This window comes from Sturnira hondurensis, unplaced genomic scaffold, assembly GCF_014824575.4.
Source record: "Sturnira hondurensis isolate 20B ecotype Veracruz unplaced genomic scaffold, ASM1482457v3 Scaffold0014432, whole genome shotgun sequence".
NCBI classification, from domain to species: Eukaryota; Metazoa; Chordata; class Mammalia; order Chiroptera; family Phyllostomidae; genus Sturnira; species Sturnira hondurensis.
The window spans coordinates 2,301,708-2,373,796 of NW_028087063.1; the positions used below are offsets into that span (position 1 = coordinate 2,301,708).

At 41.1% G+C, this 72,089-nt stretch overlaps 1 pseudogene; it reads left to right on the forward strand.

The window, feature by feature from the left end:
• Positions 1 to 34,495: 34,495 nt before the first annotated feature.
• LOC118999020 (40S ribosomal protein S8-like) lies at positions 34,496 to 39,209 on the forward strand (annotated as a pseudogene).
• The last annotated feature ends 32,880 nt before the right edge of the window (positions 39,210 to 72,089 follow it).

The window sequence follows — 72,089 nt, forward strand, 5'->3', positions numbered from 1 at the left end:
TCTGAGAACCTATTAGGCTGCTTAATAGAACCTATTAGGCCACTTAATAGGGTGCAATGTTTGCTTTTTGGTACCAAACAGGAAAGACCGATTGATTGAGTCACTCACAGGTAATCATTCCTTCAACAAATATTTATTGAAAGATTACCCTGTCAGACACGGGGACAGAGGATGTTTCAGCATCACTTAATTGAAATTCAAACAAGTATTCTCATGTTATAATGAGGATTAAACAAGTTAATATTTGTACAGTCTTTAAAACAGTGCGGGGCCCACACTAAGTGCTATGGAAATGTCTTAAATAAATTAGGTTGAAGAGTCCTTTGTAATGCAATTTTTATGTAAGACATTGCTTGATCCATTTCTTCTCTCTTAAATGTTATTTCAGGCGTAAGAGATAGTGGTCGAGTTTTGAAATACCGGCCAAGAAACTGAAAACCAGTCAGTCAGTTGGTGCCCCTATAAAAATTGCCTGATTGACACCAACACCGTCCCACAGTGTCCACAGCATTACGGGTGAGATAAGATACGTTTACATGAACTACCAAGTCATGTGGAGGAAAAGGGATGGCACGGCTACTCTCCCAATGGGAGAGTGCGTCGGAGTGGCCCAGCCATTCTCTCAAGAGGAGAGAGCCCTGACCCTTGCCTTGACAGGCTTTTATTGGGTTTGATTGCACAGGTATACAGGTAAAGCTCACTAATCATTGTCAGGTGGTAAGGATCAAACAATAGATAGCATACAAAGAAGTATGGGGGCTTATTCTGAGTTGGGATCTGTTAGCTAAAGGGCTGTAAAACTTTGGGAAACAAACTCATTTCCTGCTCCGGCCCTTATCATTTCATTGAGAGCATTCTTAGCCAAGCAGGTTTCACAACCTAAGATTTTATGCATTCTTTCTTAGGCCTGATCACCCAGGGAACTGGCCCTTGTCAGCACAGGGCTGTACAGCCCTCTGTCATTGTTTCAGGCTTAAGTCAGGCAGGGGAAGTAAGGCAATGAAGAGATTAGGAGACTTCTCACAAACAGAATGAGGACTCAGGCTGTGTGAAAGCCGAGGGGCGAGGGTCTATCACCCCCTTTTGCTATCGACCCCCAAGTCCTTCCCTGGGGGGCTCTCCATGATCTTGCCTGTCTTAGGTCATTCCTCCCTTGAGGAATATTACCTGTCATTGGCTAACTGATCAAGCATTGGGGGCCAGTTATGGATGAAGTAAAAGGAACAGAAACAGCCAGGGAGATAAGCTTTGTCTCCTTAGTGGCTTAAGTTCTGAAGGCCGCTCACTCAGCCTTAGCCATGGGGGGGGCGGGGGGGGGGAGGGTACAGCTTCTAAAACCAGGCAGGGCAGTTCCCAACACTTGATGAACTTCTCTGAAGAAAGTATAATTTCATAGGACAGGCATGATAGGTGTTAGATTGCCTTTAAATATTTATTTAGCAAGAACTATAATGCTGAGTATCAGGTTTTGTTCTGCTTTACACATAATAACTCATTTAATGCTGACAATAACCCTATGGTACTTTAGGGCATAAAGAAACTTTCCTCTGTTCTTTAATATTCTTTTAGCTAGTTTAATAATTAAATCTACATGAGACAGACTAACAAAAGAAAATAACCAAATTTAATTACATACATGTCAGGGACCAACCCCACATTCAGGAGAGACTTGGGAACAGAAATTTAAAATTAGTTATACGAGGACTGTCCAGAAAAAGTCCAGCCATTATTAACATAACAAGAACAGTTTGCACCGCACTGATGTAACCTGGCAGCCAAGGAGAGTGGACTGGAATGCATATGTGTGAACAATGACAACTTCATTGTGCTAGTCAGTGGGGGCGGTAGATGTCGTTTGAGTGAGCTGTGTACTGTGTGGTCATCAGGTTCAAAATGACTGAGCAAGCAGAGCAACAAATCATGTTTTGCATTAAGCTTGAACATCCCTTGATGGATATTATTCAGGTGATTCAGAAAGCCACAGCCATGGGCAGCTAGTGATTGGCAGCTTCATCACAACAACACACCTGCTCATGCATCCTGTCTTGTGCAGAGTTTTTTGGCGAAATATCAAATCACCCAGGTGATTTAGCCCTGCTACAGCCCAGATTTGGCACTCGGCGACTTCTGGCTTTTCCCAAAACTAAAATCACCTTTGGAAGGGAAGAGATTTCAGACCACCAATGAGATTCAGGAAAACATGATTGGGCAGCTGATGACAATTGGGAGAACTGTGTGAAGTCCCATGGTGCCTACTTCCAAGGAGACTGAGGTGTCATTGTCCTGTGTACAATGTGTCTTATATCTTCTTCAATAAATGTCTCTTTTTCATAGTACATGACTGGAAACTTTCTGGACAGACCTTGTATATGACAGTCTGAGCTAAAGATGAGATAAAACATCTTAAGGCTTCAAAAGGGAAGAATATCATTCTCAGAAGAGCTGCTGTTTAGTAATTAGAAGTTTGCTCTATCCTATAGATACATTAAGTTTTTGGGGTCATTTGTTTTGTTTCTTAGATTCCACATATAAGTAAAATCACGTAGTATTTATCTGCTTATTTCACTTAGCATAACACCCTCGAGGTCCGCCCACGTTGTTGCAAAGGACAAGATTTCATTATTTTTGTGGCAGAGTAATATTTCAGTGTATATATGTGCTACAGCTTTCTTATCTATTCACCTATTGGTGAATGTTTAGGTTGCTTCAATACTTGGCTATTGTAAATAATGGTGCAATGATCATAGGTGTGCATATATCTTTTCAAATTAGTGTTTCACATTTCTTCAGATAAATATGAAGAGTGCAAAAGGTGGGTTTTATGGTAGTTATATTTTTAATTTTTTGAGAACCCTCCATACTGTTTTTCACAGTGGCTGCACCGACTTACAATCCCACCAACAGTGCACACATTTTTTTTTTCCTCCACAAACCAAACAAAAACAAACTCATAAATTCAAAGGAAAAATTGATGGTTGCCAGATGGGATGGGGAATAGGTGAAAAAGATGAAGAGATAAAGAAGTACAAATTGCCAGTTCTAAAATCAGTCACAGGAATGTAATGTACAGCATAAGGAGCACAGTCAATAATATTCTAATAACTCTGTATGGTGTCAGACTTATCAGGGTCATCACTTTGTAAGTTATGCAAATGTCTAATCACTATGTCACACACCTGAAACTAGTATAAGATTGTATGCCAATTTCAACTGAAAATTGTTTTAAAACTTAAGTTATTCCCGATGCTAACTCTTATAATGGACAAGGCCCCTAATTTAAATTCTATTAAAAGTTACTCAATTGCCTGCAGGCACTTGATTGCCTTCCGTTTAAAATAATTCACATGCTGATGTGGCACATCTTGGAGATACCTGTTCTGAACCCCTCCGGTGCTATCATTACCCCACTTTACAGATGAGGAAGCTGAGGTACAGAGAGACTGAGCACCTCGCCAAGGTCGTACAGGCAATAAGAGGCAGAGCCTAGATTCATACTATAGTTGTCTGGCTCCAGCACCCCAGCTCTCAAACACTAAGTGAAAATGGGGGCGCGTACAGGGCCAGCACTGATAAGGATCCCCACAGGCTCTGTCTTCCTGAGTCAGAACTGTTCTTGTGTGTATCAGTTTACTTGCCATATACCCTGTAACAGGAAAAAAAGAAGAAAAAAAAAAAGCACAAATTTGACCTTACAAAAAGAGACAGGAAAAGGACACTTTGAAATACACCTAAGCCACAGTAAAAGTTGAGAAGGAGAACTGAGATGACAAATGAGAGGCTGGGGCCATAATGAATTTCAAATTCACGTGATCAGAACTAATCAGTTTTAGTATTAAAAGGTATTTTGCAAGAAGAGTTGGAAACCGTCAAGTATTGGCAGAGAGCTGAGCTGAGCATATCCGTAGCCTCCTCACGGAACAGAAGAAATTCCAACCTCTTTGCCCTCATCCCAGCCCTCTGCCCTCAGTTAGCCCACTACAAATAAGATATGTAAGCAAAGTACGGTAAATAAAGGGTAACGACTACCAACAACATGAAACATGACTTTCAATACCAGAAAAACCACAGCAATTGTGGTAAAATACTCTCGAAAGCTGCCTTCAAATTAGAAATTCTGCCTTAGAAAATACAGCAAAGGTTGCAGACTTTTCTTACANTCCGTAGCCTCCTCACGGAACAGAAGAAATTCCAACCTCTTTGCCCTCATCCCAGCCCTCTGCCCTCAGTTAGCCCACTACAAATAAGATATGTAAGCAAAGTACGGTAAATAAAGGGTAACGACTACCAACAACATGAAACATGACTTTCAATACCAGAAAAACCACAGCAATTGTAAAATACTCTCGAAAGCTGCCTTCAAATTAGAAATTCTGCCTTAGAAAATACAGCAAAGGTTGCAGACTTTTCTTACATAGCCAACGATGAAGACGAATGGTAAAATGTGATAAATGTATCCTTTTTTTTTTCCTGGAGACCCAAGAGACGTTTCAGCAACGTATCAAGAATTAAAGCTGGAAACCTGCCAACAATTTCTCTGCCTCCGAGAGAAAGATCGAGCAAGGCCTGTCCCAGTACCTTCCAAGGACATGGGAATGTCCATCTCTCAGTTCTTCCCACAGTGTGACTGGGACGGCTGAAATACGAGGAGTTTAACAGAGTGCGAGGTTTTCTAAGTGTTAGCAACCACAGATCCTGCCAACGGCTGCTTCGCCTGTAGCTGAGCCCATTTCAGGCCATTGAAGCTGGGGTGTCAGCTCCTTGTTGGGCACTCTTTTAGTCGACACAGAGACTTCAATATGCTTTCTGCCCAACCTGTTCAAAACAGACACAGAAGCTTCCCAGGCCTGAAGCCCGAGCCTCCCACAGCCGCTCGGCCAAACCACTCTATCAATCATGATTATTTGGTGCCCCCCTCTGGCCTCGCTGCGGCAGTTCCATTTAGCTCCTGGAAGAAACGGAAATGGGTTCCTACGCGAAAGCCCAGAGTGCAATCACAAAAACTGCCTGTGGGAGAAACCTCCTTTTGTCTGCACCTATAATTATTCCAATTCTCCAAAGCAAAGGCAAATTTGGTGGGGCTGACTGCATGCTTTTAAAATCATAATGTACTTAAAGTGATGTAATTTTGCTTTATGTACTTTTAAATATCCCCCCAGAAAGAGAGAGAACTCTACCAGTTCTTCATAGTTAAAATTACGAGCTGCCTGGGCTCGGCTCAGAGGAGTCAGGTGACTCACTCAGGAGAAATCATTCCGTAAAACACCCCAACAGCCTTGGAACACTGCAGTAGAAATCTGTATCAAAAACTCAGGTTAAGTGATTTTACTTATTAAGGTTATACAATTCCTATTATTTCAAGTTACTCACTAGTCCTGACCCAGGTTCCTTGGAGCCTTAACTAAACAGACAGGTTGTATCAAGTCACAGAAAGCTTCCAGTTTCCCAAAGTGAGTTTCTTCTCTACACCCAAGGCCTCCTGCGTGGTAGCCACTCACTTTGGGGTAATCACATTCTTTCTGTTAGGTCTACATGGCCTGATCTCTTTGGGGGTCAGCACACACATTGGTGTCCAGTTTATATGATTAAGGAGCTGGGCGAGGAGACAGGGCACTGGGGCCCACAGCTACCAAGAAAGAGCTGAGCTGGTGCATGGCAGAGATAAGAGATAAGAGATAAGAGAGTAAGAGATAAGGCCCCTAGGGGTTTCCAGAGCTGCTTTGTGGGTTGGATCCTGACCGGGAAGGACAACAGGGGGAAGTTAACCTATAAAAGCATGAGGATGAGGAATCTCCTTGCAGTTGACAGGAAGGTGACTACGTAGGGGGCTTTGGGTGTTAGTGCCACTTCCCGACGTGGCAGGCATGAAGAAGAAAGACATATGGCACCCGGGGAAGACTCTAGGACATCCTAACTCTTCCTTTCTTGCTCTTCGTTCAGAGTTCTGAAACTCAGGGGCTTCCTGGATTGGAACACACAACTGGTCCTGTTTTCCAAGTGGTAAAAAATAAAATTGAAAAAGTCTCTGAGGAAAAAAAATAGTAAAATTCAGCCTTGAGATAAGGAGAAAATCGAGGGCATGGCCATAAGACATTTTCTGAAAACCTCTGAACCAATTCAGTTTGTACTTAGTAAATATTCTCATTTGGAAAAAAATGGCCAAGGAAGAGATTAATAAAATTAATCACAGTGAGGTACTGCGTTAATACTAGATACTACGGAAACCAATTATGTAGCCCTACAACAAAAGACGAGATGGACAGGAGGCTACATACGCAGCAGGCACTAAATATTATGAGTATCAGGGTTTCTAAGCCAAAGATGGTTCTACTAAAAACAGTTTTATTTCCCCTCAATATATCTGTGAAGCAGTGCAGCCACACCATTTTATTGAGCTTTGCAGACACAGCATTTTTTATAATTGAAGGCAACACTCTCTACCAGCAAACATTATGACTTACTAAAGGTTCCAATGATGTTCAGCCATTTTTATAGCAACACAGTATTTTTTAATTAGGGTATGCATATTTTTATACATAATGCTATTACACACTTAGTAAACTATAGTACAGTGTAAACATAACTTTTACACACATTGAGAAAACAAGAAATTCATGTGACTCACTTTATCACAATATTCACTTTACTGTGATGGTCTGGAACTGAACCCACAATATCTGCAAGGTGAGCCTGTATCTGGTGAAATTATCTAAATAAATAACAGCTTGATAAATAGTAAGTTCCAGTGGTGAACAGGGGGGACATTTCCTCACTACAAAAATGTTTTTTTGTAAATGAGATTAACTGAACCAGAAATCTACCAGCACTGAAATCACACAACCAAATACCTATCACAGCACTTCTCACATTGTGTTAGAGTTGTTTGTTAAAATCTACTTATCTTTCTAGATGGCACAGTATTTTTTTTTTACTCCCCAATGCCTTTTACAAGGATTGACATATGATAGGCTCTCAAATAATGCCTTGTCCCTTTTAAAACCATGTTGCTCACTGATTTAATAAGGGAGCAGTAGACAGTAAGTACCACTTCTGATCTTTCATACTAAGTAATTTTTTTAATGAATGACCGTCTGATCTGGAAAGTATTATAATATTTTAGATCAAATATTTTAGTGGCATCTCAGAAAAAGGCAGAAATTCTGGACCAAGTGGGCAGTTGTAAGTGTCCTAGCAATGGTCCTATTTTACAGCTGCCAAAGAAGACCAAAATAAATTATTTTATATTTTTAAATAAAAAATAAAATATAAAGCTATAAATTGAGCATACATACAGAATAAAAATATTATAAGCCTCAATCTTAAGTTTTAATAAGGAACAGTTTCCCAATACTTGTAATTCCCCTCTGGAAAAAAATAAATGTGTGAAAATTGACACAGAAACACCATTTATTTGGGCCATGGTTCAAACACTTGTCCCACTTCATTAGGCAACTGGTTAGAGTTTATCCGGCTCCCGCCTGCACAGTCAGGCCCCTGACAGGCAGCATGCAAAGAATGCTTTAGTTCTCTCTGATTCAGTGATCCACTCTTTTGACATTATGTCAATACTGAAGCAGATGATGAGTCAGCTGGTTTCTGGTAACCCATTTCCTGCCCTCCTTTTTACTCAGCAAGTAACATAACTCACCTGCCCACTGTGCAAAGGCAAGGCTCACAGCCCTGAATTGTGAGTAGGTCTGGGAGCAGACTCAGCAATGCCTCCTGGAGCAGGCCTGTCACATCCAATAGGCACATTCTTTCCAAATGACCAACAGCCCACAGACCAGGAATCCCAATAGCATTCTCCCAGGCATTTACCTACGAAAGTGCAGCTATTCTTTGGAATGATAATAAGTATAAAATCATGTTTGAATCTATTTATTGGCTTCCTGCTTTATGATGCTTGTACCAAATACCATTGTCTTTTGTAGGGGGAAGAGGACGTCTGCACGATGGATGACTTTCTTATCTCACTGTCCTCGATACACTGAAATTAATAAGAAAAGAAACTTTAAGTCATTAAAATTCTTTATGCAAACACAGTCTCTCACTGCTCTCCACTTCATACACTTTATCGTCTGCAAACAATTGTGGACTTACAAGTGTCCAGTCTAACTTCCTCAGGAGAGCCAATGAGACTGCCTGTGGCCTGGAAACTTCCCTCTCAATTTAGACATTTTGCACAGTTCTGAGGATGCAACAAATCGCATTTGGAAAAAGTGCACCATCACCCACATATTAATTGTCACCCTGAGTAATAAAGTTCACAAACTCCATTTTGTTTTTTTTACTGTTTTGCCTGATAATATAAAAAAATGTCATATCTCTTTGATTTGTGGATGGTATGTTTGTGAAACACCCTCGCTGGAAACAACAGGAGGAAGTCTAGGAAGCTGGGTGACGTTTTTACAAGTCCAGGTCTATCGCCCAGTAAATATTCGTGTGCACAAACATAAAAATGTTCAATGTGGTACAGATCTTGGTAATTACACAAACAGGAAAGAGTCAAAGCGCGATTGTTCTGAACGTGGGGTAGGAACTTCGAGACTCGCTGCCTGTGTTGGAGCAGTGACCCCGAGTTACACAGGCCGTATGGCGCTGCAGACTTTTGAATTACTGACTAAGATATCAAAAAATGCCACATTAGTTTTATATAATTGAAAAGTGGCTATCTGCTCTTCCACAGCTTTCCTTAATTTAGGTGTCTTTCTGATGTGCAAAATACATTTTTACCTGATCCATTTTAACAAGGCACCAGGCAGAAAACAAGAAAACAAGCCTGTTTTCTGATTAATATAGTTGTGGTTCACTTTGACAGGCACTTCCCTAAAAGTCATTCTTTTGCCATCATTGTATGGGGACAAAGGAATAGCAATCAATCACAGATAGCATTCCCATTTCTAGTAATCATTTTCCAGATAAATAAAGGAGACTTTTTATGGGGATGTGTGTTGAGATAATCAGTTATACTCATCACCACTCATCATTTTAAATCTCTGTGGGTAGTTCTCAACATTTGGGGGTAACACTGCATTTTTCAAGGATATGAGAAAACACCAATGTCTCTCCCATGAAATGAAATAAAGTAATCACTAACAAAATATTTTGTCTATAATTCAAGGGACTTAGACTTCAAGTTAAGAATGTTTGCTCTTGACTTTGTTTTAAGCCATCATCGTGGTAACAGATGGGCCGGAATAAGCCAAAGAAGGATGCAGCGAAGGAGTGGAAGGTTTTTGCCATTTTCATTGGAACCAGTGAGCAGGGAAGGTCGTGTAACCATGGTGCAGGCAACAGTGAGAAAACTAGGGAACAAAATCAACATAACCTGGAGGTTGAAAGCAGTTCTTTTTTAACCTATGTGGGTAAAAGGGGGGAAATATACTACTCCTTAGTAATTTCTGATACCAAAAAGGTGGGGTGGGGGTGGCTGCTGAACACCATGGCTGCAGTGCCACCGGGGTGCTGGGCTGCAGACCCCAGGGCCACAGTGGGCAGATGGCCATGGAGGATCATATTCAACATGAGCTGCCTTCACCGGCCACCCCTGGAGCCAGGGAATCTAAGGAGGAGAGAACACTTGACCTGCAGTCTCCCTGGAGAGTGCAAAGCCAGAACGTTGCCCCAGGAAGCTCTTACCAAGTTTGCCAAAGGCAGATGATGCTAACTAACACAGAAAGGTCCATCAAGATGCACAGAATTGGAGAAAAAAAAAGTGAAACACTCAAATGAAAACCTGTTGCTGTTGCTGGAGGAATTAATGACATCATTAAGCTTTCAGTGACAGAATTCAGCAGGAAAGGTGCGAGACCTCCTTTTTGGCAGTCGGTTTCCCGTATCTCCTCCATCATTCCAATCATTTGCAAATACAACTGGAGGAAGAGAACCGAGACCCATTAGGAACTGAAACCTGGCTGCCAGGAACCTGCAATGTATCTCACTTCACTCCTGGAAGAAACCCTTCAAGACACTTGATCAACTGCCTTAAAACTAGGAAGCTTCTTGTGACTGGACGGTTATCTCAGAGATGTTACTGCTCAGTTCAGGTGATGGAAGACAAAACATTTTCTTAAAAAAACATGGAAGGGTTTTAAATTGGGTGAAAGAAGTAAACTTGAAAAGGCATAATTCTATTCATCTGACATTTTAGAACAGACAAACTACAGGGATGAAGAACAGATCAACAGTTGCCAGAAGTACCAGGTGAGGGGTGGGAGCTTTTTTGGAGAGATGGGATATTTGTGAATCCTAATTGTGGTGATGGCTGCATAAAAAAAATGAGTTAAAATTCATAGAACTGCACCATCCAAGTCCAAGACATCAATTTTACTATATGATCATTTTAAAATAAAGAAATACTTTTTAAAAATGATGAGAAGGCTAACTAACTTCCCAGCCTCTCCAGGTCAGGTTTTGTTTTTTTCCTAAGCAGCAAGCCAGCCCCTGGGAGGGTACAGAACAGCAGGTAAGAACATGAACTCTGCAGCCAGACTACCTGGACTCAAAACCCACTCCACCATTTCCAGGCTTGGTGGTCTTGTACACATCACTTAACCCATGAGTGCCCTTCTTTCCTCATCTGAAAATCAGATATGGTGAGAATGTTAAGTGAATCTATTCAGGTAAAGTGGTTACCAGGGCCTGGTGCCTAGCAAGATCTTCAAAAAGGTAAAACTATAATAATGTGCCAGGAGGTCAGAGATTGTATCTGTTGTCATCATACCTGCTTTCTCAGTGCCTAGAACAGAGCCCAGCACATGGTGGGGGCTGAATGTCAAATGAATGGGAAGAAGGGGCTACATACAGTCTCATAGGAAGTAGACAGCATCATGACAGAGTAATCACGACTGGATTATGTGCACCACTATAATCGCTTCCATTAATCTGACTAATAAAAGTGTGACTGTCTTGGGCAAACAGAAACCCATGCCTTTTCTCTCAGCAATGGTTTTTGCAGTTGGTAAAGAGACCTAGGCACACTCCTATTTCAACTTCAAAATGTGAAGAAAAAAGTCTATAATACAATCAGTTTGGTGACAAAACTTTATTTTTAGTTATAAAGGGCATTTGCAATGAGTTTATAAAAACACTTTATAAGGTTAATCTTATTGTAAATTGAGAGATCAATTTCTATTAGAATTTTGGTAGTTTTTGTAAAAGAAGAATTTTTGTCATACAAAAAAAGAAAGAAGAAAAAGGACCATCAAGTGGAAAGCTGGTCCTTTAAAAATGTTAACGCTTGTATTGCTGTATCTTTATTTTACTTAAAAATAACCATTTGAGGACTAGTAAAGAGATTTATTGCACAAAAAGTTTTTTAGGGACTAGGCATTATTGCAATGTGATTTTTCTAGAATTCCTGGAGAAAGCCGGTCTCCAGGTCATCCCCAGGCCATCCCGTAGAGGTGGTGGTGCCTTCTCTTCCAACGACACGCCCTATTGGCGCTGTCGTGGCTGGAAAGGACAGATTGAAAGAAAAGTCTGTATGTAAAGAAGTGTGATCCGCACGCCTTTCACAGTTTAGTGGGTATCCTTGCATTTACCACACCCTACCACCAGCACCTCCCTGAAAGATGAGGGGTTTATTCTCTGGAGACATCAAACCTGAAGGCTCTAGACTTAAGACACCAGATATAACTGGGAGGTGAAGCTGGAGCTGACAAAAGAACTGAAGAAGTGAAGTTTCACAGTGAGTAGTAGTTCCCAGACCCCTTTCTCCCCGCTGCTTCTAGAAGACCACAAGTTGGGCTTAAATCTCCACCTCAGAACAGTGTATTAGAGGATTTCTCCCCAGAAAAACATCCAACAGTCCCAAAGAAGAGACACCACAAAGTTGAGAGCTCCTAATAGAAAGGTTGGGTCCCCTCAGATTACCCTTTAGTGAGTCATCAGCAAATAAGCTCCTCAAGCCAAGGCTTCCAGTCAACTCTCCATCACCTCACTCTCAATGTGAGCGAACAGCAGAGTACCTATCGCCGGGGTTTCAGAGAATCCGCTAACAAGACAAATAAACAGAATGCAAGAGGAATACAGAGGAAATGAAGACAATACAGTGTACAGTAAAGCATTTTAAAAACTATTATTAACATTATTAACATTCTCTAAAACATGGGTTTACATCAGTAACAAAGAAACAATGGTAGACAAGAAACTCTTTAAAATTAAAAATAGGGTAGCTAAAATTTAAAACAAACTGACAAAAGGAAAAAGGAACGATTCCGTTTTGTGTTTCAAATCCGCCTTTTTTGTTTGTGCTTGGCAATAAGTTAAGCACCTGTAGGATATTAGAAAATATACATACAGGTGCTCCTCAATCATCATAAACTGAAGATACCACAACTCAAAAATGTATTTAATACATTTAACCTACAGAACACCATAGCTTAGGTTAGCCTACCTTAAACATGCCCAAAACACTTATATTATTAGCCTACAGCTAGGCAAAATCATCTAAGACAGAGCCTGTTTTATAATAAGGTGTTGAATATCTTGTAAATGATTATGCATATTGTTTTCACACCGTCCCCAAGTGGAAAAACCTTGAATTGAACCATTGTCAATCAGAGACTGTCTGTATCGGTCTCTGACCCCAGGGCCTGGAGCAGAGCTCCCAAAAACCTTGTGACTTCCTAAGTGATAAGAGAGCACTAGAAGCATCTTTTGTTTTTTGACCTTGCTTTTTGACACAAGGCTCCTGCAAACCTTGGAATTTCCTGGGTGATAGAAGCATCTTTTGTTCTAATGAGGAGACTCTGGCTCAAGCCATGACTAGAAGCTTGAAATTTTCAGCCCCACCCCTCATTCTCTAGTAAGAGACAGGGGCTGGGATGCAGTTAATAACTGTTCTTCTCTGTGTGAGAAAGTCTCCTTAATAGCCCTGGAACTATGAGGTTTGAAGCACTTGCAGGCCAGTGAACACATCCACGTGCTGAGAGGGTGACGCGGGCCAATACCCAGGGAACAGAAGTGCCTTGCACCAGGTATCTCTTCATATCCTTTCATTAGGTGGTAAATGTAAGTAACTGGTCTCCTAAGTTCTGTGAGCAGCTCTAGCAAATGATTCAAACCCCAAAAGGAGGTCATAGAAACCTCTGATTTATAGATTATGGGTGTGAAGCACAGGGACAACCTAGACTTGCAATTGGCATCTGAAATGGGGTGGGAACTGAGCCCTTAATCTGTGGGATTGGACGCTATCTCCAGTGATGGTGACAGAATTGAGTTAAATTGCAGGACACTCAGCTGCTATCCCAAATGGTTACTTGGTGAAGGAAAAACCCACATATTTTGTGATGAGAAATTCCTGAGTGGGATAGTAAAGGAGAAACATAGCAGGTAGACTGAGGATTTTTTTCCTAAGCAATACTCCATTCTACCTATCTTTATCAACTGCACGTTTTGTACGTTATTGAAAAATTCTCAGGTAGATTGTATATTTATTATATAGATCCCTAGTTGCCAGGCTCATGTACCAGATGAAATCCTTAAGAAAATATCCTGTAGTTAATTCTACCTTCTCACCTCACCACCTGGACTGGAAACTTCTGGAGAGCAGAAGTCAACCCCCCTGATTTATAACTAGCACTTCACACACTCAGTGTATCTTGGGGCATAACTGAATGCTGTAAGAAATCCTTTGTGAGAATATTCTTAAGTATTCCAAACATCTCTAAATCTTTTTAAGATAGAAGGAATGGGAGGGTTACAGTCAAATGAGTTTTAAGCATATGATGGAAGATATACTAAAAGAACAAGGAAAATAATCAGTATCTTTGATATAAATAATGGAAGTAAGTTAAATGAGGAAAAAAGTGCTTTGTTTCAAGATGAAAACATTTGGAAATACTATACTAATTTAATCAGCAAAGGATTTATTATACTTGCTGAATAGAACATTAATATAGATGCCCCGGGTTTTTCTAACACTGTACAACTGATATTTGTCTCTGGCCTACCATGAGCTAAACACTGTTCTAGAGGCGCACGAGATGAATAGACGCAGGGGTGTACAAAACAGAGCATCTCTCTTCAAAGAGCAAAAACTGTAGCAGGACCAGATTAAAGTCAAATACGATAATCCCTTTCTTTGAGGGATATACAGACACATTTCAGCCTGGAGGAAAAAAATGGATTGGAATAAGATTTTAGAAGAAGTCAATTTAAGCAGACTCTTCGAGAACAAAGCAGGGAGACAAAAGGGAAAGAGCTATTCTGAGCTACAGTGATAAGCCATCCCTATTTGCTTGAGAATGAGGTGTGCCCTGAAATGGGGGAGACTTGCAGAGCTTAAACCAAGTCAGTTCTGGGAACACATTAGATATCCTAGTCTAAGCAGAAGGAATAACCTATTTGAAAGGTGGAAGAAAATATGTATGTTGTGGGACCTAAAGAATTCCAGAGTCCTGGAGTGTACATAAAGGACATGAACAAAAAAGTTAAAAGGTAGGGAGCTAATCATTCTAAGTAGCATTATATACCATACAAAAGAGTTTGGAGTAAAGTTTTAAATCAGTGGAGAATCACTGGTAAGTTTTGCTCAAAGGAGTGAAATGTTAAGATTTGTCTTTGGAAAGATCATTCTGGCTACCCTGTGGAAGACAAATGAGAAAGTTAAGAAAAGAGAAAAGCAAAGTGGTTAGGGAGCTGCTATACTAATTCATCTTTTAAAAAAAGACAAAGAGAAATATGGTAGCTTTAACAAGAATATACAGTAGAAGATAAATTCAAGAGATATTAGGAGTTCAAAATAATAAAATTTAAATACATTCAAGATGGGACAAAAACAAGTTTATAGTTGTGAGAACACAAAACAGAGTTTATTCTTACATTATTATTTATTAAAAATTGTATTATTTTCTGACTCCGGCTCGTGTAGATCAGGGGATTGAGCATGGGCCTGTGAAGCAAAAGGTCACCAGTTCAAGGGCACATGCCTGGGTCATAGGCCAGGTCCCCAGTAGGGGACACATGAGAGGCAACCACACATTGATATTTCTCTCCTACTCTTTCTCCTTCCCTTCCCCTCTTTCTAAAAATAAATAAGTAAACTATTTTAAAATAATAATTGTATTATTTTCCATATGAACGACTGTAAACCTACTTTTGCCCCAACCTGTATGAAAGATCAGTAATGGCCACCATGTTTATGGTTTAGTAGCTGAACAGATGGCAGTTTCACTCATCAAGAATGGAAATAGTAAAGACAGAATAGGCTTTGAGGTGGTGATACCTGGGTGAGGGGACATCATGAATTCTGTCTGATTTGCTGAGTGTGGGACCCCCACAGATGATGCTAATCAAAGCAACAGGTGAATATTTTCAATACAGTTCTTGTGCCCATGACTGAGCTTTAAGATAGAGACAAATGGAACCTCTAGAGTGGTGTCGAGGAACAGAAGCAGAGAAGAATGTCAGGAAGGAAGTGACTGTCAAGAAGGAAGGAAGTTTTGAAAGCTGCAGAGACATAAAAAAAAATAAGCCTAAAGTGTGTCCAAAGATCTTGGTTATTTTAGAGTAGAGACCTTTTCCACAGCAGGCGTGGTGTGGAGGTGATGACTAAAGCTTTACGATGGTGAGTAAAAATGTCAGAAAGCAGAGAAAGAAATTAGGAGCTTAAACAATACATTGGGCTCCAGGGTCAAGAAAGTGACATTCTGCTGAAAATTAAGAGTCACCTAGATTCTGCCCATAAGCATCACTTTTTAGGCCCATGCCCATCAGCCCTCGCTATAATACCTTTGGCTGCACAACTCTGCAACCAGTAGAATGTGTTTAATGAGAGGACCCTCCCCTCAAAGAGCGACCCATTTTTGATTGTATAGATAAGTCAAGGTTGCGGTTAGGTGAGTGTTCAACTTTGCTAAGAAAAGGCTACCATTGCTTATTTGTATCCAAGGCAGTGAGAACTGTTTTCTACTATTGAAAATAGTCCATGAACAGCGTGAGAGGCAAAAATGAATTTCCCAAGTGATTATTAATCTTAAGTTTATCCAAATTTCGCAGTGCAACAAACTCTTTGAGTTCTAGCTAAAAAACAAACTGTAGTCTACACAAATGGAAGCCACTGCACTTCATTTCTAGAGACGGCAGCTCCATGTATCGAATGGGATTTGTTTTCTCCAACCTAAATCACCAAAATTGTACTTTCGTAAACTGTCTCCAAGTCTGTCCTTGTCATTAGAATGTAGATGACTGAATAGCCTAGGGTATGCCGCAATAACAAACTACCCCGATTTTTCAATGACTGAACCAGGAAAGATTCATTTCTTACTCATGTTATATGTCTATAATAGGTCAACAGGGGGTTCTGCTCATTTAGTCGCTCAGAAACCCAAACTCAGAACACCCATTTCAAAGATCACAAAGCAACAGGGGGATCTAGTGAGCCTTGCACTCAGCCACAGTAGAAAATGTCACCTTTGATCATATTTAGCTAGACCTAGTCCCATGGTCCAAATCCAGACATAAAAGGACAATGGGATTATAGAATTCAATCCTATCTTGAGCCCAAAAGGTGAATAGACAGATATGTTGGAAGAATTTTATTAATGATTACCACACAAATCATACTGATTAGACATGCATCTTTCCACACGGTGTATGTGTGTGTGTGAGTGTGTGTGCGCATATATATATGGCAATGAGAATTGTATGATACATTTTCAAGTTTTATAAGACTACTGGGTATGGAGCACCTTTGAATAATTGTTTCCATTTCACCACGTTAACATCCTACTTTATTTATCTACTTAGATACCCTAATCAAACCAGAAACCCTCAAGAAATCCAAGGCAGATTTTTAAATAAATCTTCCTCTAAGTGGGGTTATTTGCACACAACACACACACACACAATCATACCCAAAGAGATAGCATGTCTTTTTAAATTATGTAACAGAAAAATAAAATTACTTTCTGTAAGAGTAATTGGATACTTGATGTTCAGGAGATACAGCTTCCATATTTCACTGGCAAACGAGTACCCCTCTTTGACAAAGGAATAATCAAGGTTGAATTTTCTCATGGGCAGGGAGATAGGAGAAGGGAGTGTCCTCATGGATTGCTACTGCCGCAAACCTTCTCCCTGAACAGTTCCCTCCGGCTGTATTTTTAATTGATTGGCTCCTTGCCAGGCATCTCCGATTATTGAGTGAAGCAGTGAAAGAAATGCAATGTTTTCACCTTGACCTTATAGTAAGAATTCCTTTACATTTTCCTTTTCCTCCACCTGTTTTTTTTCCCCCAAAGCCAGGCAAGCTTTCTTTTGCTGCAGATATTTCTTCAATAAATTCAGAATCCTTGGCTGTCTACAAACTACTTGCAACGTGAAATTATTAATGACACATTTGGAAATTTTATTCATATTCTCAGACCAACATTTTTTGTATATAACAGTTTTTCTTTTAACTCCTTCCAGTCTCTCTTGTTCACACATATTTACTCTTTCATCCCATTCACATTTTTCAAACCACTAAGTCCAACGGAGAGTTCCATGAAAACATAGGTTTTCTCTTTACTAATTTATTCAGAGCCAATAAGTAGGAAGCAACCCTTTTCTAGCAAAACCTGCCTTCTAGAACAAAGCTGTCTTTTTGCACTTTTCCCTTCTAAATCAGGACACTGCTCTGAGCATCTCGAGGGAACAGGTTGCTAGAGTCAGTTTTCCCTCTTCTTTTGAACTTGTAAACTGAATCACCTCTCACCTGAGCTGCCTCTCACCTCTCACATTTGGGTCTAAATGTGTTTGGTACTTTGATTCTTGTGAACGCAGGCACAGTCCAAATTTGTAGACATCTCTCAAGCTAACATTAAATAGATGATTTTAATTAACCAGGTAACTCTTCTGAAGGGTGGATGTATTTTCAAATTAAAGGAAAATGGCCGAAGTTAACCCCTGACCCAACGTTAAACGTTCAATGGGTTTGTCCTCTGTGTGCACTCATTAGCAGGGAGATGCTAATGAAGCCCAGCCTTCAGGGCCCTCATGTGCCCCAGGCCCAGAGAAAATCCCCAGCTTTGCGGTACTAACAACATGTGTCCTTTTTCTTAAAGAGGGTCCCAAGGCTGTATAAGCATCAGGGCCCACAAAATCTGGACCTACCCCTTTATGTGCTATTAAAATAGATGCAATTCCCCCTTAGAATGTGGTAACACATATAAAACAATAGTCAGAGAGAGAGAGAGGCCCTTCTGGATTTTAAAAGAATATCATCTAAAATTACCAAAATTATGGATATGCCAATACCCGAAAATAAGATGATTAAATGAACAACCCTAAATGCTGAAAGACTTGAATATTTAAAAAATGAATACAATAATTTAAAGAACCAGGCATGGAAACTGGTACAACAAAAATTATATATACAGATGAACTGAATTTCCTTATATTGCTTTTAATGTGAGTGTGTGTTTTAAGAGGCACATTTCCTCTTCTTTCTTCGCCCCTTTGAAGTTGACTGTAAGGATTGCAAAAGCTTCTGAAACAATCCATTGGACGTCGAGGCCCTGTCAGGACCAGCACCAGCAAAGCAGCAGAAACAGTTCAGTGAAATCACAGACGGAATTTCCACGAGGAACTCAGCATTTGCGCAGGGGAGATCTCTAACACAGTGGCTCCTGATCCTGAAGGGGTCAGAGTTTCTCTCTGAGACTCCTATGCATATTATAAATGTTCCATCCCCCTGGCTGTTGTAGCTTAGTGGATTGAATGCGGGCCTGGGAACCAAACAATCATGGTTCGATTCCCAGTCGGGGCACATGCCTGGGTTGCAGGCCAGCTCCCAGCAGGGAATGCACGAGAGGCAATCATACATTGATATTTCTCTCCTTCTCTCCTTCAAAGATAAATAAATAAAGATAAATAAATAAAATCTTTTAATAAATAAATAAACAAACAAACAAACAAACAAATAAATGTTCCATCCCTTAAAAACGTGTAATCAGATTTTTGCATATGAGTTCAGGGAGTTCTTGGACCTTAGTTCGTGGGAACTTAGCTAACAAACCTTTTATTTATCATCTAGAGATTATATATCATATCATTCCTCGGTTCCAGTGGAAGTGGTATCTAACAGCTATGTCAAAATTTTGGTTATTTATTATATATGAAAGGTATACTTTCCCTCTAAATAACCTCCATATAACTTACTGCAAACAATCTGGCATGTAGCTATGACCCAGACATTCAATTTAATTTATTTGTTTATTTACGTAAGAGCAATAATCTCTTTTATTTTGATTCTAGGAAATTAGTTCTGTAATATAAGTGAGCCTAAGAGAAACAGAAGGGGGCAGGGGAGGCACAGGACATGATAGGATCCACACTGCTCAGAGATGGAAGGCAAGACAAGGGCACCAAGACCAGCCTGCCCTACCAAACCTCTCTGATGCCCGTGTTGGCATCTCTGTGGTGAATGAAACTGTGAAGTTTTCATGAATACTGGAGGTAAGAAAATACAGAATAAAGAGCTCAATTAACTAAACAATTTAATTCTTTGTCAGAACTTGATCTCCCCTCTTGCTGGGCCTTCCATCACCTTCTCAGCTTCATCGGTGAGCACTAAAGACCCACACTCTGGAATCAGTCCACACTGTCGAGAAGCAGCTACAGAGCCTTCTCCCCACAGCCCGCACACCACGTCTACTTCCCAAGGGGTTGCATGGTTTCTGTCCTGATGGAGCCCAAGTGTTCCTGCTGCTGGATATAGGCTGACCTTATTCTCTCACCCTGGCCTCCTGTTCTTATGATTTTTTAAAATTATTTTTTCCTTGACTTTATGGTACAATAATTATGTTCTCTCAGCTCCTGCCAAGTTAGCTGTTCCTTGCTTTGGATTCCAGCTGCATGTTGTTCCCTATTCCCTAAACACCTATGTGCCTGCAGCCCAGCTCCTTGTCTACCTCCCAGTGGTACCGATGCGTGGTCAGACACACTAGGTTCCATTCACACAAACCAGGGGCACACGTTCACTCACCCTCACAACCAGCCACACCCAGGCCCCTGCTTTCACACAATCACGCACATCTAGTCCCGACCATTTGCAATCACTGTCCCCACTCATGTTTGCTCATACCATCATTCATGGTGGTCCCACTCACTCACAGTCCTCCTCTGTCTCACAGAATCCTACTCACACTCCTTCACATTCACAGCTAGTCACCCCAGGGACGTCCATCAAGTTCTGTTCAGTCTCATTCAGCCCCACCCTGCACACCTGCTCATAGTCACAGTCACACACACATTCAGTCCCCCTCTCTCATAAACTCGCCATCCCTCGCACTCAGGCACAGAGCCACATTCACACTCAGTGCCACTCACAGTCTTCCTGTTCACACAGCCAGTCAGTAACCGGCCACACAAAATTCCAGGCTCATTCCTAGTCACACTCAGTCCCATTCACACCTAGTCACACTCGGCCCCACTCACACCTGGTCACACCCTGTCCTACTAACTCTCAGTCACTTGCTGTCACACTCACCCCCCTCACTGACGGAGTCATGCTCCTTTGTATTCGCTCACAGTGGCTCCACCCCAGCACTCACATAGACTCCTCATCTCACATACGAGTGGACTGAGTGTGTCTGCTCCATGAACAAAATACCACAAATAACAAAAACTGACTTCTCACAGCTCTGGAAACTGGAAGTCCAAGATCAAGAGCCCCCTTCCTGATTCATAAAAGGTGTCTTTTGTTGTGTCTTTTGTTGTGTCCTAGCATGGTACAAGGGGCCAGGGAGGTCTCTGGAGCCCTACTAATCCAACTCACAGGGATTAATCACCTGAAAGGTCCGCCTCCTGATACCGTCACACTGGACACTGAAGGTTAAGTTTCAACATATGAATTTCATTTTCTCTGTGATGCAAAAATCTCATATAGAATCTTGGAAAGTGATCACCTGCCCCCTTTATTTATAAAACTCAAAACTCAATGTGTTCTAATCAACAAACTTTAAAAAACACGTTAAGAACCCCCAGTGTGCCACTGTGTACCAGTGTGGAGTGGTGAATGTGAAGTAAAAAGTCCTCTTCTCGTGAAGATTCCATTCTAATAAGGGCAAGAAAAGAGAAAGAAAAAGAAGCAGAGAAAAGAAAGTAATTTCAGGTCATGATAACTGCTCAGAATGGAGGTCGGGAGATGATCTTGGGGACAGTGACATAGAGGATGAAAACTGAGAAGTCGTATGAAATGTCCTGGAAGGCAGATCCAAGGCAAAGGTGGGAGCCCTGAGGAGAGGATGGGGTTGGCATGTCAAAGTGAAGGGGCGCCAGAAAGCCACCAAGCAAGTCTCCACTGGAGTGTTAAAAATAGGGGGTGCACTTTTGATTGCCACGTGATACCTTGGGGTATTGCTACTATTTCATAAATAGAAGCAAGGATGCTAAATACCTAGCACTATTTCAAAGAGTCCTGCTCTGGAAAGAATTTACCTATTCAAAATACCACTAACAGAATAGCAAGTAAAAGGGAAACTGATAAAGAGAAAGTCAGAGAGCTAGACAAGGGGGCACATTAGAGACAGCTTCGGGGCCACAGCTAAGAGTGAAGGAGTGCAACAGACGTCACTAAGTACCCTACAAGCAGGAAACTATTTTCAAAAGTCCTAGAGGTAGAAAGCATAATGCTTCCATACAACATTCTGTCCCACCATAGGGTCCTGATTTAGAGGATCCTGTTTATACTCGACACTAACTCTTCGTGATTGCACTTCAATTCCTACTACCACAAAAGGAAGCCTCCGAAAATGTTCCCTTGGAATCTCCACCTCCCGGTCCCATTATACCACCTTCTGGGGCCACTTCTGTACTCAGAGGGAATTCCACGATTCATAGGTCCACATCACAGGTGAAAATGAAACATGTTTCTCCCATTTTCTTGTTGTTCCCAGTTTATTCTTATTCCTAGTTCTTCTTAGTAACTCGCTGCTGGGACGTCAATCCCCACGTTCTATCCCAGGTGATTACTGCTACCTAGATAGAGAGTCTGCAGTTGACAACCGCCAGGAATGCTCATTCTTCCACGCCTGGACGCTACTTGGGTTTTGCCCATACTTTCAGCACTTGAATCCTGCCCATGAACCCCAGGCTCACAGCAGATGTTCTGTTACTTCCAACCAGACTTTCAAATTGCCCACCATATGGCTACCTGGCTGCATATCCAGGCATGGTCTTGTTACCAGACATGTCTGTGTTCATACTGTGCCCATCTGCTGAGACATTCACAAGGCAAGCAGGCCGCTACAGCAAGAGCAGTTACTTGGGAGTCAAATCACTGCTGGGTATAAATTCTGATGCCATAGTTACACTAACTGTGGAATTCTTTTTAATCTCTTAGAGCCTCAGTTTCCTAAAGCAGTGACGATGGGGATGCTAATAATGGCAATTAATGAGGAGTAAGTATAATAAGTAAATGAACATGACAGTGGCCTTCAAATGCAGCTATTGTTATCATCTTTATTTAGAATCACTGCTAGACTTTCTTAATAAAGACTGAAGTTCACACCTATCACTAGGCACAATGGATCTGCACCCTCGCTGTCCCGTTTCCTCCTTAAACCTCTGCTCCAGGCCCTTGCGTGTGCGGGTTTACAGGCTTCGGTCCCTTGTCATTGAAGAACTGAGCGAGAGGCATGCCCCTGAATCCGTGTAGCTTTCGAGTTAAGTCACAAAAGACTATTGAGCAGGAAGGTGTGGGTGGACACAGGAAGAAGTGCATGCGTGGAGGTATTCTCGGAATGCTAAAAAGGTAGGGCGTCGTTGAGGCTAACGCTAAGGGAGCATTGAGACAGGAGAAAATAGCAGGGAGTGGGAAGGGAGAACAAAGGAACTCTTATCCTCAGTTACCCTGACAGTTCTGGGCTTGGCCCACATTAGCAGGATCTTTGTTTAGAATCTCATTTTGCTCTGGCTGCAGAGGCCTCTTCTGGTGGGACTGTCAGGAATTTAGAGCCCATCATCCCACTCCTCTCCCTCCTGTGGTTTTAACTGATGGGGAGGAAGGGAACTACTCCGTAAAATTAGGCCCTTTGCATACAACACAGCTGCTTTTCTTCATAGAGCTTTCCTTTGACACGGTATACATGTTGCTTTCAATTAGTACTGGCTGTTGTTGGGGAGCGGGGGAGAAAAGAATTGGAGACGAGATTGCTAGGGCTCTAACGCTGTTGATGAAACAGGTGGCCTGAAGAACTGCTGACTTGAAGCTGGGCCACAGCTGCTTTCAGCTGGCTTGTCCGATGCAGCAACCCCACTGAACCCGGACCAGGCAGAACTCAGGTGCAGCAAGTGAACAGCTGTCTCTGTTTTAATTAGGGGAAGGGCGTTTTCACAGATTGGAAAAATAATATTATGAGAACCAGAGTGCGGAGGGATGGTTTGATTCCACTCCATCTCACTATTTACTATAAACAGTTAACAAAAACACACTGAGTGTGTAACCATGATTCTTTAGATTTTTGCCTATGTTGCCAACCAGTGCTTCTGAGATGTTAATATGCACAAAAGTCATGTGGGGACATTATGAAATGTCAGATTCCGACTCGGCAGGCTCAGGGCATGCCTGAGATTCTGCATTTCTAACAAGCTCCAGGTGATGCTGCGTCTGCTGGTCCACAGATGTTGCTCTGAGCAGCAGGACTTGCCCACTACACGGTGCTGCAGAATATAAGATTGGTCAAAACAGGCCATCAAATGTTAGAAACGGTCTCTCGGTAGGAAATGAAGCTAGATGACATACTGATGAAATTTTAAAAGAAATTGAATAACTAAAGAAGTCATTAATATTAATGATTTAAAATTCCTCTTTTGACCTCTTAGACTTTCAGTCCTATACTATGAGCTTAAAAGTATCCATTGCGATTATATCAGAAATGGCTTAGTGTATGGCTATTTCAATTTCTGAGAAATTTACAGCTTTTTATTATTACTCTGACCATACAATCAAGTTACCAAGGGATCCTTAAATTATTGAATTCAGCAATTCAACAATATGCAAAGTTTTAGAAATGCTTTTCCTCCACTTTGGCAAAATGTGCAATTCTGAGGCATTATATGTGAGTAGAAATTGAAGCAAATATCAGTGGGAATGTCTCACATAGAGAAAATGGGGTTCTAAGAAAGAATGCAAAGATGATTCACTGAATGTGCCATAAATGATAGAAAAATATAACTGGAAATATTAAATCAATGTGCTTTTGATCTTCTCCGTCACCCAATAGCAATTGCACCATCATTTCTCCAAGAAAGAGAAGATGAAAGCAGGAAGTTCCCTTGGGTCAGGAGGAGGAGACGGGCAGTGCAGGGAACGACTGTCCAGGGATCTGGGAGAGGAAGAAAGGAACAGAGCAAATGTGTGCCCTGCCCTCCCTTTCAGCCCATGCGGAAGCCACGGTAAAAAGATAGAAGGTGGAGGCAAAAATCAGCATGTTTGGCCCCATTTCCGCCTGAGACAGTGAGGCAATGGTTTAACCAGCCACGCTCAGGTCAGCATGGGGGCGGCCATTCCAGGGGAAGAGGTGGTGCATCATTGTCCGTCACAGATAGAAGGCCTACGCCTATCTGGAGGCTTCCGTGGCTCCTGAGAAGCTGAGGTTTCCCCGTGCACTGTGGAGTGATGCAGATGGGAGCGGACTGTGATGGCTGTTGAGAGATGGACCTGCTGCCGCGGTCGAATGGCCCAGAGGCTGGAAGCAGCGGGAAAAACCAGCGTGGGGAGTCACGTGAGCTGTAAGATTTCATGGAGGCCCATAGAAGCATCAAAGGCAGGGGGATCCTGGATCCTCAGGAACGTAACTGAACCTGATCGAAGAGACCTCAACTTTCTCCAAGTTGACTTTAGTGGCAGGTGAAGAAGACTGCAGGACAGGACCCAGCCATGGCTCCTGGGACCCCACCATTCTTCCTTGACACCATCAGGCCATCTCCAGCTCTATACACCCAACACCATTCTGGAAAGAAACCATGAGGGGGACATGGAAACCTTAAAGACAAAGACTTGCTTTAAAAGACTGTGTTAACTGAAGATCTGGTATAAGTTCCTGGATTAAAATGATTAGATTTAGGTGTTTTATTTCCAACTTCTCACTACCTAGATAGAAGGGAGTTCTTTTAAAAAAAATAAACTATTTATTTATTTTTAGAGAGAGGGAAAGGAAGGGAGACAAACATCAATGTGAGACAGAAACATAAACCAGGGACCAACCTGGAATCCAGGCATGTGCCCTGACCTAGAATCGAACCTGTGACCTTTTGCTTTGCGGGACAACACCCAACCAACTGAGCCACACCAGCTCAGAAGAAAGGTCTTAAAAAAGATCAAATCTACAGAACACAGAGCTATTATTCTTTCGCACAGCTCAGTGAGGTTGAGTTTAACACACAACCCTGCTTCACCCATAATGAGTTACTGAATTCGGTCAGGCTGCTATCTCATTTGGAGGTGGAAACATCAAGTTTTGCGTCTCCATTCTTCTATCGCCCCTCTTCCAGCTCTGCTTATTCGTGGGCCAAGCTCCAACCAAGCCCTCTGATGCTAATTGTTAGGAGCCCTTACTGCCATAGCCTAACCCCTGGGGCTGGGCCCCACAGCCCGTGCCCGTCCCATCTGAGGCCACTCCAGGATCCTGGCTTTGAAAATCCGTGTGACTTAATTTCCTGAGTGTGTTCAGGGAACAGAATCAAAAGAGCAGAGCTTTGGAAAGACCCTGTTGGGTTCTGCTCTGAGCCTTTATCACCCACCTGGCTATGGGCAAGCTACTTTTTTTCCTAAGCCTTCTTCTGTAAAATGGAGTTACTAACACCCACTTTTAGGGCCATCATAAGGATTAACAACAAATCAATACATGGAGGTCAGATTATTCCAGGTCCTTTCACTGTGCCCAGTGCCCTGTAACAGTCTGTGTTCAACTGGGCCATGGAGCTCTATTCCAGGTGGTACCAGCTTCCCACACATTGTCCTTCCTCCAGAATAGCTGGCATGGACGCTCTGCTGTCACCTCAACTCCCTTCAGGACTGAAGAATATTTCTCCCCATGGATGGCAGACACTATCAGCCTTTTATAGGATTTTCCTCTGCTAAAGTCGTGTCCTCTTCCCAGAGGAGCAGCCTCGTATCCAAAGACTGGTGGATGCAGGGAGATAAAGAGCAGCCCACTGGCCCAAGCCAGGGAACCTGAGAAGTCATCCCGGCCTCAGAGCAGGGCTGGCACAGAGGGGCTCTGTGGTCACCGCATCAGAGCCCAACTTGCCCCTCAGCCCAGACCTACTTCCTTACCGTTTCCCTATAAATACCGATCGATCCCAAGAGCCCTCCCTCATAAATATCCTGCACGCCAAACACTGGCTCAGAGTTGGCCTCCTAGGGAATCCATCTGGTGACACTAAGTGACCACATTCCCTGCTCAAAACCATTCACCACTGTTACTGTGGACACTGTTCATTTGTCCTAACACAAAATTTGGTACAATAAACACTCATAACCCTCTTGGCCACTGTTTCTGGACCACTGCTGCATGTCTTGGCCAGCGTAATCAATTGGTCCCAGTCCGTCCTTCCTAAGGGTCTTTCTTTCCCACCAACCAAGCACATCCCATAGAGGTCACTGTGTAGAGGTTTTAACACAGTTGCCACACGAGGATGGTGGCTAACACAGGTGTAGCCTGTAGCCTTCCTTTGATCCTGAATAAAATTTACAAATACTCCAAAGAGGTTTTTACCTCATTGTCTCTATGTGAATGAACAATGTGTAGCTGTAGGAAATTGTCAGTTCCTCCACAGATGAAGCACATGCTCACAGTATTGCCTTGCTGTCTACAAATGGACCATTTTAGGAAATGAATAGAACAAAATGCTCTAGAAACTGCAGCACGAGCAGGGCCCAATTTGCAGATAGGCTGTATTCCCTGAGCTCATTTGAAAATTGGTTACTTGAAAGTAAGAATGCATTATCCCAGAAGCAGTGTCGTAAACTATGGCCAGCTTCACAGCTTCACCCATCGACAAAGCCCTAGTAAACAAGCAACATAATTAAAATGACACTGCCCTTAATAATGGATTGTTCTTTATGATGAATATACCTTTTCCAGGGCATAAGAAGGCAACCATGTGGCACCAGGAATGTGTCTCTCTCTCACTCAGTTATATTCCTCTCTGCCTCATATTTGCTGTTATCGCCCATTTTCAAGATGGCAACCAGGTCAGGCAATAAATCGGGTCCTTCACTTCCCTCCCCTCTAGAACTTGAACTTAAATACAATGTCGACTTGATAGTCTCTGGCTTCTAGTGGATTTATAAGCAAAATACAGAGGCTCCGGGAGTGTTTATTGATTCCTGGGCCACAAGGAGAACCTTCTCTGGCACAGCATTATAGATTTGTGGTTTGAGAGTCCCAATATATTGGCAAAAGAACAAATCCCAAAGGAATGTCACTATTTGCTATGAATACGCCTAACAAAAAATGGTTGAGGCCAGGAGGTCTAACCTCTGGTTTTCATTTATCTCCCAACAGTTTTACTTTGTTACATAGATGAAAAAAATCCTTCTAAAACAATATTTTTACTAGACTCCCTGAAGAAAAATAAGTACATCTGTAGCTTAATGCATATTTTTTCAAAAGTTAATCCTTTGAACAATAGCATCCACATCACATGCAAACTTCTTAGACATGCTGATTTTGGACGCCACCTCAGGCCTATTAATGAAAAACTCTGAGACAGGGGCAAGCCCTCCAGGTTATTCTATGTACACCAAATTTTGAGAACAACTTGACCTAATGATTTTGAAAAAAAAAACTAATGCAAGAAAACCAAGATTAATTTTTTAAATGAAATGATTAGAAATACAGGCAAAGTAATTATTCTACATACAATGTTATTTATGAGATGCCCAACAATTCAACCCCCCCAAAAACGTTTAGTCTCTGTCTCAAGTGTGCAGGCTATCCTGTCTGCTAAGAGTAAAATGTAAGTGGGCTCAACAGTGAGTGAAGCACAAATCACAAAATTTACAACCTTATGAGGTTGAAGGGAGAAAAGTAATAAGGATTAGCTAATACCAGAGAGGTTATTTGTAAATTTATAGAAAATGTATAAACAAAATGCTATCGAGGAACAAAGAAAATAATTTTAGGGGAAGAAATCAGAAAACGTTAGCTCTGATGAGGCAACATCAGAGTTAGGTCTTAAAAAACAGGTCTAAACGTTTTTAAAGGAAATAATGTTGTGGGAGGGAAAGGTGGGTGCCAAGGAATAGGTGGGGGGCGGGGCAAAGTTTCCCAGGAAAGGAAACAACATGAGCAAAAGCCAAAGTACACAAACGCATTGTGCAAAGCTTCCTCCAAGTTTTGCCATAAATAGGGTATAGCTGTGATCATACAAATTCTCCTCAGCTCTCAGGGCAGCTGGGTGAAGACTGGAGCAGCCAGAGGCCCCAGGCTGATGCCCGCTGCCATAAGTAGCTGTGTGACTTGCTCATGCATTCATTTGTGTACCAAGATACCACAGAGTTTGTCAAGCAATCAGGATGAGTGCACAGAGTTTAGGGCAGGCACTGTGTGGATGAGGGGAAAAGACAGAGGGCTTTGGGTGCCATACTCAGTGGACTAGGTCTTGCTCAGAACACAATATAGTGGTTCGGGGAGAAAAAAGATAGCATTTGCCTTGGGTTGTAAAATTACTGTCACACAATATATAGATTGGTTTAGATTGAAAACAGATGGAGTCAGGCAAATAGGTTAGGATGTTAACAAATTAGAACAGACAGAAAGTATTAAGAACCCAAACTAGGAAACAGTATAAAGAGCTCAAAGCATTAAGAGCCCAAACAGTATAATCAACTCAATTCACTAATATCTGATTGTCTGCGATATACAAGATACATATTGACACTTTAGAGAAAAGAAAAAATGAGGATTCCTCTTTAAAATCTATTATGCAGAGCAATAAATAAATTATAAGTGATAAAATAATTAATTAAGGAGCAACAGCCCGGGCTGGTGTGGCTCAGTGGATTGAGTGCCAGCCTGTGAATCAAAGTGTTGTCAGTTCAATTCCCACTCAAAGCTCATGCCTGGGTTGTGGGCCAGGTCCCCGGTCGGGGGCGTGCAAGAGGCAACCACATATTGATGTTCTCTCTTTCTTTTTCTCCCTCCCTTCCCCTCTCTCTAAAAGTAAATAAATAAAATATGTTTTAAAAAAATAAGAAGAAGCATAAAGTGTTATGGATAGTTCAGTGATTGCAAGTTAACTTTTATATGGAAAAATCAGGAGTTACTTCATGAGAAAAGCACTGGCGTAGCCTTCTATGATGAAGTGTTGGCAAAGAGGTTTAGATAAGAGCATTCTAGGCGGAGGAAACAAAATGGGTTAAGAAATAAGCTTCTACACAGTTAATAATGCAATATATTTGAAAAGGGAAGAAAATGAGCTTATAGTCATTACATAGATGCAAATCAAAACCACAACGAACTACTACTTCACTCATAAAGATGGCTATGGTTTTTTTTTTAATTACAAGTTTGGCAAGAATGTAGAAAAATGTCAGAATCCTTATGCACTGCCAGCAGTGAAAAGAGTGCAGCCTCTTTAGAAAACAGTTTGACAATTCCTCAGAAAGTTCAACACAGAGCTCCCATACGACCCAGCAGTTCTCCCAGGTACGTGACTGAGAGGTTTAAAGCATGTTCACACAAAAACCTGTACAATGTTCAGAGCAGCAAAAAGCCGAAAAGTAGAAACCACCCAAATATCCACAAACTGATAAATAACTAAGTAAAGTGCAGAATACCCATTCCATTGAATGGAATAGTATAAAGCTACAAAAAGGAATGAAGTATGATGCATGTTATATACTATATGTTATATATAACAGGGATGAACCTTGAAAACATTATGCTAAATGAAATAAGTCAGATACAAAAGGCCATATATTTTGTGAAATGTCCAGAATAGGCAAGTCCACAGAAACAGGAAGTAGATTAGTGGCTGCTGGGGCTGATGGGAGGGGGAACAGAGAGTCAATGCTAATGGGTGCAGGATTTATTCCTGAGCTAATAAAAATGTTCTAGAATTTGATAATGGTTATGGTTGCAGAGCCCTGTGAATATACAAAAAATCATTAACTGTACACTTCAAAAGGGTGAATTTTAAGGTATGTGAATTACATATCAATTTTAAAAAATAAGGAAGAAGGAGAGGGAGAAATATAGGGAGGGAGAGAAAACACCCCCGGATGATCCCTATGGTGTGGGACCCAGGTCAGATAAAACTCAACTACAATCAGATCAGTTTTAACTGTTGCCAATCTAAAAAATAAACCATCATTTTTCCAATGCATTCTGAAGGACCATAATGAACTTGCACAAGGTCGCAAAGCTAAGCTATGTAGTTGTGAAGTTAGGATGCATTCTAATTACAATGCTGGTTATTAGACAAGATAGTTATTGTCCACATAAATGGAAGGAGATACAGAAGAATACTAAAAATAGTGAAAGTATGCTTGTTCATATGGAAAATAAGGATGAGAAATACCCATGAGCTATAAGGTATATCTAAAAATAAGAGTGATCAAGAAAATAAGTTTTATCTAAGGTAATCATAGGTAATGAATACCTCTTTTTTGACCATGTATTCCTAAAAGTGAATAGGTAAGAAAATATTGAGTATAGTACTCAGAAACTGAAATAATGCTCTATACATGGAAAAAGGGGCAGGGAAGGGAGACCTCCTAACCGTACGGTACGGCCCACCCAGGTGAAAGCATTCTGCATACTATGATTCAGTAGCTAGCTATCTCAGTCCAGACATGGCTTCGAGGCTGTCTGGGTTCAAATCTCACAGGACTAGTAGTCCAATTCTAATTTTACCCCTACACCTGACAGCTGCATTAAAAACACATTCTTGATTACAAAGGAATAAAAGGACAAAGTCATACAAGTAAATAAAAACAAAATTCATCAACACACACAGAGCTATCCAAAGGGACTCCATTGTGACGGGAAAATCAATCATTATCATCATTATAGATGATGGAAAACACATAATACAAAGATAATCTATATGCAATAGTGTTACTTTGATATTTGAAAAAAACAACTGTCTTTCTTAAATAAAGGTAATAGTCAATTTTTCTATTTAGGAGAACTAGCAAGACTTGTGTGACCCAGCAAGAAAAAAAAAACTTTGAAGTAAAAATGATAGAGAACATAATAAAGAACAAAACTTATATTCAGAGTGAATGAAAGTATAAAGATGAATAGACCCATTTTTGGAGAAAATGGTACAATGTTAACAAATCACAAAGACCTATTCAACTCCTATTTTTCTTCCATTTTCACCGATGAAATGAATGATACTACTGAAACCTCTGTAAAATACTATCAAAAGAAAGAATAGTCTGGGATTGTTAAATAAAAATGGATATGTACATAATGAAATAAGGGCACATCTGAATGATACAAGTCCCAAGGTTAACATTATATGTCAAAGCATAGATACAGAATTCATAAAGTTTTTTTCTGATTCTTTTTTCACCAAGATTAGTTCTGCCTACAATAGAACTTCATATAAATGGAACATACAGTATGTCTTCTTTATGTAAGGCTTTCCTTCAGCTTAACATTTTTGACATTCAGCCATTTTTTTTCTATCTGTAGTTCACTGTTCTATGTTGCAGAGGCCTTTGGCATCATATCAATATATCACCCATCGATGAACCAACCCCTGAACTACTTAAAAATTTGGGCTGTCATATAGTTTTTAAATATCGCAAATGATGGAATATAAGCAAATTTCTTAAATGGATATAATGGTTCCAGAAACTATGAGGTTTGACTTTAACTTGGAAAAACCCTCAAAAATGACTCAGACTATTGAGGTAAACAAGAAAAACAAAGACAATCAATAGAAACAACACAAAATACAGTCTTCCTAAAATAAATGTATGATGTTAAGTTTTACTGGACTACAAGTCAATATAATAATAATATCTTCCTTTAGAATTTACAAAACATTTTGACGGCCATAACACCAATTAGGGAGGGATAACATCTAATATGGCAGGCAGCAGCAAGAAGACAATTATTCATATATGTTAGGGTAATTCTCAGAACTGACATAGAGAGTGCGTACTAGACAAGAGGGCATAGACTCATTTCTTTTTATTTGTGCCCTCTAAGAACAAACATATATCCTATACATAAGAAAGAGGCCTCCCATGAAAAATATGAACAGTGAAAGGACAGCAAACTCACAGCTATTAACAACCACACCTAAAACAAAAGCAAACCAAGAGGACAGCTAGATCAGGAGTGGAACCATAGAAATGAAGAACACATGGAGGGTTAGCAACAGGGGAGTGGGAGGAGGAGAAGGGGGGAGAAGGTACAGAAAATAGCATAGACAGTAGGTAGAAAATAGATAGGGGGGAGGGCAAGAATAGTAGGGGAAATATAGAATCTAAAGAACTTGAGACATGTGGTCATAAACTAAAGGGGGGAATGGTGGGGGAGGGGGTATGCAGGGTGGAAGGGAATGAAGGGGGGGAATAGAACAACTGTAATGGTATAATCAATAAAGTACATTAAAAACAAAAATAAAAAATAAAGAGGCAACAAAAATAAACCCCTGAGATGTGGAAATAAGATAGATTGACTATGGAAAGCAGGACTGGAGGAATGTAGAAGTAGGGTTTCTCACGATGTCTAACTCAACAGGAGAAGACAACATGGGCCTGGAGTTTCCTGACATCCAACCTACTAATAGGAGGTAACCCACATAGTTTCATTTTCCCCAGATCTGTAGAAGTTCCAACAATACCACGAGGTAAGCCCAGCAATAACAGTAGAGATTGGTTGGAAACCTCACTAACAATAAAAGGTCAGAGAAAGCACTCTTCCTCTGCGGGACCCTGACCAGACAGTGCTGGGAAGGGGCAATCCCACCACATCAAGTGGCCCGCTCAGGAAGCTTCCTGGTCCCCACAGGCTAGAGAATCCCTTCCTCTGGGTGGCACCAACAGGGGCAACAACAACGGCCTGGCACAGGAAGTACTTATATTCTTCAAGGGTCAGAGACTCCCTCCTCCCAGCTGGAGGCACCAGGAAGTCTGGACTGGGGACACTCCTTGCAGCTTTGGGCAGCACCATCAGGAACCCATGGAAGCCCGGGCAGCACCACCAAATCTCTGAGAATGAAACTTCCACCAGAAGTTTTTCACAACCCCAAATAGTAGGCCAGGACCTGCAGGTTAAACTTGAACAGGATGACTGCTTCTAAAATAAAAATTTAAATAGGGCCCAGAATCTCCTAACATGATAATCAACATGTCCAGAATACAGGAAAATAAAATTTAAAATTTCTCATTCACAACTTGAATAAGAAAAAAACATCAACTGACACAAACACCAAGGTGAATTAGATGTTGGACAAAGCTGAGAATGGTTTTAAAGCAGCCATCATAAAAATACTTCAACAAACTAGAGTTCTTTAAAAAGAGAGAGGAGTAAGGAGAAACTGAATACAAAGAACATAAAAATGTCCCAGAAATAGGGACTTGAAAAAACACTTCACCAAGAAATTACAAACTCCCTTGAAGAAACTGATAAATTAGAAATTAAATGGCACACTTCTACATAATCCATAAGCCAAAGAAGACACCTATCTGAAAGGAAATTGAAAAATACAAAGTATTAAATGAAAATGAGAATACAACAATTAACATACATAGGATATAGTATAGTTCAAGTATCGCTAAAAGGAAATTCATAGTACTAAATGTTTACATTAGGAAAGATGAGGTCTCGAATTAAGAACGCAAGTTGTTTCCTCAAGAAACTAGAGAAAAGAAGGCCAAAATAAGCCCCTAAAGAGAAAAAGGAGATAAAGAAAGCCACTAGCTCAAAAAATGTTTTCAGATTTTATTTATTTTTAGAGAGAGGGGATGGAGGGAGAAAGAGAGGTAGAGAAACATCCATGTGAGGAAGGAAACATCAATCAGCCGCCTCTCACGTGGTTCCCCGACCTGGGACCTCACAGGAAACCCAGGGAAGTGCCCTGACTGGGATCAAATCAGCCACCTTTCTCTCTGCCCAAAGGGCAAGGCCCAACGGAGCCATACCAGTCAGGACAGTTAAAAACGGGTTTTAATAAAATTTGTAAACCTCTAGCAAGATTGACAAAGATAAAAAAAGAGATAATACACAAATCCATAAATCCAATATAAACAACGAAACAGAGGATATCACAACAGATCCTGAAGCCCTTTAAAAAATGAAAGGGGGATACTGAAAACTTTATACTCATATATTCAATAATTAAGATAAACTGTACCACTGCCATTTAGAAATATAAAGGAATACTGCAAACAACTTTATGTTCATATATTCAACAACTAAGATAACATATAGCAATTCCTTAAATACCACAAACTACCAAATTAATATGAAGGTGAAGTATATAATCAGATGGCCATATAATTAAACAAGTAATTGAGCTCTCTTTCCAGCCGGTGATGAGACATGGCATCTGTTGGGACAACTGGCACAAGCACGGTAAGACAGGGCAAAAGAGAAAGCCCCGTGCTGCTGCCAACCCTAAGATCGGCCCCTGCCACATAAATACAGTCCACATGCAGGGAGGCAAGAAGATGTACTGTGCCTTTAAGCTGAACATGGGCAACTTCTCCCCTTGGAGTTTTGTACATGCAAAACAAGGATTATTAATGTTGTCTAAAATGCATCCAACCACAAACTGGTCCACACCAAGACTCTAGTGAATAACAGCATTGTGCTCATTGACAACACACCATACCAACAGTGGTACTAGTCCCACTAGGCACTGCCCCTGAGCAGAAAGAAGGGGGCCAAGCTGATTCAAGAGGAGAAAGAAATTTTAACAAATGATCAGAGAAAATTCAGAAGAAATACGACAAAAGGAAAATGAATGCCAATATCAGCCATCTTGCAGAAGAGCAGTTCCAATAGATGAGCCTCTTACATGCATTGGTCCAAGGGCAGGCCAATGTGACCAAGCAGACAGCTGTGTGCTGGAGGGCAAGGAGCTGGAGTCCTAGCTGAGGGAGTCCTAACAGGGGAAAGAAGGGGAAGGGCCAAGTCAAGGAACATGTATAAGGACCCATGGACAAGGACAACAGGAGATGGGAGGGTTGAGTATGGGAAGTGGGGTGGGTAGGGCACAGAAGAATAATGGGGGAAAATGGGGACCACTATAATTAAAGAATAAAAAAAATGGGCAAAGATGTGCACAAACATTTCAATAAAAAGAATATACAGATGGCAATTAACATATGAAAAGATGTTCAAGTCATTAGCCACTAAAGAAATGTAAATTAAAACCATAGTAAGATATCATTACACACCTATCAAATGATTAAAACTTTTAAGAATAATCACAACACCAAAGGATCTGCAGAAACTGGGAAGGATATGGAGAAACTAGATTGCACATATATTACTGGTGTGAAACTGAAAAAGTTTGGCAGTTTCTTCAAAACCTAAATATGCAATTACCACATGTCCCAGCAATTGCATTCTTGGGCATTTACCTCAGAGAAATAAAAACATATGTTCACACACACAAAAAAAACATATACAAAAACTGTGCACAGTTGTTCATGTTCATGTTAGCTCAAAACAACCAAGAATGTCCCTCAATGGATTAATAGTTAAACAAATTACAAGGCATTAATGCCATATAATACTTCTCCACAATAAAAAGAATGAACAGTTATTGCATACAATTTGAGAGTCTATCCAGAAAGTTTTATTTAGTGAAAAAAGCCAGTCCCCAAAAGTTTACATACTGTGTGATTCCACTTATATAACATTCATGAAATGGTAAAATAATAGAAATGGACAATAGATTCTCGGTTGGCAGGAATCCAGGATGGGGTCCGAAAGGGAAAGTGGGAAGACAGGGATATTTCTATAGGAGGGCCACAGAGGGATCCTTCTGCCGAGGAAAATGTTCAGTATCTTGACTCTGGTGGTGGACAAACATACACTTTTGATGAAATTGCAGAGGACTCAATACACAAACGAAAGGAGTGCCAATAAAACTGAGGAAGCCTGCATAAGATAGAAAAATTGCACCAATGTCAACATCATGGTTATGATAATATACTATAGCTTTGCAAGATAGCACCACTGGGGGAAACTAAGTACAGGGTGCAGGGCTCTGTCTGCATCATTTCTTACAACTGCACGTGGTAAAATCTATTATCTTAAAACAAAATGTTGAATTTTTAAAAAATATAAATACCGAACACATATAAACAGCATAGAGCCCTACTTTACAGAAAGAAAAACATTAGCTGTTACTGCTTTTGCCCAACCACCACCGTGTTTAATTCTGGCAGCAACAATTTAAGACAACTGCGGATATCAGGAAAAGACATTGATGAGGGTGATCCATGGCATCTGGGCACCGTGTCCGTATTTTGGGATTGGAGAACGTGAAAATATATAGCACAGAGCATGGAAGCCTAGAGAAAACATGTCAGTCATTGAAAGTGCCCAAAGAGTAGAAGCTACATACTCTATTAATTCTTAGGGCCATGTTAAGGCCCCTGAGAGAGACATTTTACCTTGGGATGAAAATAAAACCATAACCATTCAAGCTGTCCCTTAACAGAAAAGTTGATCTCAAAAAAAACTCTGCGATAACCCTAGTAGGTTCATCTGGTAGAGACTCGAATCGGTGCTTTCTCACGGCAAATTCCAGAGTACTGATTTGTGATCCTGGCCCAATGCCCATCCTTCAGGGATGCAAGAAGAGAATTCATGCTTGGAATCTGAACCCTAAACTTTAAAAGGTCACTTCCAATCACAGTTCCACGATGACAGAAATCAGAAGACCTTGGCAAAGCTACAAAGCTAAACCTAATATTAAAAAGTAAAGAAAGAGTGCATAGGGTTAGTAATAAAACTTTTGATGAATATGACTATACCCATGAGTTTCTAAATATTATAGTTCAACTCAGTATCATAGATTCAAGCCATGAAGTTACTGCAGCCAAGAGAGATAGATTAAAATGTTAGTCTCTTGAAAATGACTAGATACTGGAGGAACAATAAATAAATACCAGCAACAGAGCCCATAAAGGGAGTGTGGTGATCAGTTAGTGAGTGACCACGTAGCCTTTCACGCTCTCGTGATAAAAGCAGCTGTACTGGCATAAATCACCATTATGATCAGGCCTTGAGGCCCACGGTATCTCATCAGACTATCTAATGGGCATATTTATTAGCTGCCTAAGGGAGCTGATAAGATTCCTTATTGTTTTAGTCATGTTTCAGCACCCAGGCCTATACAATCATATCCTAACAACTCACCACAATTAAGCAAATGGAAATTCACACACCTTAAAAGATGCCCTATCAGTAGCTCTTAATGTATATTACACAAGTATAGGTGTTACTAGATCCTAGAACTAATAAAGGTGGTTTTAATGTTTCCAACTAACACTTTCAATATTCAATAAGGTAATCAATTTGTCCAATTTTAAGCAGCCTGGCTTCATAAATGTGATATTTGGCATGGAACCTGATTTAAAATGCATTCTTTTCTCAAGTGATTGAATGATTGTGATGAAAATTTATAATTTATAGTATATTACAGATGGAAGTGAATTGAATGCCTCTATCAAAATTATGTATGGTAAAATCTTTTGCACTCTAACATAAAAACTAGCAGACAAATGCAATTATGTTAGATATGCTGTCATCCAGAACATCTGAATGAAGAATGCTATTTATTCAATCTTATCAATTTAAACTTACTCTACTAGATAGCTGAACACAAATACCAGGCCATGACCATTACATTAATACCATGAGGTTATCCCAAATGCCATTTCTAGAAATTAGTGGAGAGAATTTTCCTGGGTCCAGGCAATTTCACTTACCAGCAATTGTCAGAATTAGTCTGGGCATAACTTGGATTTCTAACTTAATTTGTAACTTGATTTATACCTGCGATGCTTGCAAAGTAGACAACTGGTTAAGGTGCACTGATTCATTCTCCATAAAAAAATGAAACTTTCAAATAAATCACATATTTATACTAATTTAAACTATTTATACTATACATATTTAAATTAATCACATATTTTATTACTATTCATAAAAATTAACACACAGTATTTCCAAAACAGATAAATTATTCAGTAGAAGTGATAAAGAAGAACATTCTTTTTATAAAAAGCAATTTCAATGATGATATTGCTTATAACAATTTTGTGATATTTTGAAAATTTTCAACAGAACATGCAGGCTGTAATATATACTAAAAAAATTTACTATTGTCTGTAGGGTTCAGTTTATATATACATAGACTTTATGAAATGCTAGTTGAACTTTGAAATTGTCTCTAATGTAAGTGCAGTTAAATTGTTTTTTAAAAGACAAATATATGGCTCATTTCCCCTTCCAAGACTGTGGATAGTCATTGCAAACTTGAATATTATAATGTGAACTTCTTTGAATTAAATAAAGTTCTTCACGTATTTTGCCCCAGAATATGAGAATACAGGGGTGAGCAAATGTAGGTTTACAGTTGTGAGTACACAAAATGGAGTTTATTCCTGTGTTATTATTTATTAATTATTCTATTTATTATTATTATTATTATTAACCTACTTTTTCCTACTCCTATAGAAATAACCTTCTGGTCTCAATTCAAAACCTGAAAGCCTTGGCCCAGGAACAAAAAAGATTTAAAAATCTGAAAGACCTCCAGCCATGGGTTTCCATTTACCATTGAACTTTTGAAAAGGAATATAAATTTTATAATTGGTTACAAATTTACTTTATTTGCTTTTGTCACCCAAAAGATATTACTAGACAGGACTGAATGTGTAAAATTACAGTAAAAGCAGCATGCTACCTTAGGCTAAAATAATAAAGAAAGAATAGCTACATGTTTTTCAAAACACTCTTTTGAAGTCTCCCAACTTGGCCAGGTGATCTCTGTCCTCTGTCAACCACGAACATTCGCAGTAGCAAACGACAGAATGGGGACAGGCATCCTTCTAGCCCTGTGCCTAAGCGTCTGCTTTACATGCACATCATACACCATCTGTGACCCCTACCCGACCCCCTAGTTTAGCAGCTCTCCCCACCGACTGGGACCCAGAGGGCTCCATCTCACACTCCGCCTCCATCACTCTCATCGCCGTGGCTCTTTTTATTGGTCCAACCACTTAGAGCTCCTGGAATAGATCACTTTGTCTTGGCGCCCCCTCAGCACTGCTGCTACCTGACTCCAGTGAATTTCCCACAGCAGCTATTGCAAAGGTCTCTTCCAGAGCCCACCTCACGGAACCCACCCTGCTCTCAACAGAAACCTTGTCTCCTACTGCAAAGACCAGCAAGCAGGGACTCTCTCAGCTCTCTGGCCCATCTCACTTCCTTTCCACCGATCCTGGTGAGAAAGTCGGCCTCTCCCTGTGCAAGGTTCATGACACCGCACCTGCTCTTGAGCTGACACCTTCGCATCTGTTCAGTGCTTTACGGCACAGGTTGTGCTATCCCGTGTGCTCCTTCCCTCCTCCTTGTGCTGCCTCTACAATGCAGTTAACTATTTCCAATGCCTTCTACCTCCCTTGCCTCACCCACTCTCTCTAGACAATAATAGTATTCCTTGAAAGAACAGTTACTTTCAGTCACCATTTGCTATACCCACATCTTCCCTTCCAATTATTTTCAACTCACTTAAACCATTTTTTGCCCCTGCTTCCACCGAATGTGCTTTGGCAAAGGTGAGAAATGATTAATGCCACCATCAAATAACAGGAATTTTCTTGACTGTGCATCTTCCGTGCCCCCTCTGTGAGGGTTAACATTGCAGAAGAGTCCTTTCCACTTAGAACTCATCCTTGGACATACATACAAACACCGCCTTCTCTTAATTCTTTTCCCATTTTGGCAACTCCTTCTCCATCTCTTCTCTGGGCTGCTTTCACATCCCCCAGCTCCCAAGTGTCAGTGCGCCCCAACAATCTACCCTTGGATTGCTTCTCCTTTCCCTCGGATAATATCATTAATTTCTATGCCTTCATTTACCACATATATGGCTCCTGGAATTACTATCTCATTTACTCACCAAATATTTACTTAGCACCTTCTACACAACAGGCTCTCAGCCGGGTGCTGGGGTGAGGTCCTATGCTGCCAGTGGGGGCTTTCAACAGGGAGATCTAAAATCCAACATCTCAAAACAAGTATTTTAGCCTCAAACATGCTTACTTTCAGAATTCTCTTCTTGGGTATTGATACCTCCCAGTCATCATTTTCCTAGTCATCCTAGTTCCTTCTTCCTCATGTATGACGATGATCAATGACCAGTCCATTTAATCCCCTTTACATTTGTTACCTCTCATCGCCTCTTCACTCCTGCTAATCTCTGGTTATTTCTCATATTGTTCCTGAGACTTGTTCTGTCCCTCTACCTGTACAATCTTCCAGTCCATCCTCCACAGTACCATTCTGAAAAGCTTCAAGCGAGCGTGTTGCATACTGATCATATTATTTATGAAAACGTCAGAAAAATACATCCAAACCTCTTCGCCTCCTAGAGAAGACCTTCCACTGCTAGTCCTGGGAAATGGCAGTTATGCTATCAGTGCTTCTTATGTGCCAGACATTATGCCAAGCACTAAACACACATTATGTTGATTATCGTCAATCAACCGGGGGGAAGGAGGTACGATTGTCATGATGGCTAATTTTATGTCACTTGACTGGGCCAGGAGATTCCCCAATTCTGATTAAACATTGTCTTGGGTGTATCTGTGAGAGTGTTTCCATAAAAAAAATGGCATTTGAATTGGTAGACTGAGTAAAACAGACTACCCCCCACCTAAAAGAGGTCAGCACCATACAACCTGTTGAGGGCCTGGATAGAATGAAAAGGCAAGAAGAGAAATTCCCCTCCCCGCACGACTGAAGGAGCTGGGTCACTGGTCCCCGCCCTGCCCTCACACCGGCACTTTCTCCATCGGCACTTTTGGGCTTCTGGACTGGGGCTGGAACGCCCCCCCCCCCCCCCCCCGCCCCACCGCAGTCTCCAGCTTGCACACGTCCGAGAGCGAGACTTCCCAGGCTTCACAATCACGTGAGCCAACTCCACATGATCATTAGATCAATCAATTTATCTCTTATTTCTTCTGTATCTCGCGAGAATCCTGACTAACACAATTGTCATTCCCATTTTAAAGGTGATGAAACTTGGAACAGGCACTCAGATAAATCAAATGATTGTTTAAAGTCACTCAGCTGCTAGGGGTCAGAGACAGGGCTTATCCGCTCTCCCGTCTCCCAGGGCCATCTTTCAACTACTGTGCCAGCCCACCCACTACTTGCTCTGGGTGCACACTCCTCTCTAGTACTCAACACTCCAGCCAGTTCTTTTAGAAGACCCCAACACGCTTGTCTGGACCTTCATCTGAAATGCCATTTCTCACTTGTATCCTTTGAGAAAATGCTGACTTACCTTGAATGCTCAGCACAAATATCACACCTTTTGTGGTTCAGAAATCAGCTCTGAGAGCAGTTCCCACGGAGAGATTGCTAAAACACCCCTAACGGGGTGTCGTGCTTTGGCACCATGTCATAACCTCCTGATGAGCACGTTATCAGGAGACAGCTCTTATTTGGCACAAATAGGAAAAGCACATTTTTAAAATAACACTCATTAATTCATATTTAAATCTTATAAAGTAGGTAATAATTTTGGCCAGAAGCATTGGTAGATAACAAGATAGGTACACAGCCTTCCCAAACCAACACCTGTACGTTATGTACTTACCGAGGTAAATGCAAACTATCCCTGGGGGCAGTCTATTCAAGTGAAAGAACACTGTCAGACCCACCACCAGGATTTGACATGATTTCCACCATGTATCATATAGGTACCCTAGAATATGTTACTTAAACCTCAGAGCCTCCGTTTTTCCATTTTAAAAACAGGAATAAAAGAACTAGATCATAGGGGTTTTGCAGGGATTAAGAAAAGATCCAGACGTGGCTGCTGAGAGAGATAAATGTTAGTCGTCTTCACTCCCCTCTCTCCCCTCCCCTTCAGTGCCGTTGCTCAGAAAGTCGGAATCAACTATACTACACTCTTCACTGAAACCCCACTGGGCCAACTGAAGTATTTGTCATACCAATGATTTTACTTTATCCTGAGAAGTCCAAATTGCCACATTAGGGACTGTACACAGCAGAAAATTGAAGAAATCGTTTAAATAAACACGGTAGATCCCTTATGAAAAGCTGACAGTTAAATATTACAACTTATCTATTCATGGTCAATTTATTAATCGTGCATTTCCTCTGAGGAAAGACCTCCTGTTTAATAAAAGCTTTTAAGTTAACCCAGACACCCTCTTAACAAGAACCAGCAAAGGGGACCAGAAAAACAATGATGAGTGACATTTCAGCTGTTCATAAAGGGCTCCTTGCACAGAGTCCCGGGGAGCGGGGAAGGGGCACCGTAAAAACAGTGAATAGAGCTGTCCTGGGGGAGCTAAGAGTGTGTAATTAAGAGAGCATGGATCCAAGCACTAAAGAGGTCAACGTTAGGTAGACAAGTAGGTGGGAAGAGATAAATAGATAGACAGGGAGGGAGAGACAGAGACAAACGGAGAGAAGCAGCCTCCCGGCATTGCCCCTAGATTTTAAAGCAATCCAGGCAGTAACAACTGGGAGGGCTTCTGGAAGAAGTGGTGCAGCCTTCGGCCGTTCAGAAACACCATATTGAAACTAGGATGAATGTGGCAGCTGCCAGCCCTACACAATTAGAACGTTGGCAAGTGGAGTGGAAAACTGAGCCAGGAATAATACCGAGCAGCAGCAGAGCCTCTAGGGCTGACCATTCCTCCACATGTTTTAAACATATGTTTAGCCCAGCAGGGGTCATGGTGACAGCTGAAAACCCCCTTCAGAAACTGTCAGAGATGGCATTTGTGAATGCCTCTTGGTGCCTTAATGTGCCAATAAGGGTGTTCTCCTCTCGTGTTAGCCTGAAATGTGCTGAGAGAATGCAGCACACAGGCGCAGCGGGTGAGAGCCAAGACCAAGAAGCCAGAATGTGTCCTTGCGCCAGGCCACCCGTCTGACACCCATGGCCTCGGCAAACCGTCACCTTATCACTACGCTGCCCCACTTCCCCTCGGGCCACTGAGGAAACACCCAGCTGTCTTCGGAACAGCTCAGCTTTCGTCTGGCCAAACCAAACACCACACCACTTGTCTCACACAGTATATCTCAACAAAGAGTACTTAGAATGGGTACTTTGGTACTTCTAAGCAGTGTGATCAAAACCATTCATTCCTATTATTGCCAGAGAGAGCAGGAAAGCCCTGGGAGCACCTGCCCTGAGTATACTATTACCCCATGTCTCCACAAGCTCACAGACGGGCTCTCTTCTTTATTTGGTCCCTTCTTTGGCTAAGATATTTCATAAAACCGCAATATACCATAATTCTGACTCTGAAGATGTAATGTATGTTTCATCTTAAGTTTCTTTTTTTATAAGTTTGTGGAATTTTATTTAATGAGTTAGCTTTCTTTATTTTTTCATTGTTGTTCAAGTACAGTTGTCTCCATTTTCTCCCCACCCCAGCCACCCCCACCTCCCACCCCTGATCCCACCCCCCACTTCGTTGTGTCCATGTATCCTTTATACATGTTCCTGAAAACGCTTCCTCTTGTGCCCCCCATTGTCCCCTCCCACCTCCCTTCTCGTTACTGTCAGTTTGTTCTTAATTTCAATGTCTCTGGTTACATTTTGTTTGCTTGCTTGTTTTATTAAGTTTCACTTAAACACTTGGTCAAAGAAAATAAATTGAAATAACTTTAAAAAGTTGAACTTAAAAAAATAGAAGCAGTCATTCCATTTAACCATTTGAAATCAAATGAATGTCTCAGAAAAAATTTACAGCTACAAATAACACGAAGTCACAACACACATTTCTCAATGAAAAATTAAGGGCCGCATTTCAACAAACTGGAACAGAATAGTTTTGCAGAGACAGATTCAAGGATCTACAGATCTCTCTTATTAATTTCAAAATGAAAAGTTTCTTTGTAGAGCACTTCGTAAGTTATAGTAAATCCGGCTGTTACACCAACAGCTGAAACCTGAGCCTCCTGCCCCTGTCAGCCACCCTCCACTGCTTCATTCATGGCCCGGGTTGCCGCCCACAATTCTGTCTCTAAAAACCTGACCAAGTGGAAGGGCGATTCTGAAACACTGGGAGAAATGCCCTGTGCAGACACAGACATGAGAACAAAGTCAGTGCATCAAAAGTCCCCTCCAGCCCAGGACTGCGGGCCTGTGAACAGCACCACGATGATTAAAAGCAACGGCTTAATTTTTACCCTGAAATGCACCTAAGAATTTGAGCATGTATGCCCTAAGAACAAGGACACTCAAATGTACATATTTCTCCAGAGTTTTTTAAAGGCTGAAGGCCTACAGTATCAATTGTTTCTTGGGTTACTAAATGGCGTAAATTGATCAAGCAGGATTGTGCTAATGTACTTCTTTCATATTTCACAAAGTCCTCTTAGTCCTCACATTCTAAAATTTAATAACCAAATATTTTCTTTTCTAGGCATTTGATGATTAATTGGTTGATTTGATTTCTCTCATTTTAACATTTCTTCTCTAAGTCTTTCAAAACTAAAAAGACAGAATATCCCAGAGCTTAAAGCTATGATATCCGGTTCCCAGTGCCTCTCGGACTCAATCACATCTACTGATTGAGCAGAGTTCTTACGTTGGTGACTAGCCCTCTCCACCTTTAATCCCCTCAGTGTTAACATAGGGTAGCAATAACAAAAGTGAGTGGTGTTGAGAGGACTTTAAACAGGTTAAAAATGCATTCACAACAGATTAGCCATTATTTTTATAAATGCTGCTATGGTCTTAAATAGGTGTTATTTTCTGGAGACTCAACCCCTTCTATTTATTCATTATTACCTATTATTACCATAATTTTAACCAGCTAGATTTAAAAAAAATGTAGATCCAACCAACTATGGGAGGCCAGATAAAACAGAGACGTGCGTCCCATGAGCAGAGCCTGCTGTAAGCAGACAGCAGACCGGCAGAGGGAAGAAGAAGCTATGGAGGAGAGAGCTGACTGGTTACGAAGAGCCACAGAAGTCTGAACAGAAATCTCAGTGGGCAAAAAACCCTCGTTTTCTGATATTCTTCCAAATAAATAATGAAAGAATTTTTTTCTTTTTAAAGATTCAAAAATGGCTTGAAAAATGTCATATTTTGTCCTATTAGAGTATTGGTTGCTTAGCAAAATAGTTTCTAATAACTGATCAGATAACACTAGAAGTGATGAGGCAAGCGCTCTCCTCAGAGCAACAGTTTTACTGTCTTTTCACTAATTTGTGATTCACAAATGCAATTCTTTTACCCTTGCATTTAATCTCCTGTAAAGGAGAACAACATTTTCCCCATGTTTCTTCAGGATGGTGGGAACACCAGCCACTGAAAATCAATCTTTCTTTTCTTTCTCTCTTTCTTTCTCCCTTCCTCCCTTCCTTCCTTCCTTCCTTCCGTCCTTCCTTATTTTTAGAGAGGGGGAAGAGAGGAGGAGGGGAGGAAGAGAAACACAATTGTACATTGATCTTTTGACTCTTGCAACTCTCCAGCTGGGGCCAGCCCCCAACTCAGACATGTGCCCTGACCGGGAATTGAACCTGCAATCTTTTGCTTTGCGGGAAAACGCCCAACCCACTGAGCCACACCAGCCAGGGTAGCCCCTGGAAATTCTGCCACAAATATTTATAAACATAACACCTTTCATATATACACTGTTCACAGTTGTCAAAGCGCTTTCACTCACACCACCTTGTGTAATCTTCAGAACATCCAAACAGGGGAGAAAGAAGTTTATTTCTCCAACAAATGAAGTAACTGAAGCCCAGACTGATGGATTCTCTGGTTAGTGATGTAATTGTTTCTTTCCCCACTGGCTCTTGGCATTACTCCCGGCTGGGCCCATGACCCCCGACACACACCTCAGTGCTGCTAATATGGCCCGTGTGTATGCTCTGTCCCCTCATTCAATCCTTGTGATGACACTTTCTGGTCTAGGGCTCAGTAAATACTAACCCAGTGCCAGGGTTCCTAGATCAAGTGGTCAGGAATTATTTTACCTGTCTTTCTAACAGCTTGTGGTTAGTTCTGTGTACATTATCTGCCCCAACTAATTAGATTGGGGACCAGAATAAAAAGTAACAACAACAGCAGTAGCAGCAGCAACTCCAAGGCAGCACTATGACAGATGTTTTACTTACAATATGTTTTATCCTTACAACAACGCTGAGTATTTTTATTTTACAGATGAGGACACTGAGTCTCAGGGACACTAACAACTCCCATACAGCCACAGACAGCCAGTGGTAATGACGCCAGCTTTGAGATCCAACTTCAGCTGGCTTCCAAATCCATCTACTTTTCCTGATGACACTGGAGATTTTCATGATGACCCCGAAATTTTTAATTTCTGAATTTCCAACCTCCAGCATGATGCCTGCCCATAGGGCTGTTGTTCGTTGAGAATATGTTCATGGTTAAAGATATGCAGCCTACTGCCTCCTAATCTTATCGGAAATCTCCGTTTTCCCGTATGATGCCGGTCCCCGGCTTTCTCTCCGATACGTGTTCCTCTCCTCCACTACTCTGAATTCAGTGGGCCGGAGGGGTCAGCTTTACATACTCTCCATTGCTGCTTCCAACCAACTGACATCAGCAGCTCTCAGCACACTTTTCGAGGCGCATCTGAGCATTCATGTACCTTCCCACATTTTTATCACCATCATCTGCTGTCCTCTAGGACACACATTCCCATGTTCTTTAGTGACATTCGTGCCCAAGACAAAATCTTCTACAGCCCAACATCTGCCATCCCATTTTTCTTAAATTTCTCTGTGGCAAACAACAACTGTGATCCACGGCGGCCACTCCACATCCTGGCATCTCTTAGAAACCCCCGTCTTCGAGGTTGTGATCTTCACATTTTCCTTCTCTGACTACCTTACTCTTACTTCTACTGCAGTGTCTCCATCACTGAACCTGATCTTTTTCCTTCCACCCCTTTGGCAACAATCTGCAGCCTCATAAACAATCTCCTGCCTCTCTCACACCTTTACTCCTTCCTGCTCCCTCCTCTCTCTTCCCTGGACTACAGATACACTCAGTCTTTCACAACTGCAAAGCCTTTCTCACAAGCCTATTTAAATTCCAATTTTTCCTCTACGTCTGCATTTACTACTGGTGAATTTGCTGGAAACGTACAGATGGAGTAAATCCACAACTAGGAATTCGCCTCCAGGAGCAACAGAGCTCTACAAGAAGACTTACATATAGGAAAGCAATTACAGGTGTGAGTTCTGCACATTTCCGTGACAATGCTTCAAGTAACGGGATAAAATAATGACAGAGCAGAGTGTAGCATTGCTTTAGCAACTGGTTATCCAAATACAAAGCAAACCACCTTTAAATTCACGTTGGTTACTGTTTCTAGACACAATTTTTTCTGTTTTCTTAAGTGTCATGAAGAAAATCTGCTTTTGATGTTGCTTCTAAGAACCAATTCCATGTTTTTATCATTTCTCTTGCTCAGATATAACTAACCTTAAAAATAAAATATGGCCCTGGCTGGTGTAGCTCAGTGGATTGAGCGCAGGCCTGAGAACCACACAATGGCGGTTCGATTCCCAGTCAGGGCACATGCCTGGGTTTCAGGCCAGTTCCCAGCAGGGGACTCATGAGAGGCAACCATACACTGATATTTCTCTACTTCTCTCCTTCCTTTCCCCTCTAAAGATAAATAAATAAATCTTAAATAAAATAAAATATGTATATTTATGCCAATAAAGAAATCTGGATGACTACTTTTTTTATACTCACATTTAGGTAAGAATTCTTTTCCAAAGAAAACAATCCAAATGTCATTTTTGCATGTCTTCTAAAGATGAAAAGAAAAAAATATTCAAAATTCTTAAGTTTTAGGGTAAAATATGAAGTTCCATTATGTGATTCATGTTATCTAAATAAGAAACACAAAGATTTTGATAAGACACAAAATTTTGAAATCTGATTCGAATATTCTATATTCATGTGGAATTATTTTTATTTTCTTGTATTACGAGACGAACACACAGCCAAGAATGCTATGAAAAAAGAATGCTTTATTAATCAAGTTACTAGGGAAAATATCAGTGCCTTTAGGAAAATATCAGATTCAAAAGAAAATCTCACTTGTATCAGTAAAAAACCCAATTCAAACTTGGCTTGTCTATTATCAAAAAAATACCGTTCACTCTAGGTGAACATCTAAGAAAAGAGGATGCAAACGCGAGATCCATTTTCCTCCTCTCTCTGATTCCACCTGCAGGGGGCAGCACAGCTCTGATGATAGGAGCTGAAGTCAGCCTGCCCCAGCTGAAATCCCTGCTCCGTCAGGTTCAGTTACATAAACCAGGAAAAGTTAGTTAACATGAGCTTTAGCTTTTTAAGCACAAATGAAAGAAAGAATATAATCTGCTTCATAGGATTGTTATAAAAATTAAATGAAAAAACAGCCAGTATACATATGCTCCATCAACATTCTGCTATTATTATTTTATACGTTATCAATACATCATCCTTCCCTGGGATATCATCATTAACACAATTTATTCAACTAATAGATTTTATGTGCCTCATACTTGTTGGGCTCCATAAGTGATGAGGCTGAACACACAACCCAATCTCTCTTCTCCATAAATTCACAGTCTATGTGAAAACAGACATGCGCATTATAAATAGGACAGTGCCGCAAAACCAGTATACAAAGTACAGCAAAAGTACAAGAAGGCTGGATTTCTTTACTTTCAACCAAATAAGTAGGAGAGAGGGGGGCTTCTTGTTATTGTCAGAAGATGAATAGATGGATAAAATTAAGTAAAATGAAGTCCACTTCCCAACTCCTGCCCCTCCCCAGATCAGGCACTATCCCTAGCTGTTTGGACAAACACACATGACCCAGGCTCAGCCAGTAGGTGCTCTTGACTGAACCTTTGAGTCTTGAGAGACCAATGTCAAGTTGTTCAAACAGCCAAAGAACATTCCTGGCCTCCAGAGCAGAGGACAGTGGCCAGGGTGTGGAGGTTACAGTCAGGGGCCGCGGCATCAGTGGCAACTGTAACAGGACCGCTTCTAAGCCAGCTGTGCCTTCAGCGGCTTACCCTCCCTTGGTTCCCAGCCTCTTTTTGAATCAGATCTCTAGCCGTCTGGCCAATTTGCTGGAAACTCAATATCCTTCCAACTAATTAGTTTTCTGCCTCTGTTGGCCAGAGGTCCTCTGTTATCTGAAACCAGGAGCCCCACTTGGTACCTTGGGTCATCGAGTAAACCTTTCCAGCCTCAGCAAAACCGAGGCTCTGACTGTCCAACTGGCCTCTAGTGGCCATTGTCTCCTGTGTTAACTAAGATACTATTTTGTTGCCTTTTTCAGTATAAATAGACTTTATTGTGAAACCTTATTTTAGAAAAACGAATAGCAAGGAAACTATTATCTGAATTTTCATTTAGCGAAAGAAACCCTTGTTCCTACTTGCCACACACACACCCACACACAAACCTTCCATGAGTCATCCTTCCACAAAATTCTCTTAGTCTTTTCACTTAATGACAAGCAATGAAAAAGAAAGCAGTATGGGGAAGAACAGCGTAAGAAAATGAAAAAATAAGAAATCATGTATTGGTTTCCTAGAGATCAACAACCCCCTCCTCTCTGCTTTCTTGCTAATATTAAGTTGATCAAATTGGCATTTTTCTGAAGAGTCAGAGATCAGTAACAAGGTACTGGAAAGTAAAACTTCAGCCACAGGCGCATCTTAACTGTGGACCTCAGTCACTGGTGGCTGATAAACAGGTGAAAACGATTAAGTTGAAAATGCCCCCCCTCTAGGAGGCCCTCAAAGCCACCAGGTTGCGAAACCACACTTTGAAAATCACTTACATGAACATTGTAAAGAAAAAAGATCCTACTGAAATACTGAACAAAAGAAGGATTTGCTTTGCTTCGCTATTTGGGGTGTAGGGTGCACAGGCAACAAAACGCAGTGAGAACATTTAAGAAGACTTTTCACTTTCAAATCCCCAAATTTCTTTCTCCCCACATTATCACTTCCCAGCTGTCTCCAGATTGTATTCTGCATCCACTTTAGCTATGAGGTCAGAGTTAAGCCTTCAGGAATGTGTCTCTCTATAGGCAGAAACCTGATTCCCTCTGAAAAAACTCTTGGTAGACCTTGGGAAAACGGCAGTTGCTATCACTTGTACAGAGAGAGCTTTTGCAGCCATTGGATTTGAAATGTGCTGTTTGTTGAGCTGCCAAAGGTTACTGCTCCCTGGAGAATGGAGCCAGTTCCTCTAAACCCCTCCCACTGACTCACATGTTTGTTTGGCTGCAGCAGCTGCTAAAAAAGATGGGAGTTTAAAAGCTGCCACACAAGTACAAAAGCAATAACCAAAACAGTGGCAGTGTCCACAGGTCTCAAATAGAAAGTATCTTTCCTGAGCAAGGCAAGGGTCGAGGAAGGGACAAGAGAGAAAAAAACAGTGGAGTACAGATGGTTGAAGGTGAAAAGAAACAGGAAGGAAATCATGGGTTCTCAGGGCTGGAATCTAGCTGCTGTGTGACCTTGCAAAAAAAGGCAGTGTCATGGATTTATTTTCTTCCCCTGTGGTTAAATTTTCTTTGACCTAGATTTACATGAAAGTTGATATTGATAACTTGCCCACTGTCACATGGTTATAATCATACACTTCAGCAATGCTCTGAGAATTTTAGAAGTTGTTTTACTATTATTATCACTACTATTATTATTACTTCCACCCTAATATCTCAGTGGGACAATACAGAAGATATTTCCTGCACCAAGTAAAGATTTCTTGACTCTCAAGTCCCTGTACACAGATCCCATGTTTCAGACAGTGGAGCCCAGAAAATAAACCGGGAAAGCAGCACCATGATCTTGCTGCTGCAGCCTCGGTTCTCCCCACCCCCTCCCACCCTCACAGCCTAGCATTCGCGAGTTTTCCCATCTCCTTCATCACACAGGAAAGTGATCCAATAAGCATTGATCTAGGGTGCGAAGGAGAAACTGTGAGGCCATTCTCGGCAAATCTTCCACCTTCAAAAATGACGAAGGTCAATGATGATGTTCGCCACACAGAAACACGCTAATAATAAGACTTTTCATTCCAAAGTATGAAAGTTAATAGGAGACAGGAAGCCTTCCCTGTAATACCCCTCACACCACACCGTTGAGGTATAGTGAAGGGGCAATCCTCTGAAGTCCCCAAACTTTTCCACTGAGAATCCTGAACGTCCCATTTGGCCCATGCCCATAGGTTACAAATGGCATCTTTACTGTGTGGTAGAAAATGATGTGCCTTACCAGCATCTGTCTCTGCCACAGCCTTTTTTTCATCTGTAATCATAAGCAGGGGTGTTCTTTCTTAAGGTCCAGTCGGCCTAACAGAGCCCTTCAGAATTTCACTAACTGTGTCTCGCTTTCTTGTGCTTGTTACCCCTCCACCACCCACCCCGGGGTTTTGCATGAAGGCCTCTGACCAGAGGCACAAAATTCGTGGACAACCCCACCTCATTTTGTTTTCAGGTCTTGCTTAAATGGGTCTTGTCAAAAGCTCCATGGATTCATTTTCTGCCAGTTTCTCAGTATATTTCCACAAAAAATCTGAAGCTATTTATAAACTGCTTCCCTTCCTGGAAAGTTTTTGCTGCTCCAAGGAAACTTCTGAAGTTGTAGAACATCATTTTGGAACTGACCGCTTTGGCACTGATTCTATTTTTTTTATTCTGGTGGAAAATGTTCCAAAAACTCATATTTAAATAATCCTCACTAAATTGCTTAATTTGTTTTGTAAAACCATGTCTTTCCAACAAAACTGTAAATTCTTAGAGGAAAAGAAATATGCCTGCCATTTGTTTGTTTGTAAGTTAGTTATCATCATAATCACCCCTCCCAGGGCCTAGCACAGCATCAATGCACACAGTGGGTGCACAACAGCGTTTTGGTACTGAGTGTTGAACTAGGTGATGCAATATTTATGGCTGTGTTTTTGGCAGCCGACATTTTCATCTATACAGATAAATAAAAATGGAGATGTTGAAATAGCCCAGGCTATGAAATACAAAATGACACTTGTCTCCTAAGACATGTATAAACGTACAGCTGAGAGAGGAATTATATTATCTGCTGTCTAGAATGCAGGCTAATCACACTCTGACTTGTCACTGAAAGTTACCCATCTGGAGGAGCTGGGCCTCTTGCCCTTTAAATCACCAGTGAATGTGTGTAACAAACCTTTGTGGTTTCACATTCTTTTTTCAGATGCATTATGGTATCAGACTTCTTTTTCTTTATGTGGACCTTATTTTTACTTTAGGCCATTGCTTCTACAGTAGTGTTTGTAACAAATGCACACTAGAATAAGTTAAAAGCTGTTATCACTTATTAGCCATCACTTCTGGCACGCATTTCAGAATAGTGACTTTAAGTATTTCTTTGAAATTAAAAATTACCCTTGTTAGAATAACTTAGACATCGGCATTCAATAGGGTATTGCCTATATAACTATAGCTCTCTTTTTTTCTGTTAAAATACAAATAAGTAATTATATTTAATGGAATAAGTTAAATGAACTTAAGTGAACAAGTTAAATCAGTTTTGACTACACCATGGTAGTTATTTCCAATAGGTAAGGGCTGTTTGTAAGACTCCATGACCTCAGTTGTGTCCAAATTTTCAGTACTAATATTTAGGACATGTTTCACCTCTCTTGGACAACATTAAAGGGAAATACATATTTACATATACCATGTACATATTTATATATGCACACACATACACATATTTATACTTAAGGTTTGGGGGGTAAGCCCCTGTAAAGAACATCTTTCTCACTTGCGTTCCAATCAGATCCAGTTTTCTTTAATTTAAAAATAAGAGGACACTGTTTAAGGAAACAAAGCAAATGTCTGCTGAGCACTACCTACCAGTATACTCTGTAATTCTCCCAACAACCTTGCTAGGTAGCTATTATAATTTGTATTTTATGAACGAAGACACTGAGTCACAGAGCAGTGATTCCTTCCAGCTCTCATGGCTCCTAAACCAGGGAGCACCAATTGCCTGGTTGCAAAGCGATTCCCCCTCCACTGCAGCAGACCCTGGAGGGCCCGGAGGAGGATTCCAACCAAGGCCGCTGTTTGCAGAAAACTCTCTGATTCCACAGAGGGGTATTTGCTGGGCAGGTATTTTCTTAGAAGAATAATACCCATTTTCCCATAAACATCACATTAATGTTTTTATCACTAGCTGGCACACAAAGCCTCTTTCACCTAAAATGTATTTAAGTAACTTACGCTTTAGGATTTTTTTAAAGAAGAAAACAACAGTATTGTTACTGTACATGCAGTATTTCAATCTAACTGTCTTATGTGGTCCCATCACAAACCTCGCCAAATATCCTTTCTCAATACACAATCTGTTTAAAGAAAAAATGACAACGGTTCCAAAATGGAGTCACTTATGCTAAGTCCCACATCACCAAACTGAAATAACTTAACTATAATTTTAGCTCACCCACAAATGGAGTCTTAAACCACCAGGAGTCACCTGGTCATCACTCCTTGGTAATCTGCCTGAGAGTCCCCTGCCAGCCCCTAAAGAAAAGTGACCTCACAACAACCAACCCACGTTTTTGCCTGGTATAACCTCCTTGCTCCTGCTCCCTTCTGCCTATAAAAGTCTCTCACTTTGTACAGCTCCTCAGAGACCCTTTCTATCTGCTACATTGGATGCTACACAATTCATGAATCATTGAATAAAATCAATAAGATCTTTAAACTCTATGAATAGGCTAACCAATTCTCTGTCCACCCTGGACTTTGGGGACTCCTAGGACAAGGGACTTTCAGTTTTAAAATGGGAAATAAGGAGTTCCTGGGACATGGGACTTTTAGTGACGTGGGACTTTCAGTGCTGAAGCTATAAAAATCCCATGAAAACTGGAACGAGTTGATCATTCTATATATCATTCGGACCCACTCCTTCATCTCACAGATAAAAAACCATGGCTCAGAAAGAACACATTAGCTCAAGCAATGACCATGACACTTGTACTTTCTCCCTCTTATTCATACAGACACATTCATCCTTTATATATACTGTAATTTCTCAGAATCAATCACCAGTGTAGTTGTTCATCACTTACCCATTACGATTTGTGTGTCAGGAACCAAATCTCTGTTCGTTTTGTATCGTCAGCCCTGGTCTGGTTCCTGACTCCATGTATGTTTGTTGACTGATGGTGAAGAACTAGATTGTGTTGCCTGGGGGAACTGAGGTCTGTATTCAAGTTGTATTGGTCCAGAAGGACCATGCTATACTAAGGACAGAATGCTGAGAGCTGCACAGGCAACATCTTCACCAATTCTTCCTTTATTTTCTGTATTGTGTGTGTATATAATAAACATGTATTACTTTATAGTGAAAAATGAAAGGCATGTATAAAAGAATAACTACCTGTGCGCCCTGATTAACCAGAGCACTGCTGACCCAGGAGGTGAACATCAGTTGCCCTGGTTGCCAGGGTTCCTGCCGGTCCCGAACAACAACGGAGAGCCTTATTCTCCTCCCTCATTGTCCCTCACCTGTCGTCCTCACAAATTATGTGTAGGGATGAGAAGGCAACCCAGTGCACAGACTCCACACTGCTTTCTTACTACAGTAATAAACATCTCCCAAATCCTGTTCATATTAAAATCTGAACTGGCAGTGGAACATGCTTAAAAATTGATGTAGCTTTTGAGATAGGAGATTTCAAAGGGAAGCGTTTTCCTCCAGCTGTGTTGCATCTCCTCATTTGCCAAAATTCTCATGGTTTGACTGGGCACATTCCAAGTCACATTCCTCCCCTCCCATAGAGGAAAGCCATGAGCCAGAGCTCATTAGGAAACTACCCAGTAAACACTCGGACTCCCAAGTTGCTTTCCGACACCAAATAACTTTCTTTGATCAGTAAAAATGGTGTATTTAGTCACTATAAGCCTTTACAGGGGAGTCACTGCCAAGATATTCCAACAGGTATGAAAATACCGCAGTTTTGATGTTGCCCCCAAATGGCTGTGGGGCATAGTGTGCTGTGATTCAAAGAGTTTAACGCATGGCTATTTAATTTTGCTGAAGTGTTTCTACACCCACTTAGAAACACCCTCTTTCCCTTTCTCCCCTCATTGACACTCACAGAGTATCACTGTCTTACGACTTGAAACGATACCGTGGGCTTACTTGAACACAGTACAAAAGGAGATTTGCAGGGATCAGGAGGCCACTGGTCATTTAAAGTTGCACATCGCACATGTGCTGCCCGCGACTTTCCCACTCCCGCCCTTCCCTTTGCCATAGGCTGAAATGCGCATCGAGCGTACACTGGAAGAGAAAGATCTCCAACACCAAAGGGCCGTCTGGACCGAACATCTGATAGGGAGCAAAGGTAACTGTACCCTCTCTCTCTTTAAGACCTGGAAGGCGTTTATGTGTATTTTTATCTACGTAGACCAGAGACAATTTTAGCGTCAGTTTGTAGGGTCACTTTCTTCTACTCTACTGTCTACTTTCCTTGGAGTTACTGAGCAGAGCAAACCCCCAAACCATGGGGCTTGTTGTGACAGCCTTGACAAGCTCAGCACCAAGTACACCTCTCACAGCAGCATTCAAACTTTGGGGTAGAAAACACAGAAACAAACTCTAGTGCAGTGCTGTTCACATCGGAATCCCTTAGAGAGACTGGTCAATGACTTAAGCTCACGCCCACCCCCTGCACTCTGAAACACACTCATCCTCGCCCATCTGCACCCTGGTTAAGAACCTTTGCTCTCATAACTACAGCCCACCACAGATACCATCATAGGTGCAGTCAGATTGCTGCTAGTTAACCTGCCACTTTGAGTAAGAGACTCCAACATTTATAATGTGCACCACCTGGTATCCAGCAAGCCCACTTGTAGGAACCGATCCCAGTGATGCTTACACGAGAAGGCAAAAATATGCAAATGGCAATGTGAAATCTACCACTGCTTATAACAAATAATAAAAAGAAAACAGGGCCTGCGAACCAGAGGATGGCAGTTCGATTCCCAGTCAGGGCACATGCCTGGGTTGCAGGCCAACTCCCAGCAGGGGACGCAAAAAAGGCAACCATACATTGATGTTTCTCTCCTTCCCCTCTAAAGATAAATAAATAAACAAAATCTTAAAAAAAAGAAAGAAAGAAAACAAACGAAACAGTGAATTGTTTAAAGAAATTATGACATCAAAGCATTAAAATCCTATTCAGCTGTTAAAAGATAAGTAAATCTATATCTGTTGATATAATAGAGAAAAATAACTCATTTCCTCACTGATTTTTACTGTCTATGAACAACATCTTAGCCATCACAATTACATAGAAGCAGGAAACTTTCTTGGTTCTTGGGGCTGAGTTCACCTAACTGAGATCACTGGGAAGGTTTTGTGACCAGGTAAAGCTGCAAGACTGGCAGTGGATTTTTCCTGCTTGCGAGGCACAGTACGCTGAGGGGTGTGCGTTTGTTACAGCTGTGCCAAGATATGGTTCCCCTCAAAGGGGCCAGACAAGGTGCAGAGCTGCCCTGACCCATTGCCACCAGCAGAGAGCGGCCCCTTCTGTTCTCCCAAGTGCTGCAACAATATCCACAGTCGCGTCGGTGCACAGGGAAACCGGTTTGGGAAGTCATGGATCTCAGTAACTGCAAAAGTTACCTGGTCCTTGTATCATGTTTGTCTCAAACATGACTGATTCCAAAGGAAAGAAAACAAAATATCGACTGCTTACCTAGAGCATTCTGTAAGAAAGAATGAAGATACGTGGGGCTCTCTGAACCCTTCCTTCCCCTTTTACCTTCAGGTCACTTTGAAATGCCACGTGAAAAAAGCCAGACACAAAAAATCATATAATATATTGTTCCCTTTATGTGAAGTGTCCAGAAAAGATGTCTATAGAACCAGAAAGTAGATGAGTGGACACCAGGGGTAGGGACAGACACCGATTGACTGCAACGAGGAATCTTTTGTGGATGATAGAAATGTTCCGAAACTGGACTGGGCTGATGGCTGCACAACTCTGTACAGTTACTAAAAATCACTGAATGGAATAGGACTAATGACACTCAAATACGGAACAGGCTGACAGGGTCCAGAGGGGAGAGGGGAGAGAATCATAGAGGAAAAGTATGAACAAGATATAAAGGACATGAACAAGTATAAAGGACACATGGACAATAACTAAGGGTGGGGGGCGGGCAGGGTTGGGAATATAAGACAGAAAGCTGTACTTGAACAAGAATTAAATTAAAAAATTATTTTTAAAAAATCACTGAATGGTGCACTTAAAATGGATAAATTTCACAGTATGTAAATTATAGCTCAGTATAATTAAGGTACTATTAAACAATTTATTGCTGTAGCCATATTACTTGGATTTCTAAACAACAGAAATACGTTATAAAATGCAAGTTGCATATATGGGTATTCTATTTTCCATTTTAAAAAAGCTATATTTTAAAAAACAAAAATAATATTTGCTCTGGGTATGCATAGATATGGCTAGGAGGAAATACAAGGAATGTCATTTTTTGTGAATGAGAATGCAATTTCATTGCAGTGAAATATTTACTTCTTACTTTATGCATTTTTCCACTATTAAATATTTTTATAGGCAAATATTTTCTTTATTTAAAATATAAATTGTCCTTAATGTCTATATTTTTTTGGTTTCAAACAGTCTTGACACCAAGGTCCTCAGAACATAAACTATTCATAACTAAATATTTCAATTACAGAATAAAAAATTAAGTATTTGCTGGTTCTGAATATGTGTGATTAAGGATTTCACACACTCTGTTTCTTGACAAATGTACTATAGTGATGCTTTACAAAGTGTGCTGTGTGTTCTGTTAATGGTTTGGAAGTAATTTTAGGTCATAGGTAGGCAAACTCTGTCTTAAAGAGCCAAATAATAAATATACTAGTCTTTGTGGGTCATCCAGTCTCAGCCTCAACTACTAAGCTGTTTTAGGTCAAAAATAGGCACAGGTAATACATAAATGAGTGGACTTGACTATGTTTGCTGATCCCTATATTGGGTGATAGAATGGATAAGTTTTTATTTTACCACTTATCTGAATATGCAGTAGAAAAACAGAAATAACACATCAAGTCCATAAATTTATAAGTATCATTGCTTAGGATGAGATTAAATTTACACAAGTTTTTTAAAGGTTAGAGAGTTAAAGAAAATATTAAGTAAACCAGAGAGCAGACGGTACCTAGGTATGACAAAAAGAATGAAAAATATTGGCAAATGACAAACACTTGGGGAAACTGCATTTGAACATAAATAATAATTTCTTATTAACAAGAAAATGATGGGATGAAGAAAATCTCCCTAAACTAAGTAACTCCGATCACACCCCAACCCAGTAATTGACTCAAAGTTCCTTGAAAGAAAGATCAAAATGTAGACAAAAAATCCCCAAAAGCAGTGGTCCACGATATCTCCTAGATCACAGACATTATGGATGGGCTCCCTAGAATACAGTGCATACTTAAAAACTGAGCTCCCTGAAGCACATCCAAACGCAGAGACATCAAAATAGAGAAAGAGAAGAGAGAGCACAGCAGCATCACTCCAAGGGTTCTTCCCAGGCACTGCGGTGCACATGACCTGTGCTCGGTGCTGCGTCCAGCGAATCAAACACAGCAAGAACACAGTGCCCTGTGGGAACCAGTGCCCTCCTCACATGCCAACGGGGATGACCAGGGAGAGAGCAGTGTCAAATATGCGAGTACTGCCCCATTCAACGTGCTGCAGTCCAGGTCAGGGGGACAAAAAGAGTTTTAAACTTTTTGATTCTTCCTCCACTTGCCCAAACACAGCCATAATTTACAAACTGAAAACTTAATAACCATCAACAGGGTAGATGGTGGGGAGATAAACGGAGCTAACATTGTGGAAGCACCTATGTGCTAGGTACTCCCCATATGCTGTTTCGTTAGGTGGTTACAACAAATCCATGATGGAGACATGATTACCTTCATTTTAGGGAGAAGAAAATGGAAGCATTCATCTAAATTTATCTCCTTTATCCCCTCAAGAAAAAAGTGTCATGTCAGTAATAATGAACAGAACATATTGATCTATAGAGCTATCTTATTTTTTCTTATTTCTCTGTTAGCTTCACTTAGGCTGCTAGAATGTCTATATATAGATATAGATATAGATATAGAGATATTAATATATATATTATTCAAATATCTATATTTGAATGAATTGAACTTGCCTTTAAGACTCAGCTGAAGCATGACTTCTCCTGAGAAGGCTTCCCTAGCACCCTCATTTCCCATGCATACCTGCCTTGGTTTTACATCCATAGGATACTGCTGTTTTACACGGCTCCATGGTACACTACCATCATTGCTAGTTTACTTGACAGTGTCTTTCTTTAGACAAAAATCTCTTAAAAATAGAGATCATTCCTATTTGATTTCTGTCCTCAGAGTTTTAATACTATGTCTGACACAAAATAAGAACTCTGTAATCTGTTGAACGAATGAATGAATGAATGAACTGCATTGCCCAATGCCTAAGAGCATGTAAATTATAGAACCAGGATTTGAACTGAGTCTCTCTTTCCATTACCCCAAAAAGAGTGCAAAAAATCAGTTAATTACTACTTTAGCCTTCTTAGGACATTAAAGGACAGTCCATCAATCAATGGTTCAATGGTTCCTTGGAAATCCTTCAGGCAGTACCATAAACGAATTTATAAAAGACAAAAAATGTTAATGTCTCAATGCAATGAAAGTTAAAGTTCTATTGTGTAGAAAAACTGCATTTTTTGCCTTATAATTAAACTGCCAAATCACTGGGGAGTGATTGTGTGATGCTCAAAAGTAAAATCGTCAAAGTCAAATAAGTGTATCCTTGTGCGGTCCCTCTAACTTCATAACTGGCCAAAGCATTACTGTTGTTCCATTTTTAACAAACGCTTAGGAAAGTCCTGAGGTAGAAGCTGCCCATATCAAATGGCCTCTTTGAGATTTCCCTAGAGTAGTTCACAGTCCCTGAGTGCCCAGGAATCTATATATACCCCCGTCAGACCAGGCAACAAGATGACCTCACATTGAATACCAAGTTGTTATTCTTGCTTCTCTTGAGTTCTTTTCAGATAGTTCTGCAGTGTGAAATGTGGTGGGAGGTGGAGGCCGTTGCCAGAATGAATTTCCATCCTGCAGGGGCACAAGTTCTCAGCTGCTGCTGACGCTACCAGCACGCCAAGCTCTGCGTCCCACACAAAAGTTTAGGTACTGACACCGGACAGCTAGAAGCTACTGCAAGGTTATTAACAAAAGAGTGATTACATTGACGTTTCAAATTCTCTAGTTCTATTGTTATTACCTTTACATCATCATTACTATTTTTGTTATTATTACCTTCATGATATTGTGTTCGCATGCTCATTTCCACATGCTTTCAGAATGGGGGAGGGAGTGCCATTACAGCTGGTATCCATGAAACGACCTTGCGCAGGCATGTAGAAAGACACTAGAAGATTAAAGCAACATCTATCATGTGTTTCATAAAAGGAAAGTGACCCACGAGCGTTCCTTGTATTCTACTGAATAGAAAAATTCAAAAGTACTTGTTGCATGTCTACTGTGCGCCAAGCATTGTGCCTCATGTTGCTGTGTTCTTGGCTTCTCGGGCAAGAATTCTGGGAGGTTTTTCATGGATTTCACCATTGTCTAAGTCAGGTCCTAAGCTTTTCGGCTTCAACTTTTGAAACCACAGTTAGCTAAAACTTGAAGGCAGCCTGAAACAACGTTAAACGTGGCGAAGTGAACAGCAATAAGAAAAATCAAAAAAAATGATGATTTGTCCAAGAAATTGGGTCCAAAATGTGGACACAATTTTGACTTGGAGTGGAGTTTGTATAAGGAAGTAAGGGAAATAGGACCTGAAAAGTAGGCTGGTGGCAGATCACAAAAGGTCCTCAGTGCCAGACGAACATTATGTTTTTGCTCAGTAATTAAAATGGCCAAAGCGGTGCAGTGCCCAACAAATTGGAAAGGGGGAGACAAGCTAGACAACCCAGCTAGAATGTGATTGCAGCGGTCCTGCTGTGGGGACATATATTGGAGCGGTGACAATAAAACAAAGGAGACGGAGTATTTTGAGGGGTGAAGAAAAAAAGACATATTTGCTGATCACAATTCCAATCTAAAACGTGTTGTCAGGCCACATTTTCCTGAGTACTTAAGTCTCTGAATTCAATGGTCAGAGATAGGTTGGTTCTTCCAGATATTTCAATGGCTGAGAAGGCTACTTCACTCACCATGAGCATCACATCCGTGTGGGTGCCCGTAATAATGGAAGCTGTGTGTGGGCATCCACGTCCCCAGCACCATTCTTCGCACTAGCCAAAAGGTGGAACCAAGCCAAGTGTCCACCCACAAATGAGTAGATACACAAAATGTAACACATACATACAATGAAATATTTTTTCAGCCTTAAAAAGAACTAAAATCCTGGTTCATGCTACAATGTAGAAGAGCCCTGAAGACCTCGTGTTAAACGAAACAAGCACAACGCAAAGGGACGACTACACTCTGACCGCACTCAGCACTCCCACGAGGCGCACAGGGCAGTCACATCACAGAGACAGAGAGCAGAGCAATAGTTGCCAGGGGTTTGGAGAAAGGAAAATAGGAAGATATTGTTTAACGCGTGTAGAATTTCATTTAGGAATGATAAAAAATTGGGGGTGGTTGCACAATAATGTGAATGTCACTTCACTGTACACTGATAATGGATGAAATGATATATCTTATGTTATATGTGTTTTACAACAATGAAAAAAAACAATAACATGGCTCTGATGCCCTGAGGGGGGAAAAACAGGAAGGTCAGGCTTGCCAATCCATTTAGCCAAGCTGCTCCTCCCAGAGGGAGCCCTTCCCCAGGCCAGACTCTCTTCACTGACTTGTTCAACCAGAGAGATGAAAAGAAAAAGTGCCAACTGCCATCTACATCAAAATGGTAATGATAGCACAAGGGTACATGCCTGTCTGCTTGTCATCTGCCCTGGTCAGACACTCACGGGACAGGAAAATTCCCTTTACTAGTCAAATCAACACCTCACCTGGGCACTTCCACGTGATAACAAACTCCTCAAGGAAAGGAAAAGTAGCTTGCCTGTCTCCATACCCATAAGCCCAGAGCCATGGCAAATGGCTCAATTCACAGACACAATCACTGAGCTTTAGGGAATTAGAATTACTTAATAGACTTCTACCAGTTTAAATTCTCCATGTGTTCAGCACCACGCCAGGTGGAATGCGAATGTGGAAAAAGTATAAGACATGGTCCCTGCCTTTTAAGATCATATAATCTACTTGAGGGGACAAAAATCGTACAATGATACAATAATGAACATTATGAGACAGAATATAATTAGGTGCTAAATTGTGTAGTGCAGATTATAAGTACTCTAGGAGGTCATAAAAATGTCTAACATCCTGTGGAAATGAATAATGAGTGGGGAAGTCTTTACTCACTGCCTGCTTGTAAGAGCAAGCCGAGAAAGCTATTAAATGGAATGAAGGCTTTTAAAAATATTCATTACATTTTAATTTTATGTGTTATACACCTCCTCTACCAAATAGTCCCTTTCTTAATGTTTTCTCAAATTTAATTTTTTTCTTAGGCTATTTTACAAGTAATTAGAGAGTGCCTCAAAGGAAAATAAATAAACGTGCCAACAACCCTTTGAATGAATGTGTAAATCACCGTGAAACAGAGGTACTCAATGAAAAATTAGTAAATTCAGCCTTCACAAAAATAAACCTTTCATTCAAGGCTTAATTTGTTCACACAAAGCCAAGAAATAGCTATACAGACTCCCCGCCTGCCCACATGGGTGCTAATGAGATCCAATGACAATTTTATTCGTTTATCATCAGCATTCAGACCATCTGCTTTAAACTGGGAATCTCACATTCCTCTTCATGGCGCAGATCAAAACAGACAGAGATTTTTGTTCCTACAAAGAAAGACTCAAACTGTGAGTGTATATATCTTTTTGTTACGGCCAACCTCAAACATTAAAATTTGTATGGCTGTGTCTCTTAGGCAGTGAGCTGAAAGAGCAAGGCATTAAATTCTAGTTTCTATACTCTGTCTCCATCATGTTCTTTGTCCCTCTTCCCCAAGTAGCAATCAAACAGACTGCACTCCACCGGAGTTGAGTAAATACAGAGCCACCTGGTATTTCTCAGTCAACTATTAGTCCCACGTAATACACTGCTACATAACAAACTATCCCAATCCTTTGTGACTTAAAACAACCATTTTGTTTCACTCATGATTTTGTGGATCAGGAACTTAGGAGAGTACAGCTTGGGCTTGGGGGTTCATCCCATCCCCCTAGAGCGACCTGGTAGCTGAGCAGATAATCAATGTTCATGATGGTTTCCTCACTTAAATGTCTTGCACATCTGTGGTATCTCTCTCTCTCTCATCCTCTAGAAAGAGCCAGGACTAGGGCAAGGCAAGGAACGGTGCCTTGGGCATACCATTTTTAAATGAACTCACTCCCAAGTGCTGCCCTTGGACTGCCTCAGCCTTGAGACTGAGCATCTTCTTAAGAGTGAAGCTCCTGCTTCACTCTTAAGAAGTGCAGAGTTTAAGGAGGTGCTGGGCTCAGTGTCAGGCAAGGACCCTGGAGGACGAGTGCCTCCTTGAATTTTGCTCCCTAGGTACCTCACTCACCTTACCCTAGCCCTGGCCCTGCCTCAGGGCCTCTCCACATGGCTCAGTGGTGTTGGGGCTTCTCACAGCATGATGGCTTCAGAAAAGTCATCCCTCCTACAAAATAGTTATCCCTAGTGGCTATGTCAAGAAAGGTCTATGCATTTCACTGGTGTCACTTTGGCCCTATTCTGTTGGTCAAAGTAGTCACTAGTTCTGCCCAGATCCATGGATAGAGAAATAGACACCACCTACTGTGCAGGGTCTAAGATGGTCTCTGTGGGAAAGCTAGTGGTATGAGAGACATTTCTGCAGCCATCTTTGCAAAATACCCTCTTCCACAACTTTCTTTATAAACTTTCCTTCACATTATTCCTGGAATGCTGTAACATCCTCCCAATTAATATCCTCACCTCTGAACTTCACCTTCAGTTCAGCATACTGAAGTATACAGCTTGCTACCATACCTCCCTGTTATAACTGTCTTATTAGTTCCCTTGCTTAAGGTTCCAGTGATCCCCCGGCTTATAAATAAAACCCACACTCTTCTACCAACCATTAAAATGTTCCATGATTTGGTATCATCTCATTTATTATCAGTTGAATTGTATCCCCCAAAAGGATATGTTCAAATCCTAACCTCCCAGTTAGGTAAATGCAACCTATTTGGGCATAAGGTCTTTACAGGTCTAATCAAATTAAAATAAGCTCATGCCGTGTTAGGTTGGACCTTAATCCAATAACCAATGTCTCTGTAACAAAAAGGAGAGAGAAATCTGGACAAAGAGGCACAGACAAGACATAGGAAAGAAGGCCATGTGAAGACAGAGACAGATTGGAGTGATACACCTACCAGCCAAGAAATGCCAGCGATTGCCAGGAGCTAGAAAGAGACAAGGAAGGATTCTTCCCGGCCACCTTCAGAGGAAGCATGATCCTGCCAACATCTTGATTTCGCGTTTCTGGCCTCCTGACTACCAGAGAACAAATTTCTGTCACTTTAATCTGCAAGGTTTGTGGTGATTTGTTATGACAGCCCTAGGTATCTCACATTGCCGCACTCCAGTTCCAGCCCCACTGCGTCCAGACACTCCTCCTCTGCTCCAGCAAAGGTCTCTTTCCTGTCCCCATATTCCAATTAATTACAGCATCTGTCTTTGTCTTTTCCTTCCACTAAAAGGAGCAAAGCAAAGCAGTACACACACCTATAAACTGTGGCTGAGTTATAACCGACATCTCCTGGCACTCTGCTAGGCAGAGGTACTTGTTCCAAATGCTGAGTCAGAGTGTACATGGTATAAAGAGAGTCACACACATTTGTCAACTTAAAAAAATGTTGAGAAGACACTAAGTTTTTTTTTAGGAAGTGCTTAGACTTAGCAGTAGAACAACTCTTTCCCTGTCATTTTCTTTGCTCATCAAAAAGGAAAGTGTTTAAGCAAGAAGAGAGTACACTACGGAAACAGATCGTGCAGAGCTGCAGAAGTCCTTCCTCGGCTCCTCAGCTCTCAGCTGTCAGGAAGTGCATGACCTGCAGCGGCTTCAGTCACCTGAACCAGAAATGACTCCCAAATGGTAGTTCAACAGCCTCGAGCTCTGGTGGGGCTGCCCTCATTATTCCTCCCATTTCCATGTTCAGAAACAGCATAGGAAAATCTCCCCAAAGAATTCGGGAGGTCATTTATCCTTTTCCAAAACTACCTGATAGGGTAACATGTGCAAAACAGATACAATTCTTCTTAATAATGGTCAGGATGGGACATTTTAGAGTACTTACTGATCATTTGGTTGCGAATACAGATCAGGCCGGAGAGTTGTGGGACAGTGTGCAGAAGGCAGGAAGTGATCTATTGTCCTGTTCTATCCTGTGCTGGTCACTCTATGCCTGCAGCCCAGAACGCCCTGTGGACGCCACACCTTCACAAGGAAGCAGGCAACCTACAAGGCATTTCGGAAAGTGAGCAAGTTAGAGACGAGGCTTGAGGAAGAGCAGAATGTTTAACTTAAAACAGTATAAGTTTCAGGGGGGGAAACAACATAATTATCTTAATATCTAAGAAAGACTTTTCTAGTAAAGAGTGAGACTTATTTTTTGTGCCCCAAAGAGTAAAGCTGTCACCAATAAATGGAAGTTACAGGAAGACAGAGTCTGAATTCTTGTAGGAGAGATCCTCAAAATCAAGTAACTGTGAATTGTCCCTGAAAATGTTCATGTAAAAACTTGGAACTTCTCAGCAATATCTTATTTACCTTTATACCCCTAATGCAGAACATGGTTACTCGAATATAATAACTGATTAATATGTATTCGGTCAATAAAAGGCAATTCAAATGGTCCCTTTACACCTGGGATTCCAGTACCTTAGAGTTCCAAAAGAAACTCCACTACGAGTCACCACTTTTTCCTGTCACGCAGCCATAGTCCCTTTCAGCTGCATGAGCACCCCTCAGGAAAATAAAAAGGATTCCAAACACATCAGTAGGGACATTTCAGGTAGTAATATATAGTAATTAAGCAAAAAATGTGAAACACTTAACAAGAGATTCGAATATACACATTTACACACACACTTACTCCCTCTAAAATTCCCCTGTTCAAGGCAAAAGTGAGCTGCAATTTAGTGAACCTTTAGCACAGGCATTATTCTTAGTGCTTTCATTTCATTCAAAAGCATTCGCCGAATGCTGACAGCGCTCCAGGCATGCCCAGTACTTTCAACCAATTTAGTGAAGTAGGTATTAATATCTCCACTTGAAAACCTAAGGAGTTATGTAACTTGTCCAAGTTCAGGCTGCCACTACACAGAGCACTTGTGCACTTTTTTTTTTTAAAAGGCAAGGTACTTCTTCAGGATCGTGTACTTTCACTTGTCAGAAAATGTATCATAAGGTACTAATTTTATTAGAACAAGAACCTTTACTGTCTTATGCCAGAAAAGTGTCTCAATAAATATCCAGACCGATAATGTCTATGATCCAAATACTGTGCACTTTAGACGAGATCTGTGCGCGTGCACAGTATCCACAACAGTAAAGGGCAGCCCTCTGAGTCTCAACAAATGCAGCGCCAGAGCTTTTCCGCCAAAGCACAGCCAGTGACTCCCACCCTAGAGGAGAACAATCAAGAGTCTCACACGAATTACATAACCCTCTGGCTGCATGTTGCTCTATCTCTTTTCAGCGCTGTTTTATACTCTGTAACTCAGAATAGGTATTTAAATGGGCATAGATCCACTGAATAGACAAGAAGCAAATAACAATAGATGAATATGAAGGGTTTCCCAGAAAACCCATCGTCAACATCTCCCAGACAAAAATGCTTCTCCAACGTCTGATTTACCTACCACGAAAAGGGGAAAATGTCCTTGAAATGAGTATGAAGCTGTCGTTCTCATGTATGTCAACCAAATAATCAGAGCCTAAAGGTCTTAATTATTACAAAAATGACTTAAATAAGATTGAGAGCTTCAGATCAAGTTCAAAATCAAGTCAAAGTGCTTGGGATCAATAGTAAGCCAAATTCTGGAAGAAAGGTATTTAGGTAACAGGGGTCTTTATGAAAAGGTTTTGACTTTTCCTAGGGAAGATATCGCAGAGTGAGAAATGGTCTCGACACCCAATGGGAATTAAAACATCCTTAGAAAAAGCAGCGAGTGTTTCTGTGGCGTTTCAGTCACCCAAACCGCACTTGCTGGGGCTCCGTTGTGTCGCAGGTTTTATATTAGATGCTGAGAACACAGTGATGGTCCAATGCATGCTCCACTCTTGCTGCAGCAGGAAACGTGACCGTAACAACGGGAAGTGTGGTGGGTGCCACAGTGGGGAGCCAGATGAACTGTGATTGGCCCACTTGACGTTCTCCACATACAATTTCTTAAAGTTTAAGTAAGTAGAGCTCACAAAAATTTAAATAAGTGTTAACATGAACTTACAGACAGGAAAAAGAACCCATGGGCAACAGTGTGGTGATTACCGGGGGGAGAGGGATGTAAGGGGACTAAAAGTTAATAAAAAATACAATAACGATTAAAAAGCAAAAATGTCCCTATCATCATACCTCGCACATAGTGAATTTGCAATAGACATGGCATGAATAATGGATTTCCCCGCTTACCAATTAGAGGTGGGCTGTAAACAAACATCCACATCAATTACAAAAGAAGTGTTCACGAATACAAAAATTTTTAGATAGCCAAAAGCCTAAGGTGATTTGAGAGAAGTCATTTAAATACAAACATCATAATGACCAGTTTAAAATATACAAAACCATTGTCATGTTTCTTAGGCCTATTTAATGATCTATTTTCAGCATCTCAGTAGCACATTTATTTCTATTTTCAAAGCTATGTGGACAATTTTTTCCCTAAATCTCAGCCTTATTTATCCACCTGGCTTTGGCAAGAGTGCTCAACAACGAGGAGCTCTCTAAGAACTTTCCCTGTGCTCTGGCTGGTGTAGCTCAGTGGATTGAGCGCGGGCTGCGAACCAAAGGGTCACCAGCTCGATTCCCAGTCGCAGGCCAGGTCCCCCAGTGGGGGTCACATGAGAGGCAACCACACACTGATGTTTCTCTCCCTCTCCCCCTCCCTTCCTCTCTCTCTAAGAATAAATAAATAATAAATAATTTTTTTAAAAAAACTTCCCTTGTTTGCAGCCATCCACACAGAGGGAGTCTGAGCTTAAACGAAAGAGAAAGACAGACAGACAAAGACACAGAATCCTTGCTGTATAGAGGGGATCTACACACACGAATTCCAGCTTTACAAGGGGATAATTTGGGATGAATGTCTGTACCGTCGATAGCTTTAACCATTCTGCCCTCTACTAACCAAGTTGCCCAATGGATGTTTAACTGAAACATAAACAAAATTTTACACACCTTACTCACTTTTTGTGTTTTGGACTTCCTTTTTATTGAATTTACTGGGGTGACATTGGTTAATACCATTATATAGGTTTCAGGTGTACGATTCTATAACTCATCATCTGTACATTGTACTGGGTGTTCACGGCCCCAAGTCAAGTCTCTTTCAGTCACCGTTTGTCCCCTCTTCACCCCTTTCTACCCCCTCCCACTCCCCTTTCCCTCTGGTAATCTCAACACTGTTGTCCCTGTCTGAGTTTTTTTTGTTGTTCTTTGCTTCTTAAGACTTATTTTTGTTCCTCTCATGTTCTATTATAAATAACTTGAGGATGGGAGCCTGTCTGAGAAGTTCTCTCATCAGCATCTAGCCCAGCACCACATGCAATGAAGCACTTACAACACGCTTTGGAAGCCACCTCACATGTGAAATTCAGAAGTTGGCACTTTTAAAAAAACAGACTTTCAGGTCACGTCTGAGGTGAAGGAAAATCACAAAATACTAGAAATAAAAGGGGCCTGCAACTATTCAAAATAGAACTGTCAACAATTGGTTTAACCTTGCAAATTTCTTCCATCCTAATTCCTATCACCACCACCACTTACCAGAAAATACTTCCAAACTTTCCATGCGGAGTCTACGGAACCTCAGACGGGAAAGAAAGGAGACTCTAAACACACCTTCAGAGCTGGAGAGCTCCAGCAGAGCGAGGACGCAGGTGCACCTGCGCCAGAGTGGGGCTTGTGACTGGGCCTCCCCCGGAACTTGTCCTCCCTCCCCACCCCCACGCTGGCCCTGCTCAGCGCTTTGCAGAGGACTCAGTGCAGAAGTGATGGAGCTGTGGACCTGTCGAGAGGGGCCCGAGTGCGTGCTTAAAGCACCCGAGATTTTCTAAAGCAACAGGGGAACATGGTGGGAAATTCACCATCGCCATTGCCAGAAAGAGCGATTTATGGTTTTGCTCTTTTTTAAAGCAGCCCGTCTGGCCTCATATTATATCGCTTGTGAACTTTTATTTCTGAATCTTGACTAAACTGCTTATGCTTCATTTATTGACTTCAAAAAATATTAGGCAGGCGCATTGCATTGCTTATCCACCTCCTCATTACTAGAGCAATCAGTTTTGTACTCTTATTTGGAATAAATATCAGCGCCTCTTCACTGAATGCCATTAATACATTCACAGGCCACTAAGCTAAAAATCAACAGTAGAAGAAATTCCAAGAAGAGGCCATCCTAGCAATGAGGTATTCCTACTTGTGAAGTAAACCCAATGTTCTTTCATGTGGTCCAAGACCTTTACACCCAAACCTGAATTGTATGTAGACTAACACCAAACATTCATTAAACGCTTTTGACAAAAACCATTCTTTTTTTAAAAAAACAGACGTGGTGTTTGTCTACTCTCTTGGAAAGAAAATACAGGCTCCACCTAGTCTTCAATAGGGGCCTGTATGCAGATCTGATAAGGGTGTGCACAGGCAGAAATGCCAAAATCACATGCATTTAGTAACCTAAAAACAATCATTAAAAAGAGACATTTCCTCAGGTACTTACAGGCTAAAATTTTTGTGTTCTTCTCGCTTTTTTTTTACTAAAAGTTTCCTATTACCCCTAAGAGTTGGAATGCAAATATTCCTAATACTTCCTTCTAGGTCTGTATAAATTCCCCCAACTTCCTCCTTCTCTGGCACTGAAATCAAAAGTACATCCTCCCAACAAAGGCCCTAGTACTAGGCTGCTACTGAGTGGTCACACTCACTCAACGTAAGTTTATTACAAACATATGCAGAATTTGTACTAAATGCTGCAGTACTGGGGATTATGCAAACATACATTTTTAAAAAGGATAGCCAACATTCCTGATTTGTAATTTAGACAAATGAAATTAATCTAAATATACATAAAATAAAACAGTAAAAAGGAGAAGAAATGAAATGGCAGGGGAAGGGATGGGATGGAATTAAAAAAATGAAGTGAAAAGAAATGGGAAAATTGCCCTGACTGGTGCGGCTCAGTGCACTGAGCGCCAGCCTGAGAACCAAAGGGTCACCAGTTTGATTCCTGATCAGAGCACATGCCTGGTTTGCAAGCCAGGTCCCCAGCAGGGGGCACAAGAGAGGCAACCACACACTGATGCTTCTCTCCCTCTTTTTCCTTCTCTTCCTTTCTGCCTAAAAATAAATAAGTAAAATCTTAAATTTTAAAAAAAGGAAGGAAATGGGAAAATGAGTTTTTTACTCTTGGATCCTTTCATGGGCATCATACTGTTGTTCGACATTTTTCTAAATTACTATGAAAAGCTTAAGGGCATAGTCTATCCTACTTTTTGCCACATCTTGAACACCCGCCATAGTGGAGAATGTAAATTTAAGTGAGTAAATAAATAAATAGTGAGGTTTCACACAAGAGAAACAGAACGTGTTATGAGCACTGAAATCAATGCTGTGAATATAACTACCTCAAGCTTTAAGGAATCAGCTTGTTAATTGTTACCTGAAGTAAGGCATGTAAATGTTGTCTCAAATTTTATTTAGTAAAATCCATCATTTGTGCCTTTGAAGTGGGAACTTCCGAAGTTTTAGAAGTGACAGTGTGAAAAACTTAATCTTTCAAAAGGATTTGAAAAGAATATCAAAACCTAAGTCCTTCAAGAGTAATTCGGTCTAGATTTCTAGGGTTATCCTAACAGGGTATAATTTTGTAGGTAAATATGCTTGGAATTTTCTAAATATTAAAAGGGTCTTGTCTAATCATGTTCTCCATGGACAAAGTCTGAGCAAAACCCAAAAACTGAAGCAAGATCCCAAGCTTGTAAATTGCTCTGACGGAGTGAGAGGGGATCCAGGCACCTCATTACCTAATCCCTCTGGAAGCTCTGGCATGCAGGGACTAGCAGCCCGGGCGCTCTAGAGATCTGAAACCCGGAACGGTTAACACGAAACTCCCACGCTCAAACACACAGATTGCACATGGGCTCACTTCCACCCAGGAGGTAGCCCTGTGCTCTTTGGAAACTGCAGAGTAAACCAGGAAATCAACTCGGAGCATTATGTGTCTCTGCTCTGCCTCTGGCCCCCAACCCACATTTTAATGGTTCTGAGAAGTTTCTATGACCAAACCCACAAGAGGCAGAGACCTGAAGGCTCACAGATGACCCATCCAGGCTTTTCCTTGGAGATAAGCCAGTTTTCTAACCCACGCCCTGGAAGAGGAATGCACAGATCTGTTCAAGATTGAACTGCTTTTCCCTTATTGTATGTAAATTATTCATAACCTCTTCTTTTT